The sequence below is a fragment of the Suncus etruscus genome, chromosome 2 (genome assembly GCF_024139225.1).
Source record: "Suncus etruscus isolate mSunEtr1 chromosome 2, mSunEtr1.pri.cur, whole genome shotgun sequence".
NCBI lineage: Eukaryota > Metazoa > Chordata > Mammalia > Eulipotyphla > Soricidae > Suncus > Suncus etruscus.
In genome coordinates, this window is record NC_064849.1 from 4,914,144 (window position 1) to 4,983,676 (window position 69,533).

The 69,533-nt window shown below is 47.1% G+C and overlaps 3 protein-coding genes and 2 non-coding genes across 6 annotated transcripts in view; 2 read left to right on the forward strand and 3 right to left on the reverse strand.

Moving 5' to 3' along the window:
• Positions 1–208: 208 nt before the first annotated feature.
• Positions 209–6,537, forward strand: PGAM5 (PGAM family member 5, mitochondrial serine/threonine protein phosphatase). 2 transcript variants are annotated; one of them, XM_049769255.1, is made up of 6 exons: positions 209–399; positions 2,597–2,775; positions 4,464–4,589; positions 4,661–4,749; positions 4,868–5,001; positions 5,559–6,537. In XM_049769255.1, exons 1-6 carry the CDS (start codon positions 209–211, stop codon positions 5,707–5,709), a joined length of 870 nt encoding a protein of 289 aa, XP_049625212.1. In that variant the 3' UTR covers positions 5,710–6,537. The 2 variants fall into 2 exon arrangements, with proteins under 2 accessions (XP_049625212.1, XP_049625213.1); XM_049769256.1 differs by having other exon boundaries at positions 4,871–5,001.
• Positions 6,538–6,750: 213 nt separating this feature from the next.
• Positions 6,751–6,878, forward strand: LOC126002762 (small nucleolar RNA SNORA49). Its single transcript, XR_007493402.1, has one exon. It is a non-coding gene; the product is annotated as a small nucleolar RNA SNORA49 (small nucleolar RNA).
• Positions 6,879–14,146: 7,268 nt separating this feature from the next.
• ANKLE2 (ankyrin repeat and LEM domain containing 2) lies at positions 14,147–37,984 on the reverse strand. The gene is made up of 13 exons (XM_049769206.1): positions 37,786–37,984; positions 36,296–36,751; positions 33,875–33,988; positions 28,663–28,856; positions 28,389–28,577; positions 27,278–27,400; positions 24,786–24,852; positions 21,896–22,068; positions 20,450–20,556; positions 17,983–18,173; positions 16,991–17,630; positions 14,811–14,942; positions 14,147–14,470 (listed from the first exon to the last, which is right to left on the reverse strand). The coding sequence occupies exons 1-13, from the start codon at positions 37,982–37,984 to the stop codon at positions 14,248–14,250; spliced, it is 2,808 nt and encodes a 935-aa protein (XP_049625163.1). The 3' UTR covers positions 14,147–14,247.
• Positions 23,157–23,347, reverse strand: LOC126002894 (U2 spliceosomal RNA). Its single transcript, XR_007493494.1, has one exon. It is a non-coding gene; the product is annotated as a U2 spliceosomal RNA (small nuclear RNA).
• A 3,282-nt stretch (positions 37,985–41,266) lies between the features above and the next one.
• The window catches only part of GOLGA3 (golgin A3), a 41,911-nt gene continuing 13,644 nt past the window's right edge, over positions 41,267–69,533 (reverse strand). Inside the window, exons 6-23 of the mRNA XM_049769273.1 lie at positions 67,721–68,027; positions 64,837–65,039; positions 63,327–63,464; positions 61,830–61,991; positions 61,185–61,553; positions 59,648–59,725; positions 58,090–58,353; positions 55,911–56,005; positions 54,249–54,465; positions 53,889–54,032; positions 53,088–53,285; positions 50,168–50,284; positions 47,312–47,451; positions 46,695–46,827; positions 45,687–45,809; positions 45,089–45,253; positions 43,989–44,152; positions 41,267–42,159 (exon numbers count right to left, since the gene is read on the reverse strand). Of these exons, the coding sequence (XP_049625230.1) occupies positions 41,934–42,159; positions 43,989–44,152; positions 45,089–45,253; positions 45,687–45,809; positions 46,695–46,827; positions 47,312–47,451; positions 50,168–50,284; positions 53,088–53,285; positions 53,889–54,032; positions 54,249–54,465; positions 55,911–56,005; positions 58,090–58,353; positions 59,648–59,725; positions 61,185–61,553; positions 61,830–61,991; positions 63,327–63,464; positions 64,837–65,039; positions 67,721–68,027 (3,243 nt within the window). The 3' untranslated portion in view covers positions 41,267–41,933. The remainder of the gene's footprint in view (positions 42,160–43,988; positions 44,153–45,088; positions 45,254–45,686; positions 45,810–46,694; positions 46,828–47,311; positions 47,452–50,167; positions 50,285–53,087; positions 53,286–53,888; positions 54,033–54,248; positions 54,466–55,910; positions 56,006–58,089; positions 58,354–59,647; positions 59,726–61,184; positions 61,554–61,829; positions 61,992–63,326; positions 63,465–64,836; positions 65,040–67,720; positions 68,028–69,533) is intronic.

Here is a 69,533-nt window from a genome sequence, read left to right on the forward strand (position 1 = left end):
ATGCCGGGATTCGAACCACCGTCCTCCTGCACGCTAGGCAAGCGCCCTACGGCCGCGGCTGCGGGGAGAGTCCCAGCGGGGAAAATCCCAGGTCCCCGGCCGAGGGGGCGGGACTTCCGGCGCCCGGCCGGCCGGCTGGGCTTGTCCCTCGCGAGCCGCCGTCTTGCGAGTGCGCCGGCGCGGGCCCGGCGCGGCGCGGACTGGCGCCATGGCGTTCCGGCAGGCGCTGCAGCTGGCGGCCTGCGGCCTGGCGGGGGGCTCGGCGGCGGTGCTCTTCTCGGCCGTGGCGGTGGGCAAGCCCCGCGGGGGCGGCGACGCGGAGCCGCGCGGCATCGAGCTGTCGGCGGGGCCGGGGCCGGGGCGCCCGAGGCCCGGCGTCTGGGACCCCAACTGGGACAGGTGCGCGGCCCGCCGGGACTGTCCTGCTCGCCCCAGACGCCAGATCGGCTGCAGGAGCCGCGGCAGCCTCGTTGCCCGCCTTTCCCTTCCCTTCCCTTCCCTTTTCCCTTCCCTTCCCTTCCCTTCCCCCTTCCCTTCCCTTCTCCCTTCCCTTCCCTTTTCCCTTCCCTTCCCTTTTCCCTTCCCTTCCCTTTTCCCTTCCCTTCCCTTTTCCCTTCCCTTCCCTTTTCCCTTCCCTTCCCTTTTCCCTTCCCTTCCCTTTTCCCTTCCCTTCCCTTCCCTTTTCCCTTCCCTTCCCTTTTCCCTTCCCTTCCCTTTTCCCTTCCCTTCCCTTTTTTCCTTCCCTTCCCTTTTCCCTTCCCTTCCCTTTTCCCTTCCCTCTTCCCTTCCCTTTTCCCTTCCCTCTTCCCTTCCCTTTTCTCTTCCCTCTTCCCTTCCCTTTTCCCTTCCCTCTTCCCTTCCCTTTTCCCTTCCCTCTTCCCTTCCCTTTTCCCTTCCCTCTTTCCTTCCCTCTTCCCTTCCCTTTTCCGTTCCCTTCCCTTCCCCCCCCTTCCCCTTCCTTCCCCCCCTTCCCCTCTCTTCCCCTCCCCTCCCCTCCCCTTCCTCTCCCCTTCCTCTCCCCTTCTCTCCCCTTCTCTCCCCTTCCTTTTCCTTCTCTGGAAACCAGGTTCCTTCCCGCCTGGCCTACTCTTGCTTCTCAACAAGGAGTCCCCCAGACTTTCTGGGAAGAGACCAGCACTCTGCATTGATCTGCACAATGTGCCTGCTTGGTTAGGTCGGTAGATGGCTGAAAGCATCTGTCAAAGTAAGAGAGAAGCTTTGAGTGAGGGAACCCTGGGATCCATCCATGTTGCCTGGCAGACACAAAAGCAAAGCTGCCTAGCATTGGAGATCTGGGGTTTTCTTTTTCCTTTTTTTTTTTTTTTTTTTCTTTCGGTTTTTGGGTTACACCCGGCAGCGCTCAGGGGTTACTCCTGGCTCTATGCTCAGAAATCGGTCCTGGCAGGCTAGGGGATCATATGGGATGCCGGGAATCGAACCACCGTCCTTCTGCATGCAAGGCAAATGCCTTACTTCCATGCTATCTCTCCGGCCCCTTTATTTATTTATTTATTTATTTATTTATTTATTTATTTATTTATTTATTTATTTATTTATTTGGTTTTTGGGCCACACCCGTTTGATGCTCAGGGGTTACTCCTGGCTATGTGCTCAGAAATCGCCCCTGGCTTGGGGGGACCATATGGGACGCCGGGGGATCGAACCGAGGTCCTTCCTTGGCTAGCGCTTGCAAGGCAGACACCTTACCTCCAGCGCCACCTACCCGGCCCACCTTTATTTATTTTTTGTTGGTGTGTGTGTGTGTGTTTAACTTTGTGATTTTTGTATCCTGCTTTGGTATTACTTCTGGCTCTGTGCAGGGCTGATCATGTGGTGCTGCGAATTTTGCAAAAGGTTGGCCCTTTGCAAGGTGAACAGTCTTCTGGTCTTCTCCACTGCCCTCTCTAACCTGGTGTATTTTGTTTTTGTCTTGGATCACATCTGCTGTTGCTAACTCCTGGCAGTCTCAGTGGATCGCGTGGGGGTTCTAGAGACTGAGTGCTGGCATAATCTCTGCTGTACGCAAAGCAAGCACCTTACCTACTCCAGCCCCAGTGTTCTTCATCTTAATCAGAATGAGTTTATTGGTTTGGGGGCCACACCCAGAGGTGCTCAGGGCTGACTCTTGGCTTTGAGATCGGGATCATTCCTAGCAATGCTTGGGTGACCGAAGGGGGTGCAGGGGTTGAACCTAGGTCAGCTATGTGCAAGGCTAACACCCTCCCTTCTGTACTGTCTCTCTGGCTTTTACTGTAGTGACTTAGATTTGAGTGTTCACAGATCAGTGGCTGTGCTTGGCAAGGCTCCTTCCTTGTTTCCCGGCTTTCCCCTTCTTTGCCCCTGATCACTGTGCTTTGCGCTGGAATTGGAGTTGCACAAGCACTTCGTGTGTTTTGTTGACCACCAGTTGCTCTAAAAAAGGCCTGGCTCTCGGCTTTCTGGGTAGAAGGTGTATGTGGTGAAGATGGGCAGATGTGGTAGAGAACAGCGCTGGGGGCTTCTCCCAGGCTGTTTGCGAAGACGAGAAGCCAACCATCTTGGCTCAAAGGCTCCAGGAGACTTGGAGTATGCATACCATCTCCTGTTTCAACACCAGGCGAGAACCACTGTCTCTGGTCAACCTGCGGAAGAGGAGTTTGGAGTCTGGAGAGGAGGAGTTGCCTTCCAGGCTGGACCACTACAAAGCCAAGGCTACCCGGCACATCTTCCTCATCAGGCACTCCCAGTACCACGTGGAGGCCTCCCAGGAAAAGGACCGCACCCTGACGCCCCTGGGTACGAGACTGGTTTCTGTGGGACTCAGGGATTGTTGGGCTTTGAGAGTAATAGCAGCCTGACAGACAAGCTTTTGTTTTGTTTTGTTTTGACCCACACCTGGCTGTTCTTGGCAAGTCCCAAGTCCCACCAGAATGTCAGTCCCTGCAGTGTTTGGGGGAACCTTGTGGAGCTGGAAACCAGATCTGTGCCTCCTGCATGTAAAGCACTACTTAACTCATTGAGTCTCTGACCCAACACAGATTAAAAAAATATTTTCCCCTCCCCTAACAAATAAAAATTTATAAAGAGTTTCGGGGCCAGAGATAGCATGGAGATGCATGCAGAGGGATGGTGGTTCGAATCCCAGCATCCCATGTGGTCTCCTGAGCCTGCCAGGAGCGATTTGTGAGCGTAGAGCCAGGAGGAACCCCTGAGCGCTGCCAGGTGCGACCCAAAAACAAAAAACAACCAGGGGCCCAGAGAGATAGCACAGCTGCGTTTGCCTTGCAAGCAGCCAATCCAGGACCAAAGGTGATTGGTTCGAATCCCGGTGTCCCATATGGTCCCCCATGCCTGCCAGGAGCTATTTCTGAGCAGACAGCCAGGAGTAACCCCTGAGCAACGCCGGGTGTGCCCCAGAAACAAAACAAAAACAAAAAAACAACCACCAAAAAAATATTAAAGAGTTTTAAGTCTGTCTGTAGGGAAAGATACTTCATTCTGCTTGATTTAACTTAATATTAAGGTTTATTCAGCATTTGCAGATCATTGTGTCTGGACTTAGCTTTGGAGTCTGTAGATGAGGGAGCAGATCTCTCATCCCTGCTGCAGTGTTCCTTGCATAGTGCTGCCAAGATGGCCGTGGTCTCTGCCTGTGCAAATGTGTCCAAAGGAGAAGTTTCTAGGGAAGAAAATGCAAGATGGTCTCAGGTAGTTTGTATGTGTTGCTGACATTGAATTCAGGGCAAGTTTGGCAACCTAAAATAGTTCCTTTGAATGAATAAGAGACATTTGTGTAGGGGCCAGAGTGATAGTACAGCGATTAGGGCATTTGCCAAGACGGTGGTTGACCCCTGTATCTCTTATGGTCGCCGAACCTTTCAGGAGTGATTCCTGAACGTAGAGCCAGGAATAATTCCTGAGTATCCCCACGTGTAGCCCCAACACCTTCCCTGCCCCCCCAAAGAGAACCAAAGTTAATGCATTTAATTAAGCATTTGCCTTTGCATCAGTTTGTGCTTATTGTCCCTGAGATCAGTCTATTGCAATCAGTGGGTCTCTGAGTTGACACACAATCTTTTTTTTTGTTTGTTTGTTTGGTTTTTGTTTTTGGTTCACACCCAGCTGTGCTCAGGGGTTACTCTTGGCTCTATGCTCAGAAATCGCACCTGGTAGGCTTGGGGGACCATATGGATTGCTGGGATTTGAACCACCCTCCTTCTGCATGCAAGGCAAATTTCCTACCTCCATGCTATCTCTGGCCAGACCCCAGAATCTTTTTGGAGTCAAGTAGGAAAGGTGTGAGAGGCCCTGAGGGAGGAAACAGCCCTTCCCATTGCTTACTGTTCTTCCCTGTGGTGCTAACAATCCCTGGAGAGTCTATTTGATTTTACCAGTTGAATGCCTCAGGAGGGCCTGCCTAGTGGTACTGCCATGTCTGTGATGTAAGAGACTACATGTGATTCTCTGTTAATCCCATCTTCAAGGGCGGGAACAAGCTGAACTCACTGGTCTCCGGCTTGCAAGTTTGGGGTTGAAATTTAATAAAATTGTCCATTCCTCTATGACCCGAGCGATAGAAACCACTGACATCATCAGCAAGCACCTTCCAGGTGAGTCCCTGGGGTGCAGAAGAAATGGGGAGAGGAGGAAGGTGGGGCCCGGCTGACATTGCTTCCTGCAGGCGTCAGCAGAGTCAGCACAGACTTGCTGAGGGAAGGCGCCCCCATTGAACCTGACCCACCTGTGTCTCACTGGAAGCCAGAGGCCGTGGTAAGAACTTGCCCGTGTTTGTGCTGGCTCCTCTTCCCACCTCTTCTATGTCTCTGTTCCTTTGGTGATAGTTGTCTCCTGGCCACCTCCGTGCTGCCATTCCTTTTTCTGCCTTCAGCAGTATTACGAAGATGGAGCCCGGATCGAGGCTGCCTTCCGTAACTACATCCACCGGGCAGATGCCAAGCAGCAAGAGGACAGTTTTGAGATCTTCATCTGCCATGCCAATGTCATCCGCTACATCGTGTGTCGGTGAGGGTCTTCATAAGCACTTGGCCCACTTCTTCCCCTGACAGCCTGGGACTACTCACCGTCCTGCCTCTCTCATCATCTTGATAATTTGAGGGGAAATGATGTTTTTGTTTTTGGTGTATGGGCCACATCTGGTGGTGCTCAGGCCTTACTCTTGGCTTAGTGCTCAGGGATCACACCTGGCTGGCTATTTGGTGGCTTAGAAAGAAGCGGCAGTAATGTTGGTCTCGTTAGCAAACATGAATTACTTTACTAGAAAGCAGCTCCTGTGTGCTGCAGCAGGAAAAGATACGGGCTGTATTTCTTTTTTTTTTTTTGCTTTTTTTGGGGCCACACCCGGCGTTGCTCTCTCTGGGCCCATATGGGCTGTATTTCTATGAAACTAGTGTGCTTCTGTCTCACGTGCAGATCTGGGTTGATCCTTTTCTAAAAGCTGGCTGGGCTCTGGTCTTCCCCGTATTGATGGAGGGGGTTACTATTCGGCAGTAGCACTCCCCTCTACATGTGAACTCATAAAGACAACTCCCCATTCTGGCATGTTCTCCTTTCTTCCCCAGGGCTCTGCAGTTCCCACCAGAAGGCTGGCTCCGTCTTTCCCTCAACAACGGCAGCATCACCCACTTGGTAGTTCGGCCTGATGGCCGAGTTGCGCTTAGGACCCTTGGGGACACAGGCTTCATGCCTCCTGACAAGATCTCACGATCCTGAGGCCTGCCCGAGGCCTGCACTCCGCTCTCGCCCTCCACTCAGCTCTCCTGTGGTGTCTTCCTTCGCAGGTCAACTCTGGTTACATTTCCTTTCTCCAGGACAAAAAAGAACTCCTTAAGTGTGATGTGATAGCACTGGAGGCCCAGGATGAAAAAGGGAATCAGTCAGACCATCTTCTCGTACCTTCTTGTGTCCCAGGGCTAGCCTGTGGGATTTACGGAGACCTGTGTTGGGGATTGGACAGATACCTTCACTGCATGGACCTTGCACTGAACGTCTTAGCTCATGGTCACAACCAGCCATTAACCCCCAGACTTGTTGGCTGAGCCCATCAGCATCAGAGCCGTGGAGCGGTGTATTTGAGCTTCCATTTGGAAAAGCTTCCGTATTTCCTTTACACCCTTTTGTTTAAACTTAAGTACTTGTCAGATGTGTTCTTTAATTGGCTTCTTGCTTTGAAAACCAGTCTCACACTCCAAAATTATGGAGCACGTCAGTTAGACCTGAACTAAACTTTCTGGGTCTTTCCAGCACACGAGCACCTGGACAGGTGAGAGGGGGAAAGATAATAACCCGAGGCGGCCTGTTTTAATAAAATATCCGGCAGTTCAGTTTTAATTTGCTCCTTCAAAACCATAAATTTATGGATTATGATATTTGATGTATCCATCCCACGTGTTAATTATGGAAAATCGTGAAGTAATTTCTGTGAAGTGGTTATAAACTTTTTCTGCAATCAGTGCAACTAGTTGGAATATTTGATCCATTTCTCTTGTCAACTTTGGGAATAACTATAAAATAAAAATTTATTTTACTGTTTTTTTAAAAGCTTTGACTTTTATTTTATTTGGGCTTTTCAGCCACACCTAGCTGGTAGGCATTATAGTGGTGGGAATGGAATCAGTGCTGATCATGTACAAGGGAAGCACGTTAATCCTGTATTCTCTAGCTTATTATTTTTTTTATTTTGGGACATACCTGGTGGTGCTCAGGTATGCTAAGATTTCTTCTGGCTCTGTGCTCAGAAATCGCTCCTGGCTGCTCCCACAACCTTACTCCAGGGGCTTTTGCCTGTACAGTGCCCTGGCATTGCCTGAGGGTACAAGAAAAGCACATTTTCCTCCCCAGGAAGACTGTTTCCGTTGGGGCCTACAAGGTGAGCTGACAGTTGCTATTGGGTGGGTGTTATATATGGAGGCTTTTTATATATCCCTGTAATATCCTTTTCTCTGCCTGTTGTCCCACCTCCGATCTTCCAGGTGGGGGCGCTGTTGAGAGCCTAATAAGTAGTTTTCTAGCAAATAAAAAATCGCTCCTGGCAAGTTTGGGGGACCATATGGAATGCCAGGAATCAAACCTGGATTCATCCTGGGTTGGCCTGCATGCAAGGCAAACATCCTACTGCTGAGCTATTGCTCTGGCCCCTCTATAGCTTATTTAAAAAATAAAAAGTATTTTCTTTGAGCTTCTCCCAGTGGTGCTCAGGGACGATTTGTAATACATTGTGCAGGATTTTGAAGACGGTGGAAGGCCTGTTCCCAAAAATACTGGGGGACCATGTGATGTTAGGGATCTACCTGGGTCCACTTGCATACAAATCGTGTTCCAGCCCATTGCATGCTCTTTTATTTTTTTTAACCAGGTATTTGCCACCAGGATCATTTTTTTGAGGGGGGGCACACCCAGCAGCGCTCAGGGATTCTTCCTGGCTCTGCATTCAGAAATTGCTCCTGGAAGGCCCAGGAGGCAATATGGAATGCTGGGAATCAAACCCGGGTCTGTTCAAGGTTGGCTGCATGCAAGGAGCCACCAGGATCTTTAGGAGCCTGGAAATTTGAGCACATCTTCTAGAAATACTTTTTCATCTTTAGGCCATGCCTTGTACTGCTGAGGGACTATTCCTGGCTCTGCTTAGGGAACCATGTGTTATGGGAGACTGAATCTGGGATAGGACTCTAGCCCTTGAGCTATCATCTGGGCCCAAAATAGTTTCAGGCAATATGCCAGTGGCTGGACTTTACGCCCACATGGAACTGATGCTGAACCCCGTTGGACCTATATCATAAGGCAGAGAAGTGGGTTGGGATTGGCCACGTCTTTTTAGGTTTTTGGGTCACACCCGGCAGCACTCGGGTACTCCTGGCTCTATGCTCAGAAATCTCTCCTGGCAGGCCTGGGGAACCATGACAGGATTTGAACCACTGTCCTGCAAGCAAGGCCTTACCTCCATGCCATCTCTCTGGCCCTTCCTTTTTTTTTTTTTTTTTTTTTTTGCGTTACACCAGGCAGTGCTCGGGTTCCTCCTGGTTCTACACTCAGAAATCACTTCTGGCACGCTTGGGGGACCATATGGGATGCCGGGATTTGAACCACCGTCCTGCATGAAAGGCAAATGCCCTATCTCCATGCTATCTCTCCGGAGAGATCTGCCTTTTCTACATGTTCTGGCCTCCAAAGTAGGGCAGAGGGGCTGCAGCAATAGTACAGGTGGTAGGATTGTACATGATTGAATTGGGTTTGTTCATGTCATCTTGAGTACTACCAGGATTCCTGAATGTAGAGCCAGGAGCAATCCCTTAGTATTGCTGGATGTAGCCCAAACAAACAAAACAGTAAAAGTAGGGCAGATTGACAGTAGGCGAGCAGCTAAGGAGTGTGGGAGGGAAGGTGTTTTTTGTTTTGTTTTTAGGTCACATCCAGTGATGGTACTCAGTGATTACACCTAGTAACACATGAAAGGCGAGAGCACTGCCTGCTATATCTCCAGCAAAAGGATATTTGGACAGAGTCAGTTATTGCGATACCCTGATATGTGTCAAAGCATGAGTTTTGGGGAGAGATAGTACAGTAGATAAGGCACTTGCCTTAAACGCAAATGACCTATGGGGCCGGAGAGATAGCATGGAGGTAAAGGCGTTTGCCTTTCATGCAGAAGGGCAGTGGTTCTAATTCCGGCATCCCATATGGTCCCCTGTGCCTGCCAGGGGTGATTTCTGAGCATGGAGCCAGGAGTAACCCCTGAGTGCTGCTGAGTGTGACCCAACCCCCCCCCCCCCCAAATGCAACTGACCCAGCTTCCATCTCTGGCATCCCATATGGTCTCCCAAGCACTGCCAGGAGTGATTCCCTAAACAGAGCCAGGAGTAAGCCCTAAGCACCAATGGGTGTGGCCCCAAATGAAACTGCTCTGGGAAGCTGTGTGCCACAAACAAGCCTGAACTAAAACCAGTGGAACAGGCAGTGGGTCCCTAACCTGTTTATCCAAAATACTTGGAGCCTGGAAGACAGTAAAACATGCTGGAGCAAAAGCTTTGCATGCTAGAACCCTGTCAGTAGCCCAAGTACTAGCTAGATGTGATCTAAAATCAAAACCTGGGGCTGGCGCGACAGCACAGCTGTAAGGCATTTGCCTTGCATGTGGCCAACAAAGAACAGACCCTTGGTTCAAATCCCATCATCCCATATGGTCTCGAGCCTGCCAGGAGCGACTTCTGAGCGCAGAGCCAGGAGTAATCTGTGAAAGTTGCCATTGTAACCCAATAAAAAATTAGGGGCTGGAGCAATAGTGCAGCGGTAGGGTGTTTGCCTTGCACTTGCCTGCATCCCACATGGTCCCCCTAGCCAGGAGTGATTTCTGAGTGCACAGCCAGAGCGTTACCGGATGTGGCCCAAAAGCTATTAAAAAAAAAAAAATCAGGGCCCGGAGAGATAGCACAGCGGCATTTGCCTTGCAAGCAGCCGATCCAGGACCAAAGGTGGTTGGTTCGAATCCCGGTGTCCCACATGGTCCCCCATGCCTGCCAGGAGCTATTTCTGAGCAGACAGCCAGGAGTAACCCCTGAGCATCACCGGGTGTGGCCCAAAAACCAAAAAAAAAAAAAAAAAAAAAAAGATAAAAAGTTGGGCCGGGCGGTGGCGCAAGAGGTAAGGTGCCTGCCTTGCCTGCGCTAGCCTTGGACGGACCGCGGTTCGATCCCCCGGTGTCCCATATGGTACCCCAAGCCAGGAGTGACTTCTGAGCGCATAGCCAGGAGTAACCCCTGAGCGTCACCGGGTGTGGCCTAAAAACCAAAAAAAAAAAAAAAAAAATCAAAACCTAAAATTTCTTGAGTGCTGGCTGGAGAGAGAATGCTAGAATTAAGGAACTTGTCATGTGTCCTGCTGATCCCATTAATGTCCCCACCACCACATACAGTAAGCTCCTGAGCATCAGGAATAGCCCCTGATCACCTGACAACTACCTTGTCCCCCTTCCTCCTCCTCCTCCTCCTCAAAAAAAAAAAAAACAAAAAAAAAAAAAACGGGGGCCAGAGAGATAGCATGGAGGTAAGGCATTTGCCTTTCATGCAGAAGGATGGTTCGAATCCTGGCATCCCATATGGTCCCGAGCCTGCCAGGAGCGATTTCTGAGCATAGAGCCAGGAGTAACCCCTGAGTGCTGCTGAGTGTGACCCCCCCCCAAAAAAAAAAAAACCCCAACAAAATAAACCCATAAAATTTCTCTGGAACAGTCAAAAAGGAACATAGTGGCCAGGGAAAGGAATCCTATGGTCTCTCAAGCCGCAACCAGCTGCAATCCCCAAACACTGAGCTGGATGTGGTCCAAACACCAAAAATCAAATGATTAAGTGCTCTTTATGAGAATGAAAGCTAGAGAATACTTCAGCCCTACTCTCGGCACTACATCCAGGAATAATTCATGGCGATCTGTCCTTTCTTGCAACATGCTCTGGGCGTGCACTTCAGAATGCCTTGATGTCTGCTTTCCCAGAAATGGAGAAGGGTCTTTCCAGTCCTAGCACTGTAGTTTGTGGCATAGGGAAGCGAGGGCTAAACAGGCTAACCTTCTGAGGTTTAGAGGGAGTGCCCACTGCCTGCCCTACAGTAACCAACTTGAGATTACATGCCAAGTGTCAGAATCACTAAGAAGATCCATTTCCAGGTCAGGGATGTAGCTGGAAGAGAGCACCTGCTTTGCATGGCTGAGGTTCTGAGAATAAAAAAAGGGGGGGGGGAAAAAACCCTCCATAGTCATAAAATCTGTGCAAGTTGAACGGACACCAAAAGAGATTTTCACGTTTGATACTAGGAGAGAAGCTGAACCAGCAAATAAGACTTATGTGATCATAGAATTTCATAGAAGCACTGTTTTCTATTTCAATAAAAGTACTTTACCTCAGTGGAGGGGGTTCTTTATGAGAGCTTAGAATTATACCACATGATTTTAAAAATAATTTATTTAAACTACATAGTTAAAAAAAACCATAAAAACCACCTAGAAATACAAGTTAATGCATTTGATGAAACCAGAACCACTTCATAAGAACAAGTGGATAAACAGTTGAAGTCCCAACATTTCAGAAAGCAGGAAGATCAGTCTGCTTATTTGAGGCATAAGTACCAATTTTAATTGTTTATTTTGAGGGGGTGCTCCCCCCGAGCCCAGCTATGCTCAAGGATTACTTCTGGCTCTGCACTTGAAAATTATTCTTAATGGTAGTCGTGTCCATATGGGATACCAGGGATCGAACCTGGGTTAGCTGCTTGCCAGGAAAGCGCCCTACCTGCTGGACAGATTCTCTGGCCTCATCAACTTTGAGTTCTATCTGAACACTGACAATTAACAGGACAATGTGTGTTGGGGCCGGAGAGATGGCACGGAGGTAGTGTGTTTGCCTTGCATGCAGAAGGACGGTGGTTTGAATCCCGGCATCCCATGTGGTCCCCTGAGCCTGTTTGGAGCGATTTCTGAGTGTAGAGCCAGGAGGAACCCCTAAGCACTGCCGGGTGTGACCCAAAAACCAAAACAACCACCACAAAAACAAAACAAAAAACAAACATAAAACCCCAAAACAGGACAATGTGTCAAGATTTTTTTTTTTTTTTTTTGGTTTTTGGGCCACACCCGGTAATGCTCAGGGGTTACTCCTGGCTATGCGCTCAGAAGTCGCTCCTGGCTTGGGGGACCATATGGGACGCCGGGGGATCGAACCGCGGTCCTTCTCCTAGGCTAGCGCAGGTAAGGCAGGCACCTTACCTCCAGCGCCACCGCCCGGCCCCGTGTCAAGATTTTTTAAGAATATATCACTGAGGGGGCCGGAGAGATAGCATGGAGGTAAGGCGTTTGCCTTTCATGCAGGAGGTCATCGGTTCGAATCCCGGCGCCCCATATGGTCCCCTGTGCCTGCCAGGAGCAATTTCTGAGCCTGGAGCCAGGAATAACCCCTGAACACTGCCAGGTGTAACCCAAAAACCAAAAAAAAAAAAAAGAAAAAAAAAAGAATATATCACTGCACATTTATCTGTATTGATTTCTTTTGAAAACAAAAAAGCCTTTAAAAATACCTTTGGTGGGCCCAGAGAGATAGCACAGCGGTGTTTGCCTTGCAAGCAGCCGATCCAGGACCAAAGGTGGTGTGTTCGAATCCCGGTGTCCAATATGGTCCCCCGAGCCTGCCAGGAGCTATTTCTGAGCAGACAGTCAGGAGTAACCCCTGAGCACCGCTGGGTGTGACCCAACCCCCCCCCCAAATACCTTTGGTGGGCCGGAGAGATAGCACAGTGGCGTTTGCCTTGCAAGCAGCCGATCCAGGACCAAAGGTGGTTGGTTCGAGCAGACAGCCAGGAGTAACCCCTGAGCACTGCCGGGTGTGGCCCAAAAACCAAAAAAAAAAAAAAAAAAAAAAAAAAATACCTTTGGTATTTAAAATTGTTTTTTCTTTTGGCTCAGGCTTACAACAGACTATGCTTGGGATCACTTCTAGTGAACTCAGGGGTTCAGTACAGGGTGCTGAGAATCGAACCTGGGACAGCAGTGTGCCAATGCAAGCACCATAATATTACAGCTCCAGCCCTTAGAATTTTCTTAAATATAGCTTGTCTATTACACAAATGAAAACACCCTGTGTAACTTTTTGAATTAAAATATAAATCTGGATCCTAATATTCCTGACCGCTTTTATATGTAAGTTAAGCTTTCGGGGCTGGAAAGATAGCGCAGTGGTAGGGCATTTGTCTTGCATGCAGAAGGACGGTGATATGCTCCTCCGAGCCTGCCAGGGGCGATTTCTGAGCATAGAGCCAGAAGTAGCCCCTGAGCGCTCCCGGGTGTGATCCAAAATCAAAAAATTAAAAAAAAAAAAAAAAAAAAAAAGTTAAGCTTTCAATAGGGTTCAGTTCAGAATTCTTTTGAAAAAGGAATCTTAGTATTATCATAGCATACTCTCAAAAGGCAAGTTTGGGAAAATAAATGGTTTTCAAAAGGCACTGAAGTTATTAGCAAAAGCATCGGCAGATGCTGGATATAGTCATAAAGCCACGTGTATAAGCCCTCATGTATAAATCTGGAGAAATTCAACTTCCACACAGTTGTCTGGCCACAGGTATCCCTACAGCACAGATGACTATGGGTAATACCCATGTTCTGTGTGGGTTAGAAGCAAGGGACAGGCTGAAATAAAATACCCTCAAGTAACTTTCAAGTCACCCTCTAGGGCTGGAGAAATAATACAGTAGGCAAGGTTTTGCCTTGCATGCAACATACTTGGTTTGATTCCCCAGAACCCCACATGGCAGCCCAAGCCCACCAGGAGTAATTCCTGAGTGAAGAGTATGGACTAAATCCTAAACAAGCTCAGGTGTGAGCCCCCCAAAAGTCAAACAAATAAACCAAAGTAAACTTCTAGTTTCTGTACTAAAAAGCATTATTATTTTTATGGGGGAAAAAACCCCCCTCAACATTTCAAAAGTAGAAAGTTTACAGACTGTTTTATACACTGCAGCATGTCAAACCCTAGCACTGATGAAAGAACGTTGGGACTGCTGATAAGTCCTGTGTGGCCATTTGCATGACGCTCAATGGTTGTAAGACCTGTCAAATATCTTCTGGTCCCTGATTCATCTTTTTTTTTTTTGGGGGGGGAGACACCCATTTGACGCTCAGGGGTTACTCCTGGCTATGCGCTCAGAAAACACACCTGGCTTGGGGGGGGGACCATATGGGACGCTGGGGGATCAAACCACGGTCCGTCCTACGCTAGCGCTTGCAAGGCAGACACCTTACCTCTAGTGCCACCTTCCTGGCCCGATTCACCTCTTAAAGGCCCAAATTATGAGCACTGGTGAAAGACATGCAAGACTTACTCCTAGTCAATTCCTTTATTCACCCAGTTAATTGCTCTACTTAACTGGGTAGACAGTAGAGGATTTTCCATCAGAGAGCAAAGATGGCACCAAGTTCCTCACTAAGAATAGACTGCAGTGAATGTAGTAACTGTCGGGCTGATAGCTCTTGTGCTCCTTGCTCCACACACACCTCAGAAATGGCTGAGTGAAGTCTGTACCATTACCACAGAAGCAGTTTTCAGGAAATCTGTATTCGTGTTAGCTTCCTTAAAATATAAATGTATACAGAATATATGTATTCTCTAAAATCTTTTCACCTTCAAAATGAGATTAACCAGAATGCTTTTTTTAATGATGTATTGGTAACAAACATATTACCCTTATTTTTTGAAAAAAGAATGTAAAACAAGAGTCCTACGAGCCAGCAGGCTGGGCCAGGAGTGCCATCTTGCGAAGATGGCACCCATTTGCAGGGCTATAGCGTCCAGGGCTGCCCACACCAGGGGAGTGCAAGGCAGTGCTGGGTTTTCCAGGGCTGGCAACTACAGGACTTCTTCTCCCGGGGCTGTAGCTGCAAGTGTGACCAAAATCTGCCTGCTGAGACTTCGACCTCCCTTTCAGTGCAGGGCTGGGCCAGCTGAAAAACCAGAAAAATCTGTTAACACAGGTGGAGTCACCCAGGAAAGGTAGAGAGAGCAGACATAACAAGACTTGAGCCTCTCAGTCCAAGCACTAGGAAGAGGCACTCTGTACTTCAAAATTAGGGGCCCCCAGAGGAACAGCTTTTAACTTTCACAAGAATCCCTCATGTGACTTTCTATATGAATACCAATTGCAAACCTCTGTGCAAGACTGCTGATCTTGGCCACATATTGGAGCAGCCTTGTTAGCTTGGTAAACATGTAAGTTGGCCAGGGGTCAACATGAACCAGCAACCAATCATTCCCCATAGTAGAGGTTCTCCCAGCCTGTAGTACCTCTGTCTGTCTGAAGGCGAGTAGCACAGAACAGCGCTCTTCCATTTGTGCACAGCAGGATATTGCTGAGGGTCCACTTCTATACACTCTAATGCTGCTAGGACATCCCGATCCAGTTTCGAGGGCTCCTCTCTAAAGGGCATCAGAAAAGAGAAAGCAGATGGCTACTATGATTAAGAACGTATGTCCAGGGCCTGGAGAGATAGCACAGTGGCGTTTGCCTTGCAAGCAGCCAATCCAAGACCAAAGGTGGTTGGTTCGAATCCCGGTGTCCCATATGGTCCCCCGTGCCTGCCAGGAGCTATTTCTGAGCAGAAAGCCAGGAGTAACCCCTGAGCACTGCCGGGTGTGGCCCAAAAACAAAAACAAAAACAAAAAAGAACGTATGTCCAGAGTCAGAGAGATAGTAAAACACTGGCTTGCAAGTGACTATTACAGGTTCAATTCCCAGCATCCCATATGGTCCCCGAGCTAACCAAGAGATTCCTTCCTGACTGTAGGGCCAGGAGTAAGCCCTGATCACAGGAAGGTGTGGCCCCCAAACAAAACAAAGAACACAATTCCACATCACTGTCGTCACTGTCGTCCTTATTCAAGAACTAGACCTGAACAGGACAGAATGGCAAACACACAACAGTATCCTCAACATCATCATATTTGCAGTACAGGCAGCAGATAAGCTACAATACACCGCCTCTCTTTTCTCAATGATGCAATTGTACTGCAGGGAAAATGAGGCTTATTTCCACACCAAAGGCAGTCTTTCACTTGAGAAAGACCACTGCAAGATCTTTCTTTGTGTGTCTAAAACTAAACTCCTAGGATAGTTGCAGTGAGCCTCAGGTGATTATGCCCCTGCAAAGTGTAGCCAGAAGGGTACGTGGAAGGAAATTATCCCTTTTATTCTTTTTTCGTTTTTTTTGGGTCACACCTGGCAAATGCTTTACTGCCGTGCTCTCTCCAGCCCCACATTCTTCATTATTAAGAAAAACAAAACAAAACAAAACAAAAAAACCAAAAAGGGCCCGGAGAGATAGCACAGCGGCGTTTGCCTTGCAAGCAGCCAATCCAGGACCAAAGGTAGTTGGTTCGAATCCCGGTGTCCCCATATGGTCCCCCGTGCCTGCCAGGAGCTATTTCTGAGCAGACAGCCAGGAGGAACCCCTCAGCAATGCCAGGTGTGGCCCAAAAACCAAAAAAAAGAAGAAAGAAAATATAAGGACAGAGATCCTTCACTTTCACAGATAAAAACTTAAGTGGCTGGAGTGGTGGCGCAAGCAGTAAGGCATCTATCTGCCTTGCCTGTGCTAGCCTAAGATGATCCTCCGGCGTCTCATATGGTCCCCCAAGCCAGGAGCGATTTCTGCGTGCATAGCCAGAAGTGATCCCTAAGCTGACCCGGTGTGTCCCAAAACCCAAAAACTTAATAGTTCTACAAGTTTTAGTGGAGCAGAGAATTAAAACTTTCCTATTGGAGGGCTGTAGAGATAGCATGGAGGTAGGGTGTTTGCCTTGCATGCAGAAGGACGGTGGTTCGAATCCCGCCATCCCATAGGGTCCCCCGAGCCTGCCAAGAGCGATTTCTGAGCCTAGAGCCAGGTGTAACCCCTGAGCTGCCGGGTGTGATCCAAAGACAAAAACCAAAAAACTTTCCTATTGGAGACCAGAGAGATAGCACAACACTAGGGTATTTGTTTTGCACACAGCCAATCCAGGACAGACAGTGGTTCGAATCCCGGCATCCCATACGGTACCCTGAGCCTGCCAGGAGTGATTTCTGAGTGCAGAGCCAGGAGCAACTCCTGAGTGCTGCCAGGTGTGATCCAAAAACTAAATCAAAACAAAGCAAAACAAAACAAAGACTTTCCTATTGGGGACTAGAGACAGTATAGCAGGCAAGGTACTTGCTTTGTATGAGGCTGACATGAATTTAATACCTGGTATCCCACATAATCCTCAAATCATCAGGAGTGATTCCTGATTGTAGAGCCAGGAGTTAACTAGTCAATGGTAGATGTGCCCCCCCCCCCCCAAAAAAAAAAAGACAAGACAAAAAAAGCAAAAACCTGTTTTCTGGGTGCTGAGTGATCCTCATACTCATACCCTGCTCTTAGTTATCCCCAATATGCATTATCCTTCTTCTACATGGTCACATGTAGAATACTCATGCTAACACATACCCAAAAAGGAAGAGCCTTTGGCCGGGCTCCTTGGTGGCAGAAGCCCCCAGGGGCTCTGAAGGTACACAAGTGCTTTGGTGCTGGGTCTTTTGCCCAGGATGGTCAGGATCCAGACATAGTTTGGCAATTCCAGCTGATACTTCACTCTCTGTTCTTATCTGTCTTTTTCTGAGTTTGCCTGTAGCGGCAGGTGGTACTAACAAGTCATTTTCTGCTGTGTCTATTTTTGACGTCAGGTTTCTTTCTCCAGCTTCCACATTTTGATTTGCTCTCTTAGAACAGCCTTTTCCTAGATTCTGCAAATTCAGTTTGTCAAAGTCAACAGCCAAACTGGAGACAGGTGACAAGTAGTCTTCATCTGTACCCGTGGCCTTTATTTTCCCTCTCAGGGTCTTGGTGCTGCTCGGAGGGCTACAAAATCCATTTTTGCTGCCTGGGGAACTGGTTGGAGCTGAGGCTTCTATAAGATTCATATTCTGTTCCAAAGGAAGGATACTGGAATCTCCAAAAGCACCCACTGAGGGTTGGGTGTTATTACGTGCTGTATTTTGCAGATTTTTAATTTCTTCCAAGCTCATCTCATCATCTTCATCTAGAAATGCCCCTACAGAAATGGAATTGCTGTTCTTCCTAGTATGACCTGAGGGAAAGAAAACCATTTTTCAAATTTTAGACAGAATCCCACAAAATAATCACGATTTAAGTGTAGCTGCAAATCTCCACGACCAACTACAAATTCTTATCCAAAACTATCATCTCAGGATCCACTGCACTGCAGAAAATCATCCCATACTGCTCCCCGGGAAAAAAGCAAGCAGGACAATACAAAACAGAAATAAAGTTGTAGGACCGGCTCGCCTCTCTCCAAAGCAGAAAAACAAGAGAACCAGGTCAAGGACACTGGGGAAGCATTTGTATATTGTGGCAGATGTGACCGACACTGAAGAAGCTGCAGGTATTCACATGTCCATGTAGAGACACCATGTTCTCACCAAAGGCAGAGGCTTTCTCTGGATGACAATCTTCATCTTCTCTCATTTCTTGTTGGGCCTTTCTGCTAACTTCCTGCTTGTGAAAATACTCTTCTAGTTTCTGTAAGCCCTCCACGGAGGAAAGGTCAATAAAGCAGTCCAGAAATTCCCAATATTCAGCCCAGGGATATCTCAGTTCATGAGCAAGTTCTCTGTAAGAACGAAACAAAACAAATCTGTTGTGGAACTAGAACAGAAGTGACTGCACAAAAACATTTACTTTATAAAAGAAATGCCAGGTTGAGGGGCTGAAGAGATAGCATGGAGGTAAGGCATTTGCCTTGCATGCAAAAGGACAGTGGTTAGAATCCCAGCATCCCTTATGGTCCCCCAAGCCCTGCTAGGAGCGATTTCTGAGCATAGAGCCAGGAATAAACCTTGAGAGCAGCTGGGTGTGAAACCCGCCCCCCCCCCCCCAAAAAAAAGAAATGCCAGGTTGATACCTGCCAGGCTGATTGTCCATTTTGCTAAGACAGGAATTAAATCTGGGGTCTCACACATACAAAGCTCTATTTGCTGAGATACAACCTAGTAGGACACAAATCTGCAATTCTGTTATGAGCCATATATAAAAATTTAGAAATTCTTGGATGACACTATGAAAAAAATTGAACTTCACATGGTAATGTCCAAATCAAACTCAGGGTTTCACAAATGCTAGGCATAGTACATCAATTGAGTTAAACTTCCTGTTCCTGGGCCAGAGTGATAGCACAGCGGTAGAGTATTTGCCTTGCACGCAGCTGACCCAGGACGGACCCAGGTTCGATCCCCAGCACCCCATACGGTCCTCCAAGCCAGAAGCAATTTCTGAGCGCATAGCCAGGAGTAAACCCTGAGCGTCACTGGGTGTGACCCCCCCCCCCCAAAAAAAAAAACAACCCCAAAAAACCTTCCTGTCCTTAATTTAGATTCAGGATTGTAGAAAAAATTTTCAAGAATATTTTTTTAGGGCCAGAGCGATTGCACAGCAGTAGGGTATTTGCCATGCATGTGGCTGACCTGGGACCAACCTTGGTTGGATTCCCCAGCATCGCATATAGTCCTCTGAGCCTGTCAGGAGCCATTTCTTTTCTTTTCTTTTTCTTTTGTGGTTTTTGGGTCACACCCAGCAGTGCTCAGGGGTTATTCCTGGCTCCAGACTCAGAAATTGCTCCTGGCAGGCAGGGGGAGACCATATGGGATGCCGGGATTCAAACCGATGACCTCCTGCATGAAAGGCAAACGCCTTACCTCCATGCTATCTCTCCAGCCCCATCAGGAGCCATTTCTGAGCACAGAGCCAGGAGTAACCTTGAGTGCTGCTGGGTGTGGCCCCAAAACAAAAAAATAAGAACATTTTAGTAACTTTAGTTACTAAAGAACTAAGTTACTAAGAACATTTAGTAACTTCTAGCCACATCCACCTCTTCTGGTCTGCGGCCCCATTCCCTATTGCCAAGGAAGCATCACAAAAGCATATAATATAAAATAATATGTAATATCCCTTAGATATGATGCAAAGCACCCCTAAGGTCTGGAACTTTTTGAATCTATGCTTTTACTACATAAACTGTTGCAAGTATGTTTATTTTTCTACTTTATTTATTAATTGATAGGCTGTTGGGCCACACCCAGGGTGCTCCGGGGGATTACTTCTGAAATCATTTCTCAGAAATCATCTATGCCAGGCTGGGGGACAATATGGGTGTGGGGAATCAAACCGGGTCGGGCTCATGCAAGGTAAATGCCCTTCTATCTCTCCAGCCCCAAATATAATGTTTAAAAATACTTAGACTTTGGGGCCGGAGATAAGGTAGACACCTTACATGCCTTGCATGCAGAAGGTTGGTGGTTCGAATTCCAGCATCCCATATAGTCCCCTGAGCCTGCCAGGAGTGATTTCTGAGCACCGAGCCAGGATTAACCTGAGCGCTGCCAGGTGTGACCCAAAAACCAAAAAAAAAATTACTTAGATCTTAATGAAAAGGTTGCCAAATTCTCTGGCAAAGTACTAAAAAGATAGTATAGTGGTACAGCACTTGTCTTTCATGTGTGAGTTTCTGGGTTTGATCCCTGTCACTGAAAAATTCCAACAAACAAACCCCAGAATCTCTCAGTACATTTCCTGAGAACAATCACGGGGTAGCGGTTATGATTTGGTTTTTCATCCTCATTCAAAATATGAGTGTACGGGCCCGGAGAGATAGCACAGTGGCGTTTGCCTTGCAAGCAGCCAATCCAGGACCAAAGAAGGTGGTTGGTTCGAATCCCGGTGTCCCATATGGTCCCCTGTGCCTGCCAGGAGCTATTTCTGAGCAGACAGTCAGGAGTAACCCCTGAGCAATGCAGGGTGTGGCCCAAAAACCAAAAAAAAAAAAAAAAAAAAAAAAAAAAGAGTATACAACACACAGAATATAAATGCTGGGCTCTTTATCTCTTCAAGTACCTTCCTACTCTCTCAATGCCTCTCTCTGGATCAGATTTTCTGACATTGTTAAAGAAGCCTGCTTTCTCTCGAGGTGGAGTTTTCCAGAGTTTGCGAAAATCTTCTGCCTGTGATGAAAAAATATGTTGAGCAAAGTCATACATATCAGCCTCGGGCAAATGTAAAGACCCACCCACCGAAGAGCCACTTGGGCTCCAGTGTCCCTCCCCTTTTCCTCCAGGCCCTCACACCTTGTTCACTCTAGCATCCAGATGAGCAAGAGCTCAGGCTGTGTGCTGAGTGGGCATGGAGGAACCAAGGAAAACTCTTTGGTGTGCAGGCTCTCCTCACATCCTTTTTGCAGCCTAGGATGGATTGTGAGGTTCTCACACAGACCCTTAAACTTATTTATTAATTTACTCAAATTATTACATTTTTTTGGAATGGGAGTGGGTTAGGGCTACACCTGACATGTCCCCAGGCTACTCCTGACCTTGTGCTCAGGATCACAGAGTTGCTCAGGGAACCATATGCAAAGCTGGGAATCAAACCAGGATCAGATGTGCCTATGGCAAATACCTTAACCACTGTATTTTTACCCCTCCCCCCCTTTTTAAACTAGATACTTATGGTCTTTTTATTTTTATTTTTATTTTTTTGTTTTTTGGGCCACACCCAGCATTGCTCAGGGGTTACTCCTGGCTGTCTGCTCAGAAATAGCTCCTGGCAGGCACGGGGGACCATATGGGACACCAGGATTCGAACCAACCACCTTTGGTCCTGGATCGGCTGCTTGCAAGGCAAACGCCGCTGTGCTATCTCTCTGGGCCCACTTATGGTCTATTTATAAGGTCAAACCTGATGGTGCTCAATGACTATTTCTAGCTTTGATCCAGTAGTACTTAGGTGACTATGTGGTGCCAGGGACCAAATCCAGGGCCTCCAAATGCAAAGCATATGTTCAGTCCACTGAGCTATCTCTCCAACTCTGTGAAGATTTTTTTGGCAGGAGAATGGTTTTGATCTATCTGGAAAATGCTCAGGGGTTACTATTGGTGCTGCATTCAGGAGTTATTCTTGGCAGTGCTTGGTGGACTATATTGGATGCCAGAGAGCAAATTTAGGTCTGTTAGTATAAGGCAAGTACCCTACCTGCTGTACTATCTCACTAACCCTATGGTATTGGTAAATAGGTACAGATTCTGAGGTTTATTTTTTTGGCTTTATATTTTGCAATGCCACAGACTGAACTCAGGACTCATACATGGAAGAGCCTTCTCCTGAGACACATCCCTGTTTTAAGAGCTTTTTATTTTTGTGGGTTTTGTTTTGTTTTTCTGAATCATATCCAGCAGTGCTTAGGACACAGTGGGTGACTGGGAAGAGAACAAGGGTCTCCAGCATGCAAAGCATTAATTCCTATACTATTTCCCTAGACTCCTGGTCCTAAAAAATTTCACAACTCACCTTGGATGGACTCAGGGGTCCCACAAAAGCTCGCAGGGTCAAAATAGGGTGTCTAGGGCCACAAAAACTGTAGCGGCTGGGTGAGTGTTCGGCTGCCTGGTCTGCAGTCCACAATTCCCCGATCACTGGAGAAGACGAGTCTTCTGCTCTCAGTAGTGGTACATAGTAGTGGCCTGGGAGGAGAAGATTCATTAAAGCTGAACCCCAAACCATGCCAGTCTGATATCACACCTCAGGCAGTGTATATGAAACAATGACAACAATCTTAACAATGAAAAGGTTGTAAAATCTGTTAAGTAAAATTGCCTGGGAAGAGGCCAGTCTGGGTCACACACTTTAAATAAGCAGAACCCATTTTCTTCTGTGAAAAAAGAAAAAAAGAGGGAACAGAATATTTTCCTACCTCCAGGTATTTAAAAGGATGAAAGAGGCTAGAGCTGTGTGTACCTGAATACAAATGTTAAAAACTACATCTACTGGGCCCGGAGAGATAGCACAGCGGTGTTTGCCTTGCAAGCAGCCGATCCAGAACCAAAGGTGGTTGGTTTGAATCCCGGTGTCCCATATGGTCCCCCGTGTCTGCCAGGAGCTATTTCTGAGCAGACAGCCAGGAGTAACCCCTGAGCACCGCCGGGTGTGGCCCAAAAACCAAAAAAAAAAAAAAAAAAAAAAAACTACATCTACTGGGCTGCAGCAATAGCACAGTGGTAAGGCGTTTGCCTTGCATGCTGCCAACCTGGGACGGAGCCAGGTTCGATCCCTGGCATCCCACAGGGTCCCCCAAGCCTGCCAGGATTCCTGAGCGCAGAGCCAGGAGTAATCAAGCACTGGCGGGTGTGGCCCAAAAACCAAAAATAAAAAAAATTTTTTTAATTACATTTATTTCTTTTTATATTTTGGGACATATTTGGCAATACTCAGGGGTTATTGCTGGCTCTGCATTTAGCAATGACTTCTGGTAGTGCTCAAGGGACCATAAGGGATGCCAGAAATCAAACCCAGTTTTTATCCACTGTACTATAGTTCTAACCCACATTTCTTTCTTTCTTTTTTTTTTTTTTTGGTTTTTGGGCCACACCCTGTGACGCTCAGGGGTTACTCCTGGTTATGCGCTCAGAAGTCGCTCCTGGCTTGGGGGACCATATGGGACGCCAGGGGATCGAACCGCGGTCTGTCCTAGGCTAGCGCAGGCAAGGCAGGCACCTTACCTCCAGCGCCACCGCCCGGCCCCCCACATTTATTTCTTTTTTCTTTTTTTTTTTTTTGGTGCACCGTTCCCGGAAGTACTGCAATACCGGGTCGATGCGCGGAGCGGACGGAGCAAGCTCCTCTTCCTACTCCCAGCTCCAAAAATCCACTTAATATATTGTCCTCGGATAGAGGACGTATCAGATATTAAACTGATAAGAACAGATACTACACTTGATCTTAGCCAAAAGGCCGAGAAGCGATACATTTATTTCTTTTTTTTTTTTTTTTTGGTTTTTGGTTTTTGGTTTTTGGGCCACACCCGGCAATGCTCAGGGGTTACTCCTGGCTGTCTGCTCAGAAATAGCTCCTGGCAGGCACGGGGGACCATATGGGACACCGGGATTCGAACCAACCACCTTTGGTCCTGGATCAGCTGCTTGCAAGGCAAACACCGCTGTGCTATCTCTCCGGGCCCTTCTTTATGTGAATTTTACAGGGTTAAATACACATCTCGAGGCGGTCCAATGGCAGTGGTTTATCAGAACTTTTTAATGTTAGTATCACCAAAATTGGTATAGAACCCCCCCCACTGCTCAATTTGACTGGCTTAAAATAAATACACATCTCGGGGCCAGAGTGGTGACGTGGAACGGTAAGGTGTGCCTGCCTTGCCCGCACTAGCCTAGGATGGAGCACAGTTCGATCCCCCAGCGTCCCATATGGTCCCCCAAGTCAGGAGCGATTTCTGAACGCATAGCTAGGAAGGAGTAACCCCTGAGCGTCACCAGGTGTGGCTCCAAAAAAACCAAACCAAAAAAACCCCACATATCTCTAAGCAAGGCTTGGAAACACACAACACTTGATTTGATATAGAAAAGAATAAACATGGAAAAGGACCAGAGATATGTGCCAATAAAGATGTTAGGCCGCTGAATGCCATTAAAATTGATTTGCAAGTGAAGGAACCGAAAAGGCGAGCATCTGCCAAACTCTGCTTCAATGAAGATCAAGGGAACAGAAAGAAATGAAAACAGAAGAGGTTAAACCAGCCACAGAGCTTCAGCTATGTGCTGCAAATCAACTCCAGCCAAGATGACAGGGAAAGCACTTCTGTCTCCCTACTAAACTCACTGCAACAGCAGAGCTCGGGGAAAAGTCCCTCATCATTCCACTGCCAGATCAACCAGCTACAACACCAAGGAGCTTCAGGCAAAGCTCTTTCACTCTGCTGTCGCAAGAGGTTACAAAGGTACCTACTTACTGAACAAGCTATCTATGGAGATTAAGTCATGTAATTTGATAATAATGTGTCTCATGACACTCGAGACACTAAGGGAGAGACTATACGAACAGAAGTAAAACAAAAGAATATTCAAACTGGTAAGGTGCTCTGAGAAGGAATCTGAGGGAAGAACATAGGCACCACATCCTCAGAAAAATAAGAGGAAACCTTGCATCCAGAGGGACAGTGGTTCAAATCCCGGCATCCCAAATGGTTCCCTGAGCCTGCCAGGAGTGATTTCTGAGCATACAGCCAGGAGTAACTCCTGATCACTGCCGTGTATAACGCCCCTCCCCCCCCCAAAAAAACTTAGACCTTAATAAAAAGGCTGCCAAATTCTCTGGCACCCAAGGAAAAGCCTTCCTGGCCTTTTTCCATGCTCAGGTGCATTCTCCAGATCCTAGTTTCCCAGCTTACCCTTTAAATATTCTTTAATCCGCTCCTTCAGCTCCACAGATTTATTTTTGCTTCTTTCACAAATAATCTATTAAAAGAAAACTAAATGAGAACTCAAAATTTATCACATATTAAAATTCATTTCTAAAAGCAACATTTAAAGTCAACAAATAAGCATGTGATGCTGGGTATCTCATAATTCCCACAAAAAGACACATGCTGGGGCCAGAGCCATAGCACAGCAGTTGGGCATTTGCCTTGCACGCAGCTGACCCAGGACGTACCTCAGTTAGAACCCCAGTATTCCATCTGGTCCTCCAAAGCCGGGGCGATTTCTGAGCACATAGCTGGGTATGGCCCAAAAACCAAAACAAACAAAAACAGACCTGCTAATGGGCTGAAGAGATGATACAGTGGGTAAGGCCTTCTAAGCAACCAACCAAGATTTGATTTCTGTCACTACCTACGGTTCTTTCTAAGCCCTTACAAGGCTGGTTCCTGAGCACAACTCCGCAAGCCCTGCACTATGTTTGACCATGAACCAACAAAATACAGCAAATGATACAATTATTTTTGTATGACACAATTTTTTTGGGGGGGCAGGGAAGGGGAAATATCTGGTAGTGCTCAGGAATCACACCTAGAAGGTTTGGGGAATTTGGGGCCGGTGAGGTGGCGCTAGAGGTAAGGTGTCTGTTCCATATGGTCCGCCCAAGCCAGGGGCAATTTCTGAGGTTTCTGAGCCCTTAGCCAGGAGTAACCTCTGAGCATCAAAAAGGGTGCCCCCCCCCCCCCGCCAAAAAAAAGAAGGTTTGGGGAATTATACGGGGTTCAGGGGACTGAACTTGGATCAGCTACATGCAAGCCAAGTACCCTCTAGACACTATACCAGGGGTGGCGAACAGGATTTTTACCCTCACTCAAAATGGCAAAATGCAATATGTGTTTAATATATTATTGTTAAAATTATATGCTTTTGTGTGAGTGTTTGTCTGTTTTGGCAGGTCACTGTGTGGTGTGGCTCTCTGACTCTCACAGTTTAAAATTTTGGCTCTTTGTGTCGAACCTGTTCGCCACCCCTGCACTATACTAACACTCTGGCCCCCAATCTTCCTTCTAGAACTTTTCTCTTTCTCTTATGTTTTGGTTTTAGTGTCATTCCTGGCAGGTTCGGGGGACCATATGGGATGCAGGGAACTGAACTGGGTCTGTCCTGTCTTGGCCTCATGCAAGGCAAATGCCCTACCCATTGTGCTATTGCTCCGCCTCTCAAAATTACTTTTAGGGGCCAGAGTGGTGATGCAAGTGGTAGGGCGTCTGCCTTGTATGCCTCTGACCTAGGACGGACTGCGGTTCAATCCCCCAGTTCCATATGGTCCCCCAAGCTAGGAGCGATTTCTGAGCGCATAGCCAGGAGTAACCCCTGAGAGTCACCGGGAGTGGCCCAAAAACAAAAATGCAATATATATATATATATATATATATATATATATATATATATATATTTAAAAACACACATGATCTAGTCATTTACTCTATCCTTGTGATCTGCAAATTGCTATTTCATATTAATAAAACTTAGTTGGATATATGTAAAATAATGGTAATTTCTGAGTTTTAGAATGATTTAAAAAAAAAAAAAAAAGAAAAATGTAGGGACCAAAGAGATAGCACAGCGGTTAGAGTGTTTGCCGATTCAGGTCTGGCGTTGGTTCCAATCAGCGTTGGTTCCAATCCAAGTATCCCATATGGTCCCCCGTGCCTGCCAGGAGCAATTTCTGAGCGTAGAGCCATGAGTAACCCCTGAGCGCTGCCAAGTGTAACCCCCTCCTCCCAAAAATAGAATGACTTGATGAGTTGGTGTTTTGGGTGTTTTTCTTTCCTTTTGCAAGGGCAAGAGAGGGGGGACTGGACCACATCTAGTGATGACCAGGGATTATTCCTGTTCTGCAATCCTGTTAAGTGTTCAGGGAACCACTTGGGATGCTGGGGATTGAATCTAGGCTGTCTGTCTGCAGGGAAAGTGCCTTACCCATTGAAGTATTTCTCAAACTCTGGAAAGTTTTATTTTTGTTTATATTTCCTGAATTTTCTATAGATATCGTCAGTATTCATACATAATAGCAACAACAAAGAAGGCATTCATTCCCAGATTAGGATCCTTACATATTCTACTTCTGAAGAGCTATTACTTTCACGTACAGCTCCACATGGTAGAAATTAAGACTCATCTTGCACTTCCTTTTTTTTTTGTGGCCACAGCTGGTGGTGCTCAGAGTTTACTCCTTGATTTACACTCAGAAATTACTCCTGTGTAGCCAATTAAGCTGACTGTACTCTCTGCCCACGAGGGACAAAGATAGATCCTTTCTGCTTCCACATATGCATCTTCACAGAATGTCCTTTCCTCATTAGCTGAATTCTAAGGCCTGTGTCCATGAATCAAATACTTTCACACAATCTGTCAATGTGACTTAACACCACGGAGAAATAACATTTTAATAAGGACTTACATTTTCAGGTGTTTTATCATATTTATTTCTTGCATTTTTGACGATCAAAGGGTGTGACGAAAGCACATTGACGACTTCCACATTTCCAAACTTACAAGCAAAATGCAACGGTGTATCATAGGCCTGAGAAAGTGGTAGAAGGAGTACAATTCAGTCTTACTATTTATTCTTTTTATTGACATAGGTCACCCATTTCCTGTCTGACCTTTCCCTTTATTAAAGATAACTGGGGATAGAGGGTGCTGGAGAAAAGCACAGCAGTCAGAGTGCTTGTCAGGAATGCAACCAACCCAAGTTCCATCCCTGGCATCCCATGTGCTCTCTTGAGCACCACTAGGAGTAATTCCTGGGTACAGAGCCAGGAGTAAACCCTAAAGACAAAGCATACTGATTTTAGTTTACTAAAAAAACCTCCCTAGCAGCTAGTAATGCAATAAGTAAAATTTCCCCCTCCTGACTCAATGCTAATGTCAGGAAATTACCTTCCCCAGGGAGATAACGTAGTTCTTGGAGAACATGCCCTGTTTGGTGGGGTGGAACTCTTTTGTGACTGGAAAAGTTGTTTCCAAACATATAAAAGCCCTCCAAACTACTCTTATCCACTACATACATATGAACCTGGGATAGTGACTCAATAAATGCTCAATTCCTGGAATATGAATGTATTTTTTTTTTTTTTTTGGTTTTTGCGCCACACCCGGCAGTGCTCAGGGGTTACTCCTGGCTTCATGCTCAGAAATCGCTCCTGGCAGGCTCAGGGGACCATATGGGACGCCGGGATTCGAACCGATGACCTTCTGCATGAAAGGCAAACGCCTTACCCTCCATGCTATCTCTCCGGCCCCGGAATATGAATATATTTTTTTTTTTTTTTGGTTTTTTGGGCCACACCCGTTTGACGCTCAGGGGTTACTCCTGGCTATGTGCTCAGAAATCGCCCCTGGCTTGGGGGGACCATATGGGACGCCGGGGGATCGAACCGCGGTCCGTTCCTTGGTAGCGCTTACAAGGCAGACACCTTATCTCCAGCGCCACCTTCCCGGCCCCAATATTTTTTAACTGTACATCTGAACTTAACTTGCACTAACTAGAGAGAGAAAGGCAGACTTACTGCTTTATCGGGAGTGTTCAGGTACAAGTCAACAATGTAACAGATACGTTTTTGCAGCATGCTTGGGTTATCATCTGGGTACATCAGCCTCATAAATCCAGGGTCTTCTAGAGTCTCCAGAACCAGCTGGCAGATAGAAGCCTGATTCTCCTTGGCAGCAACATGCATGACATTATACCTACACCCTTCCTAGAAAAGAAAACAAACCAGGTTATAAACTTCTATTTGTAAAAAAAAGTCTCTTGATGCTTACAATGATGAAAAGCAGGCTTACCTGTACAATAGTTGGGTTATCCCCTGAACCAATTAGGTACCGAGGATTACTCCAGATGAGATCACAAAAAGCGTCATCGTCTCCAATCTCCACAATTTTACGAAGTTTGGAAGTGAGATCTTGTGTGCGTGGATTTTTGTAGCTGTTTGCTCGTTCTTTGTTTACTGTTTCTGACTCAGATAAGTACAAGCCATCTAGCATTAAAAGACAGAATTTAAGATATCTTGCCAGTACGAAAACAACCAGCTTCTCTACTAAATTCCAAAAGAAAATGATGGCCGATGAATATTCCCAGGTAGCCTGCTCCAGGCTGATAACTTGTGGGGCTTTCTCAGAATGGGTGGGGACAGATTTCCCTTTCTGCACAAACCACTGAAGCCCACTGCCACACCTGACACCCTCTGAAAGAAATAGCCCAGCTCCACAACTTAACCTTATTAAACTGCCAGGCCACCAAATTCGTTTCAGATCTATAGATCCTGGACTGCCAGCAGCTGCGCGACACCACAAAATTTTATAATAGTGTCGCTTAGTAGGAAGATTTCAACGGAAATTTGATGGGAAAGTTACACAGAAATCTAGGAAGGTCAGTGAACCTAAACAGGAACACAAGGGGCTCAATTAGCACCAACCACAGCCCAGTAAATAGATATAACAATTATTTCAAAATGACTCTTGATCTAAATTTGTTTGTTGGTTTGGTTTTTGAGGTCACACCTGACAGCGCTCAGGGGTTACTCCTGGTTCTGCACTCAGAAGTTACTCTGGCAGGCTCAGGGGACCATATGGGATGCCGAAATTCGAACCACCGTTTGTCCTGTGTTGGCTCATTTGAAAGGCAAACGCCCTACTGCTGTGCTATCGCTCCGGCCCTTGATCTAAGTTTTAATAATTCCATTTGACTTTGTATTGTAGCAAATGACATTAAGCGACTTAGTTGTGACTGCAAGGTGCAAGGTGGTGGGTGGGAAATTAGGACACTGGTAAAGGGAAGATCACACTGGTGGTAGGATTGGTGTTTGAACATTTAATGCCTAAAACGACTCTTATAAACAACTTTGTAAATCATGGTGTTATAATAAATAAAAAATAACTTAAGAATATTTAACTGAGGCCAGGGGTGGCGCTAGAGGTAAGGTGCCTGCCTTGCCTGTGCTAGCCTTGGATGGACCGCGGTTCGATCCCCCGGCGTCCCATATGGTCCCCCAAGCCAGGAGCAACTTCTGAGTGCATAGCCAGGAGTAACCCCTGAGCGTTACCGGGTGTGGCCCAAAAAACCAAAAAAAAAAAAAAAAAAAAAAAGAATATTTAACTTCGGGCCTTGCAAGCAGCCATTCCAGGACCAAAGGTGGTTGGTTCGAATCCCGGTGTCCCATATGGTCCCCCGTGCCTGCCAGGAGCTACTTCTGAGCAGACAGCCAGGAGTCACCCTTGAGCACCATCGGGTGTGGCCCAAAAACCAAAAAAAAAAAAAAAAAAAAAAAAAAAAAAGAATATTTAACTTCACAAACATTCACTACACCCACATTTAAGGCCATAAAAATCTGGCCCTTGGGGCTAGACTGGTAACTCATGCTTTGCTTAATAGAGAATTAGTTTTATCACAAACGGGTAAATGGTTGTCCCTCATGCACCATCAAGAGAACCCTAAACTCTTGGATCACACCAAGCAGTGATCAGGGCTTACTTCTTATGGGGCTCATGGGACTATATGGAGTGCCAGGGATCAAACAGGGGTCAGAAGAACACAAGGAGAATATTCTACCCACTACATTATGATCCCTATACACCCCAAATCTTGGGGTATACAATAGTTCAAATATTAAGGCTCCTAACCTTGCACATAGTCAATCCCAATTTGATCTATCCAAAGCATGTTGGATGTGAACTAAAATCCCAAAACAAAACCACTCAAAATTATTTCCTACCATGGCTTACAACTTAGGTGGAAATTGGGCCAGCACGGTGGCGCTAGAGATAAGGTGTCTGCCTTGCCCATGATAGCCTAGGAGGGACCGCGGTTCGATCCCTGGCATCCCATATGATCCCCCAAGCCAGGAGTAACCCTTGAGCATCACCGGGTGTGGCCCCCCCCCAAAAAAAAGTCAGCTAGAGAAAAAGGGAGGTAACTTGATCAAGGGAGCACAACACACCAATAAACACGAAGAGTTTTCTTTGGGTTAGGAGTCCCAAAGGCAGATTGAGCCCAAAGTGATTTCTTTTGGTTTAATTACAACCTTAGAATATCAGACTAGGGGCCGGAGAGAAAACATGGAGGTAAGGCATGCAGAAGGACTGTGGTTCGAATCTCAACATCCCATATGGTTCCCCGAGCCTGCCAGGAGCGATTTCTGAACATAGAGCCAGGAGTAACTCGACAGTTGCCTGGTGTGACCCAAAGAGTATCAGACTAAACTACTTCACAGATTTCCCCTCTTCTGTGAAGGGAAAATGGGACTGAAATAATTCTGGTTTCCATCTAGAAGCACTTACAAACAAATCAGGGATAGAGGAAAGGAAACAGGTGAATCTCTTCTGGAATATTAACCAGCTTGGCAAGCAGGACAATGGTAAAACTCACAAATTTGGTTTTGGGGACACATCCAGCATTGGTGTAACCATATCATATTGGATATCAAATTGGAGTCTTCTGCACACAAAATGTGCACATTAGCCCTATGAACTATACCTAGAGCATTGATTAGGTGGCCTTGCACAGTCCAATAATATGGCCCAAACTATAGGGCAGGAATGTAAGCCCCTACCTTCCAGACCCTAATTCTGAGTTAAGCGGTATGTAGTCAGATTTGGGGGGGGGTGGGGTTCCGGTGATGCTCAGAGATCTAACGGCGGTCCATCCTGGGTCAGCTGCATGCAAGGCAAACACCCTACCACTGCACCACAGATTCTGCCCCAGATTTTTTTTAAAATTAAAACCATTATGATTTATAAAGTTTATATAGTTGGGTTTCAGACATACAATTAATCAGGGCCAGTTCCACCACCAGATTCGACCTCTCTCTACTATGTTCCCCAAATGCATTCCATACAACCTGCCTTGCCACCTAGTCTGTCAGTATAAGAGGCCCATTTTAAGGTTAGATTGTTAAAGTTTGGGTCTCTTGATTCCACTGTATTGCCTTTGGCTTGGATATTTAGTTCTTTCCTTTGTTTTTTGGGTCACACCCGGCAGTGCTCAGGGGTTACTCCTGGCTCTAAAGCTCAGAAATCGCCCCTGGCAGGCGCGGGGGACCATATGGGATGGCGGGATTCGAACCACCGTCCTTCTGCATGAAAGGCAAACGCCTTACCTCCATGCTATCCGGCCCCAGTTCTTTCCTTTTTTAACACCACCAATGCACCTGAATCCACTTGGCCCCTGGCCCCATTCTTTTATATTTGTTTCTCCTCTTCCACTCAGTTTCTTTCCTTCTCCTTGCTATACTCTGGGGCCAAGAGTGTAGTCAAATTTCTAACTAAGGGGCCGGGCGGTGGCGCTAAAGGTAAGGTGCCTGCCTTGCCTGCGCTAGCCTAGGACGGACCGCGGTTCGATCCCCCGGCGTCCCATATGGTCCCCCAAGCCAGGAGCGACTTCTGAGCACATAGCCAGGAGTAACCCCTGAGCATCAAATGGGTGTGGCCCAAAAACCAAAAAAAAAAAAAAAAAAAAAAATTCTAACTAAAAGGTTTTCATTTTTGGCAAAGAAGATTATCTGGATCAAAGCAGGGGCCACAGCCTAGAAACAAGTGCAAAAGTTTCAAATGGGAAATAGGACTAAAGGAGAAAGTAGAGATAAAGACACAGGGGAATAGAGAACATAGTAGACATTTCTCTTTCTTTAGCAGCATCAGCTTTGTGGCCACTTAATCCCCCATTGCCTCTACTCTCATGGTGCCTCATCCTTCCAGGACCAAATGACTGACACATTGTCCTCTGGCCACCCCATGCGCTGGGCTTCAACTCTCTTTTTTTTTTTTTTTTTTTTGTGGTTTTTGGGTCACACCCGGCAGTGCTCAGGGGTTATTCCTGGCTCCAGGCTCAGAAATTGCTCCTGGCAGGCACGGGGACCATATGGGACGCTGGGATTCGAACTGATTACCTTCTGCATGAGAGGCAAATGCCTTACCTCCATGCTATCTCTCCGGCCCTCAACTCTTTTTTTTTTTTGGTTTTTGGGCCACACCCGGTAACGCTCAGGGGTTACTCCTGGCTATGCGCTCAGAAGTTGCTCCTGGCTTGGGGGACCATATGGGACGCCGGGGATCGAACTATGGTCCGTCCAAGGCTAGCGCAGGCAAGGCAGGCACCTTACCTCTTGCGCCACCGCCCGGCCCCATCAACTCTCTCTTTTTTTTTTTTTTGGTTTTTGGGCCACACCCGGTGACGCTCAGGGGTTACTCCTGGCTATGCGCTCAGAAGTCGCTCCTGGCTTGGGGGACCATATGGGACGCCGGGGGATCGAACCTCGGTCCGTCCAAGGCTAGCGCAGGTAAGACAGGCACCTTACCTCCAGCGCCAGCGCCCGACCCCATCAACTCTCTTTTTTAAAAAAATTTTTTTCTTAAGTTTTGAGCCACACCTTGTAACATTCATGATTTATTCTTGCCTTTGAACTCAGAAAACACTCCTAACTGTGCTTGGAGTACCTTACCCACACTTTATTATCACTCCAGCCCATCAACCCTATTTCTTTTTTTTTTTTTTTTTTTTTTTTTTTTTTGGTTTTTGGGCCACACCCGTTTGACGCTCAGGGGTTACTCCTGGCTATGTGCTCAGAAATCGCCCCTGGCTTGGGGGGACCATATGGGACGCCGGGGGATCGAACCGCGGTCCTTCCTTGGCTAGCGCTTGCAAGGCAGACACCTTACCTCCAGCGCCACCTACCCAGCCCCTCAACCCTATTTCTTAATAAACTAGAAGCAACTTTGATAGCAACACAAAGAGGTGAACCGCTATATAATGTACTTATAAGCCACTATTGTCACAAAACAGTGGTCTATTTTCACAAAAGAAAGAACAGTAGTTGGGACTGGAGTGATAGACAGTGGGTAGGGTGTTTGCCTTGCATGTGGCTGACCAGGTTCAATCCAACGTCCCATCTGATCCCCAAGCTTGCCAGGAGTAACCCTTGAGCATCTCAGGTGTGCCCCCCCCCCCCAAAAAAAAAGAAAAAAGTGATTTTGTTTGTAATAGAGACATAATTAAAAATACCTCTAGCAAATTTCTCAGCATCTTCTCTGCTTGAAAAAGCTTTAAATCGGGATCCTTTCATCATCTTAACAGCTTGTAAAGCTTCCTTTTTGTCTTCATAAACATGAATTCTTTCTGCATGAAAAAGTAACACAGAAAATTAAAATGAAAAAATTTTTAAATGAGTTACAAGTCACTATCACATTATCAAAGGTTTTTTTTTTTATACTATCTCTATTTAAGCACCATAATTACAAATATGTTTGTAGCTGGGTTTCAGTTATAAAAAAGTACACCCCCAGGGCCTGAGAGATAGCACAGCTAGGGCATAGTAGAAGCCAACCCAGAATGGGTGGTGATTCGAATCCCTGCATCCCACAAGGCCAGAAGTAACTCAAGTGCTGGGTGTGACCCAAAAAGAAAACAAAAAAAGAACAATTCTCTCAATGCCATCCTTCCCCTACCCCCAGGGATAGCACAGCTGTAGGGCAGAAAGGACCTGGGTTCTATCCCAGAGTCCCAGAAGGTCTCCCAAGCCAGGAGCCACTTGTGAGCATATAGCCAGGAGCATTAATAGTGGTGCCCAAAACCAAAAAGAAACAAAACACCCTCTTTCACCAGTGCAACCTATCTCCCTCTTCCCTCACCACATTATAAAAAATTCTAAGTTTGATAAGTGCAATAATTATCAAATCATTTGCTTTTTCTTTTTTTTTTTTTGGTTTTTGGGTCACACCCGGCAGTGCTCAGAGGTTACTCCTGGCTGTCTGCTCAGAAATAGCTCCTGGCAGGCACGGGGGACCATATGGGACACCTGGATTCGAACCAACCACTTTAGGTCCTGGATCGGCTGCTTGCAAGGCAAACACCGCTGTGCTATCTCTCCGGGCCCCATTTGCTTTTTCTTACATCATCATTTTAGTTTTTTTTTTTTGGTTTTTGGATCACACCTCACAGTACTCAGGGGTTACACCTGGCAGGCTCCGGGGACCATATGGGATGCTGGGATTCGAACCACCATCCTTCTGCATGCCACACAAGCCTTATCTCCATGCTGTATCTCCAGCCCCATTATTTTAGTTTTTTGTTTTTGTTTTTGGGCACACCCCGTAACGCGCAGGGTTACTCCTGGCTATGCGCTTAGAAGTCGCTCCTGGCTTGGGGGACCATATGGGACGCCAGGGGATCGAACCGCGGTCCCTCATAGGCTAGCACTGGCAAGGCAGACACCTTACCTCAGCGCCACCATGCGGGCCCCTATTTTCAATTTTTTTTTTTTTTAGTTTTTGGGCCACACCCGTTTGATGCTCAGGGGTTACTCCTGGCTAAGCACTCAGAAATTGCCCCAGGCTTGGGGGGACCATATGGGACGCTGGGGGATCGAAACGAGGTTGGTCCTAGGCTAGCGCTGGCAAGGCAGACACCTTACCTCTAGTGCCACCTTCCCGGCCCCCTAGTTTAGATTTTTAAACCTGAAGAAAAAGGGCATTAGTGAATCAAAAGAGCACATTAAGTGGGGCCGGGCGGTGGCGCCAAAGGTAAGGTGCCTGCCTTGCCAGCGCTGCCTTGGACGGACCGCGGTTCGATCCCCCGGTGTCCCATATGGTCCCCCAAGCCAGGAGCAACTTCTGAGCACATAGCCAGGAGTAACCCCTGAGCGTTACCGGGTGTGGCCCAAAAACCAAAAAAAAAAAAAAAAAAAAGAGCACATTAAGTTTGGTTTTACCTGTGCTGACAAAAGAATACTTTTAAAATTTTCTTTTGGAGCCACATCCAGTAGTTCTCAGATCTTCCCCTTGGCTCTGTACACATAAAATCTTATATGGCGCCAGAGACTGTGCAAGGCCACCTAAGCAAAGGGTCTAGGTCAGGGGTCTCAAACTCGAGGCCTGCCGGCTGTTTGCGGCCCTCCGTACAACATTTTGTGGCCCGCAGCAGGCCTTCAAATAATATTGCAGTATTCGCGATTATTCGCTTACTGAATAATCGCAATAAAAATCGCATTAGTAAGAAAAAAATCGCATTAAACATTCGCATAACCCGAGCAGTTCCGTTAGGGGTATGCAAATGTTTAATGCGATTTTTTTCTTACTAATGCGATTTTTTATTGTGAATATTCAATAAGCCCTTATGCGGCCCTGCCTCACCCTGACTTTGCCTCCGGCGGCCCCCAGGTAAATTGAGTTTGAGACCCCTGGTCTAGGTATTGTTCAAAGGGCTAGTGTGTATATTTTGTGTGCAAAAGGCTCCAATTTGATGCCCAGCATGATGTGGTTACACCATTGCTGGATGTGTCCCCAAAACCAAAAGTAATGCTGATAATATTTAATTAGGGGTGATGAGATTAGACCACATTTCTTCTTCGTAGCTCAATTAACAAATCATCTTGCCCCTGCTACCCTTATCCCAACACTCTGGTAAGAAACATGCTTTGACATTTACCATTTCTCACAGGAGCATCCTCATACGGTGGGCACACGCCATAGTACAGAGGTGGTTCTTTAGAGAGCGTCATGGTTTTGTGGCTGTCATTCCCAGCAGTGCTACTGAAGGATACTGAGCAAGTCTTGGCTGTCACAGCACCTTCCTCTGGAGGATTCAAACCTACACTATAACCAAAATCCCTGTCTTCAGAACAGTTGGTCTGCTCAGCAGAGCTTACTATAGCAGACTTCAAAATCCTCTGTGTGTCCTGGCTGAGAGCTCCATGTTCAGAAGAAAGCGAAGACAGTGTTCTTCTGTGCTCTAATAAAGCCTGAGCCAATTTTTTCTCAAAAATAAATCTTGTAGTTGATGTAATAGGTCCGCATTTCAATCCGGCTTTGACAACTTCTTCTCTAAGGTCATCTGGATTTAGGAGTTTTAACTGAGCCAAAATAGCATCCATTGTCATTTCACCTAGGCCGAAGACAACAAAACATCAATTTGGTGATAAAAATACATATTTCCTTAGGGCTGGCGCGGTGGGGCAGTGGTAGGGCGTCGGCCTTGCAAGAGCTAACCTAGGACGGACCCCCGTTTCGGTCCCCCGGTCCCCCGGTATCCCATAGGATCCCCCAAGCCAGGAGCGATTTCTGAGTGCATGGCCAGGGGTAGCCCGAGTGTCACTGGGTGTGGCCCAAAACAAAACAAATTTCTTTATTTTATTTTCTGTTTTGGGGCCACACCTGGAGGTGCACAGGTGTGCACCTGACTCTGCACTCAGGAATTACTCCTGGTGGTGCTTAGGGAACATGAGATGCCAAGGATCAAACCCAGCATGTGCTCTGGCCCAAGACAGAGAGTGTCTGGGAACCCATCAACTGGCTTCCCTCTAGCACCCACATTAGCTTCCCACGTTAGCACCATTCAGGAATGATCTAAACCAGGGCACTCACAAAAGCATGCCAAAGAGAGCACCAAGTCTCAGGTTTACTTAATCCTAAGTACATAAGTACTTAAGTCACTTCTGTACTCATTCGTGCGTATCTGTGTCATTCCGTGAGTCGACCGTGCAGGTTCCAAATGTGATCGTCAGCACAAAGAACGACTCGACTGGCCCTTTAGAGCCGCACCCAGGGAGGATCTGTCCTCACGCACCTCCAAAGCCCTGTTTTGTTTTCGGGTTTGGGGGACGAGGAAGCCAGCGGTGCTGGGGGGGGGTCCCAGGGAGGCAGAAGAGGGGACTGGACCTAGGTTCAGGTAGTCTCTCCAGCCTAGGGGAGTCTCCCCGCCGGGCAGTTAGTTCCCCCGAGCTCGGTCCCCGGGGCACCCCTGTAGCACCACCGTGGGGGCCCCAGCCGCACGATGAGCGTCATCTAGTAGCTGCTTCCAGCGCCCCGAGTCACGGCACCGGCCGGGGGTGCGGCCAGCAGCAAGCAAGCCCTGCGCCGTTGACTGCTCGGGGTCCCTCCAGGCAGGCATGGAAGCCCGGGGCCCTCCGCGGGGCTCACCTGCGAGCGTGCCCGGGCCCGGGGCGGCGGCGGCGGGGGCGGCGCAGGCCGAGGCCGAGGCCGGGCCCGGGTCCGAACCCCAGGGCCGCTTGTCCAGGCGGCGGCGCACGAGCCAGCGCACGGCGAGCAGCAGCAGCGACGCGCCCAGCAGCTCCCAGGCCAGCGCCGCCCACTCGGCCTCCAGGCGCGGCCACGGCATCGGCGCCCTCGCAGCCCCGTCCGTCGGGCCCGGAGCAGCCGCCGCCACCGACCCCTCGGGCCCACGCCCGGCAGGCCCCGGCCAGGCCCCGACCAGGCCGCGCTCAGGCCGCGCTCAGGCCAAGCACAGGCCGCACCCAGGCCCCGCACGGGCCCCGCTCAGGCCCGACTCAGGCCGCCTAAGGCCCCCGCAGGACCCTTTAGGTCCCCTCAGGTCCCCGGGCTGTCCGTCTCGCGCCTGGATGGGGAGGGCGGCGGGCGAAGCGCGGCAGGCAGCGGCGCGGACAGCCCGGGTCCTCAGCGCACTTCCGGGGGAGGAGGGGCTCTGCGCTCTTCCGGGATTCCGCTTGGCTCTGTTGTCACTTCCCAGGCCGGGCCGGGTTCTGGTCTGTGTCTTTATTTTATTGATTGACTTATTTTATTTTTGGGTCACACCCGGCAGTGCTCAGGAGTTATTCCTGGCTCCAGGCTCAGAAATTGCTCCTGGCAGGCTCGCTGGACCATATGGGATGCCGGGATTCGAACCGATGACCTTCTGCATGAAGGTCTTGCCTCCATACTATCTCTCCGGCCCCTAGGTTTTCTTATATTTATTTTGGGGGGGGAGGTCTGGGTTTTATTTATTTATTTATTAATTTATTTATTTATTTATTTTTAGGTCACACCAGGCTTCCTAGGCAGGGCCAGGATCTGGGTTTTATTATATTTATTTATTTATTAGTTTTTTGGGTCTGGATTTTATTTGTTTTGGGGGGTGTCACACTGGGCTTTGCTCAGGGGTCCTCCTGGCTCTTCTCTGCTCAGAAATCGCTCCTGCCAGGCTCGGGGGACCCTATGGGATGCCGGGATTCGAACCACCGCCCCTCCTGGATTGGCTACATTCAAGGCAAACGCCCAACCTCCGTGCTATCACCAGGGTCTGGGTTTTAAAGCCGTCCCGAGCTCCTCCCTCCCTGTCCCGCTGCCGAGAGCAATATTCGCAGTCAAGCCACATGCAATATTTGCATGCCTTCGCTCTCCGCCTGCTGGGGGTCACACGGCTGCTTGCTAACCGACTCAAAGTATTATGCCACGTTAAGGGAAAGACCTTTCTGACATGTTTATTATTTGGGTGGTTTGGGGGTCACACTCAGTGGACCTCTGGGCTCCTGGCCGTGCTTGGGATACTCTATGTCAGTGGTCTTCAAACTTTTTAAAGTGGGAGCTGGAGGGCCGGACTATACGAGCTATTAATTCCTACTCACACTGCACATATCTTATATAAATAAAATGAAAACCATTTATAAATAAACAGATCACGCACCAGTATTTTAATGGGAACTATGGGCCTGCTTTTGGCTAATGAGATGGTCAATGTCCGGTTCCATATTTGTCACTGCCAGCTGTAACAAGTGATGCAAGTGGGCATCAGTTAATCTTGATCTGGTTGGAGATTTCAGATGTTTCATTCTTGAAAAAGTCTGTTCACAGGCATAAGTGCTACCAAAGATGGTTACCATTTTGAGTGCATGGTTCCTGATATTTGGATATACACTGAATATATATGCTGGCAGGTATCTTGGCAACAAAACAGCTGGAGGTAAGGTGTCTGCCTTGCAAGCGCTAGCCAAGGAAGGACCGCGGTTCGATCCCCCGGCGTCCCATATGGTCCCCCCAAGCCAGGGGCGATTTCTGAGCACATAGCCAGGAGTAACCCCTGAGCGTCAAGCGGGTGTGGCCCAAAAACCAAAAAAAAAAAAAAAAAAAAAAAAAAACAAATAAAGGGGCTGGAGTGGTGGCACAAGGATAGAGCATTTGCCTTGCATGCACTGACCTAGGACGGACTGCAGTTCGATTCCCCAGCGACCCATATGGTCCCCCAAGCCAGGAGCAATTTCTGAGCGCATAGCCAGGAATAACTGCTTAGCATCACTGGGTGTGACCCCCCCACAAAAAAAAAAAAACCAAAAAGAACAAAAAATAAAGACATCACAAAGTGCCCATGCCAATGCTCTCTGCAAGGATATAACATGTAACATTCATGTACCACAAAAGCAAAGCAATGACAAATCCTTTTTTGTTTTTGGGTCACATCTCTTTAGTAACCAGGCCAGGTGCTCACAGAAGAGTTGGAGACTCACAATGATGCCAGCAAAGGGAACTTGTGTGCACATGTACTCACATACATGTATGCACTTGCCCACACATGACACATGCAATCACACACGTTTTATACATACACACATTTACACCATACACATGATTTAGCACACACACAGGCACACATTACATTCATATATGCATAAATGCACACAGACTATGAAAGGGGTGAGAAACTGAGACTTGCTTTCCCTTGATGTATATACTCAGAATTACTTTATCTTTTCCTATGAGAAAAAAAAGTGAACAGCAGTCACTGATGATCTTACAAGTGAGAGTTAAGGAAGCAGGTGCAGAATGAGGCTAAATGATATTTCTTGGTTTTAAAATTAAACCAAAGACTAATGAAAACAAAATAAATAAAAAAGCTGTCATTTTTCTTTCCAATGTTACAATTCTTAAAAAATGATTTCCAGAGATGAAATATAAGATATATTTATAACTAGGCTTTCAAGTAGCAGTCCAAGATGAACCCTGTACAAATGATATATGTATTTTCAGTTGTTCCATTATTTGTTAGGAAAGTTTTTAAATACTAGACATTTTTGTGGTCAATATATTTTAACCTTCTGAAATAACTTATCAGAACACAACATACAAATACCATACTGTCTTCTCCACAAGAGATAAGTACTGTATGGACATACGTATCTGGCCCGATCAGTGATGCTTCCAACTTCATCTTCAGACCAATACTGCTGCACCGCACAGAAAGCCACACAGACCATTCTCTCGCACACTTAGAATAAATAGTACTTTAGACTCTCTTACTCAGCAAACCAGGGCAAGAATTCACACCTCGAGCCTCACCGCCAGTTTCTGTAGCGTTTAAGTATTCTAGATCGAAAAAGTACACTGGTCAATGTGTACACAAGGTGTATCATGACACATGAGGCACTCAGAAGACACCTGGCCAGATGTGAGGCTAATGCCTTCTAAGCTTTCTGCAGGCCATGTTACTACCCTGGGTTAAGAGTACTCCCTGAGGAGCACAAGTCCTATTAGGGACCTCGACTGCATGCCTCGGCTCCTCTCCAGCCTGTGCCATGCTTCCCGTGCTGGGTCAGCAGTGGCTATGTGGTTGTTTTGGTGGCCGGTGACCTCCCTGTGATTGAGCCAATGGTCATGAGGTCATGCAGAGCCCAGGGTAGGACTAGTGGGCACTGTGCACCTAGCAAGAAAAAAAATCCCTCAAAAATAAAGTGAAATTAAACATACTTCCTGTCCAAGTACATAAAATAATACTTCTTAAAATACAATTTCCTAACTAAAGTCCCTAAATCCTACATGAACATTATTTCCTGAAAGCAGGTTTTCAAAAGGCAATCAGTAGGTCAAATTCAGGTCATTCTTAAATAACACCAGGATTTGCTTTTCAGCGATTAAGACAGCAATTCCCTATATTTCTATATACACTCTATGGTGGGATAGCTGTTGAAAAATCCAAGAATAATAACAAAAGGTACAACCAAAGATTCTTTCCTGGGGGGAGGAAAGCTCTTATAGGATAAAACAGGAATATGGACAACCTGAGTCCCCAGGGGCTCTCCAGGAGAGCAGAGCCCACTGCTACTCTCAAGTCCTTGGCAAACAACCTCAACTTTTTTTTTTTTTTATCAAGTCTAAAATAGATTTTAAAGATTTGGTCATTTCATGGGAAAAAAATTAGGTGTGATTTGCAAGTGACTATTTCTCTACCCCGGCTCTACTATTCTTTCACTCCTTATAAAGGCAAATGCAGAGCGCCATTTCATCTCTCAGACAGACAGAGAGCACAGTCCAATAAATACGATGTACACAGGAACAGTCCTCTAGGTTTCGATGATGCCAGGGTGTGGGTGCTCAGCAGCCACAGTGGTCAGTCCTTCTCCAGAGGCTCTGTTCTGGCTGTGCATCTCCATATCTCCCCTGGGGTTAGAGTGGTCTTCTGGGGAAGAGGGAGTGGTAGCAGAGCTTCCCTGAGTCCACGAGGACAGAGACTCATGCACGGTGACAGTGTGGGCCTCCATCTGGCGCTGCAGGCTGTCCATTTCCTGCCTGGGGAAGTTGGAGGAGTGTCATATTAGAGGTGAAAGGACGAATATCACTTGCTAACGGGAAATCAGTTGTGAGAGAATCTGATCTGGCACACTAGCATCTAAGTGAAGCTTACTAGTTAGACTCACAAAACCTATCAGGGTCACAAGAACTTAAGGGACATGGATGGTACTGTGGCTCCACACTCATGGACTTGTATTCTGGGAAAATGAGGAAAGAGAGCTCAGCCTATCTCTCACACAGGATTCTACTTGTAAACTGAAAGAGAAAAAAAGTGTCTTGGCCAGAAAGTACACTTGTCTTGCATGCAGCTGACTCCTACTTTAATTTTTATTTATTTTGGGTTTTTGGGTTACACCCAGCTGCACTCAGAAGTTACTCCTAGCTCTGCGCTCAGAAATTGCTTGTGGGGGGCTGGAGAGATAGCACAGTGGCGTTTGCCTTGCAAGCGGCCGATCCAGGGCCTAAGGTGAATGGTTCGAATCCTGGTGTCCCATATGGTCCCCCGTGTCTGCCAGGAGCCATTTCTGAGCAGATAGCCAGGAGTAACCCTTGAGCACTGCCGGGTGTGAACCCCCCCAAAAAAAGAAATTGCTTGTGGCAGGCTGGGGGGAGGGGGGACATGACCTGGCATTTGAGATGCCAGGAATTAAATGGGGGTCTGTCCAGTGTTGGCTGCATGCAAGGCAAATACCCTACCACAGTGCTATTGCTCTAACCCAGGGGTCTCAAACTCGCCGCCCATGGGCCGTTTGTGGCCCTCGGTATGACATTTTGTGGCCTGCGGCTGGCCTTCAAATATCGCAGTATTCGCGATTATTCGCTTACCAAATAATCGCAATAAAAATCGCATTAGTAAGAAAAAAATCGCATTAAACATTCGCATACCCCAAGCAGTTCCGTTCGGGATATGCAAATGTTTAATGCAATATTTTATGGTTTTTTTTTTTTTTGGTTTTTGGGCCACACCCGGCATTGCTCAGGGGTTACTCTTGGCTATCTGCTCAGAAATAGCTCCTGGCAGACACAGGGGACCATATGGGACACTGGGATTCGAACCAACCACCTTTGGTCCTGGATCAGCTACTTGCAAGGCAAACGCCTCTTGCTGCTGTGCTAGCTCTCCGGGCCCAATTTTTTGCGATTTTTATTGCGAATATTTAGTAAGCGAAATCCCTTATGCGGCCCTGCCTCACCCCGACTTTGCCTCCTGCGGCCCCCAGGTAAATTGAGTTTGAAACCCCTGCTCTAGCCCCATGACTCCTCTTTTTTAAATCCCAGCCACTACTATGGTCCCTTAAGCACTGCCAGGGGTCACTCCTGAATAATACCAGGAAATAGCCCGTGAGCACTGAGATATATGAGCCCGATTCATCTATCTTACAACCCTGTCCTTCCTCCAGGCATGGCCTCGAGGCTCTTTCTAGCCTGGGCTTGTAAGGGCTCAGGTTTAGGTAAAGAATGTATTGGGAGCCAGTACTCGACAATCCTACCCTACTGACTGAATTTAACAGGCCTATGGCATCCATTCAATGTAGCTCAGCTTTTGCAAGGAGTGACAGCCAAAGAAAATAGTCTTCCAAGTTAAATTATTGGGTCTTTTTGGTTTGGGGCCACACCCAGTGGTGCTCAGGGGTTACATTGGCTCTGCACTCAGAAATTGTTCCTGGCAAGCTTGGGGGACTATATGGGATGCCAGAGATCAAACCCGGGTCAGCTGCATGTAAGGCAAATGCCTCCCCACTATGCAATCGCTATGGCCCCATGTAAATTACTATTAACAGCGAGCGAGTGAGGTGGAACACAGGACAGAAGAATAAGAGCCATACTTCAGTTGCTGGAGACAGTTGTTGAGATTCTTGAGGGGTTCCTTGCTCACAGCAGGCAGAGGCCTCAGTAACTCCTCCAATAGTGAGGCTGGGACTGGACAATCGGGAATCTTCACCGGAGTTACAGGGTTGGAAGAGCTGGCCTCGCCTTTCAAGTCCTTCCTCTGGGTGTCAAAGCACACAGTTAGCTCTCCTGCAAGGGGACTCAACTCACCCACTTGCCTTTGGCAGCCCCATTACTGTTGCTTTTAGTGGCAAATTCCCACTCTTGCCCTCAGGTTGGACCAGCAAAGCTGGCAACCATACAGGTCCACTAATTTGGGTTGAAGATAAAACAAAGCACACACAGCACTTGTCTGGGCTCCTTGGAAGACAGAGTCAAGTAACTGATGTCAGTGCAATGCATGAGAGCTTCCCACCAGAGAGCAGAGTGTGGACTTGGAAGTTTCCTCAACTATTAAGACATCCCAGTACAAAAAATTCCTTCAGTGGACAGTCTGTTAACTCTAAATCTGAGTAGTATTCCTTTTGTTTGTTGTTTTGGGGCCACACCCAAGGGTGCTCTTGAATCTCTTAGGTGGCTCAGGGAACTATATGGGACACCTAGAATCAAACCCAGGTCAGCCCCGTGCAGGGCAAATGCCCTCCCTGCTACACTACTGCTCTGGCTCCTGAGCAGTATTTAAGTATAAAAAAATACTTCTCTAGACTAAGGAGGTAAACAAATGTCAGCACCAGACACTCAAAAGAGGACGTGCAGCTGCTTTGTTCCCTGGACTCGCCTGCTCCACACACAGACCAAGACCTTTCTTGATTTATGGAACATTTTAAACAAAATAGTATTTGAGTTAAAAAGGAAAAAAGGCATCAAAACAAAATGGTTTGCCCAAGTAGAGCAGCCCAGTATCCCATGCTGTTAGCTATATGTAACCTGTATAAAGAGTGAGAAGACTGGCCAGCTCCCACCAGACATGCCCCCAGGCTGCCCATATGTCAGAGAGTGAGGTACAGACCAGTCACTATCTGGTGTCCTGTGGGGAGGAGGGAAGTGTCATCCAGTTACCGCCCATGTGTCAGGGAGGGAGGTGCAGCCCAGTTACCGTCTTGGCCATGCTGTGGTGCAAATCCACATGCAGCTGCTGGTTCTGCTGTAGCAGTGTCTTCATGCTGTTCTTGAGCTCTGACACTTTTGCTTGAAGCATAAATTTATCTTTCTGCGTCAGGGACAGATCGTCTCGTACCACCTCCAGTTCTGATTTGATATTCTGAGGAAAGTGAAGTCAAAGATATTTTTTGGGTGGTTACACCAAGCTGTGTCACAGGCCACACTTTAAAAAAAAATGGTCAGAGCTCAGTCCTGCTGTAGGATCAACCTGAGGTGGGCCAATGGCAAGCCAGTTGGACTGTCAAGCCCTGGACTGTCAATACCTATTCTTTGCAGAGAAATTTGTTAGATAGACCTGAGAGGTTGACGAGTTTGTCTTGACTTAAAGAGAGCCTGTTCCCAGCACATGAGCACAGCTCAGCAGGGGTTTGGTCTCCTTCAGTGACTCGACTTGGGCTTCCTTCTAAAATGAGTGAGTCTGCAGAGCCATATGGTGGCAGCCTGTACCCACCCAGACTGCCTGTTACACTGAGCACGCTCCTGGCTCAGTATTCCCTGGGACTCTCAGCCACCGGATCCTCATTCCTTGGTACCTGCAGTAACTGCTGGAGTCCGTCCAGTTCCATCTGGTTCTGTTGCTCAGTTGAGTCTAGTTGCTGCTTCAAGGTCTGAATTTCTCTCTCTTTCTGATCCACCTCCCACTTGAGATTTTCCATCTTGAGGAGGAAAAAGATGCATGACCAAAAAGAATTTTACTTTTTTTTTTTTTTTTTTTGGCTTTTGGGCCACACCCGGCGGTGCTCAGGGGTTACTCCTGCTGTCTGCTCAGAAATAGCTCCTGGCAGGCACGGGGGACCATATGCGACACCGGGATACGAACCAACCACCTTTGGTCCTGGATCAGCTGCTTGCAAGGCAAATGCCGCTGTGCTATCTCTCCGGGCCCTTAAAGTACTTTCTTATACTTCTATGAAACAGTTCTAATTGAGGGGCTGGAGAGATAGCAAGGAGGTAAGGCGTTTTTGCCTTGCATGCAGAAGGACGGTGGTTCAAAAAGGGGATCCTATAGGGTCCCCTGAGCCTGCCAGGAGCAATTTCTTTTTTTTCTTTTTTTCTAGGCTAGTCAAGTGAAGCAGTGGGAGTGGAGGAGGAACAAAAAAATCCGTAACTGGCTGTGATCAATGAATTGTAAACACCACTGCACTTGGACCAGCAGAGCCAGGAGTGGCCCCTGAGCGCTGCCGGGTGTGACCCAAAAAAAAAAAAAAAAAAAAAAGAAAAGAAACAGTTCTAATTGAAACTCTATTGTTGAATAACATATTTTTTGTTTTGTTTTTGGGCTACACTGGGCAATGCTCTGAGGTTACTCCTGGCTCTGCATTCACGAATCACTCCTGGCAGTGTGTAGGGGACCATATAAGAATCCAGGGATTGAACCTGGGTCAGCTGTGTGCAAGGCAAGTACCTTAACTGCTGTATTATCACTCCAGCCCCTGAATATCACTTAGAAAATACCTTTCCAAGCTGACAGGAACTGGACAATCTGAATTTACCCCCCCAGCAGAGTCTGACTCTGGGAGACCCACAGGGGAGGAAGTCACCTCTTGGTTCCCCAGGGGTGTCTTGCTCAGCTGTTCATCGAGCTGTTTCTGCAGGAGTTGGAGCTGGGTCCGGGCCTCTGCCAGCTCTGCCTGGAACTGTGCTACTTCCTGGGAATGACTCTTCTCCTGAAACCTTGAATGCAGGGCACAGGAAAGGAGTAAATGACAGCACTTCACTTCCCAACACCTTACAGAATGGTATCAGCTGTGTCCCCTCCTGGATGAGAACTACTGGAATGACAAAAGCTCAATTCTGGTCAGGGACTGACCTAAATGGTGCTCAGACAACCCCCTGGGCGGGAAAAAACATTGCTGAGTCTCACTGCAGATGCATTTGGAGAGAAGGCAGAGGCATGTGTGTGAGACCTGAGGCTACATCAGTCCACAGCAATCCTGAGAGGTTAGAAGCCAGTGCCCCAAACTGGGACTCTCTGTTCCAACAAGGACAGTAGAGGGGCAGAGCAGGGATACATTTTACAACTGAAGCTCAGTTCAGCCACAGGCTTTTGGTTTGGAAACTGGCCATTTTTCTTTCTCCTCTAAAGTGCTAGCAATTTTTTAAAACCTAGGAATCAGGTCGAAGGAGTGACCCTGAGATGGCAGGGCTTCATACGTACCGGAGATTCTCGGCCTCCTCCTGCAGCTTCTGCACCAGGTGCTCCTTGGCCTGTAGCTCCTTCTTCACCTCACTCAGTTCTAAGGTAGCAGCCTTAAAGTGGCGGCGGTTATGTCCCGCATCCACCTTTGCAGCAGCGACCTACAAACAGGAAGTAGTAGCGTCACCTGGGAGAAAGCTGGCACACATGACTGAAGTAGGCACAGCAACCATCCTCTTGACCTAGATGCTCTTTGTAGGGTTTCCTGCAGAGATGTTCACAGTCCCAGTCAAGGACCCAAATACAGAACATATGATTGGCAGGCAAACACATGAAATGCCGCAACCAGAATATATTGAATGCATACTGTATGTAAGATTTTCTTGGTCAAGGGGCCCAGAGAGATAGCACAGCGGTGTTTGCCTTGCAAGCAGCCGATCCAGGACCAAAGATGGTTGGTTCGAATCCCGGTGTCCCATATGGTCCCCCGTGCCTGCCAGGAGCTATTTCTGAGCAGACAGCCAGGAGTAACCCCTGAGCACCGCCGGGTGTGGCCCAAAAACCAAAAAAAAAAAAAAAAAAAAAAAGATTTTCTTGGTCTCAAAAATTCTGACCATCTTCCTCAAGCTTAACTTTGTATTAAGTTTATCAGGGCCAAAGTGGTGGCGTAAGTGGTAAGGTATCTGCCTTGCCCATGTTAGCCTAGGACGAATCGTGGTTTGATCCCCTGTCATCTCAGATGATCCCCAAGCCAGGAGCAATTTCTGAGCACATAGCTAGGAGTAAACCTAGTGAGCATCATTGGGTGTTGCCCCAAAACAAAATAAGAAACAAAAAAAGTTTATGTATATTTAGAGGAATCTGCTTTTCATATTGCTTACCTATAAAAAAGTACTCCTAGGGGGCCAGAGAGATAGCATGGAGGTAAGGCGTTTGCCTTTCATGAAGAAAGACAGTGGTTCGAATCCCGGCATCCTACATGGTCCCTTGTGCCTGCCAGGGGCGATTTCTGATCATAGAGCCAGGAGTAACCCCTGAGCACTGCTGGGTGTGACCCAAAAACCAAAAACCAAAAAAAAAAAAAAAAAGTACTCCTTTCCAGGGCCAGAGATAGCACAGTGGTAAGGCATTTATTTGCCTTGCATGTGGCCAACTCGGGACAGAGCTATGTTCGACTCCCAGAATCCCATATGGTCCCCAAGCCAGCTGGGAGCGATTTCTGGGCACAGAGCCAGGTGTAACCTCTGAGCGTCACCAGGTGTGGCCCCAAATAAAACAAACAAATAAAGTACCCCCTTTATGATATAAGTAGCTTTTCTAAGAGTTTTTCTTTTTTGGAGGGAAGGGCCATACCTGGCAGTGTTTAGGGCTGTGCTCAGGGCAAGGTTTAAGGGACCATACAGGATGCTGGGACTGAACCAGTGTCAGGAGATCAAGGGAAATACTTTTTCTTAAACATTTCAAAGGGAACTGGAAAGATAATGCATGGGTTATAGTGCTTGCCTTACGTGAAAACTGACCCTGGTTCAAATCCTAGCAATTATATGGTCTCCCACGCCTTGCAGGAGTGATCACTATGCACAAAAGCAGGAGTAAATCCTGAACACTACTAAGTATGAACCAAAAATCAAAACAAAAAAGAACCAACAAAACCACCACCAAACTATTCGTATCAAAATACCTTAAAGGGGGATGGAGAGATAGTACAGTGGATAGGGTGCTTGCCTTGCATGCAACTGACCTGGGTTCAATCTCCAGAACCACATATGGTCCCCAAGTGCTGCCAGAAGAGATGCCTGAGCACAGAGCCTCGAGTAAGGCAAGACATTGCTGCATGTGACCCAAATCACACCATCCTGTCCTCCAAAAACTAGATGAGCAGAAACAGCAGACAATAAAGCCTCTTTCCTGAAGAGCACCTTACAGTAAGGAATCAGGCATGAAAAATTCTTCCTGATAAAGAAGAAAAGTCTCTGCCACAGAGGCAGGCTGAGGGATGGGAGGAGGCAAGGCAGGAGGGAAACTGGGGATAGTGGTTGCGGGAAGTATACACTGATGAAGAGATGGGTGTTGGAACCATTAGCAATTTTCTGTGTATACTACAGTAGTTTGATAAACATAAAAACAGTAAAATAAACTCCCATAATGGGGCCGGGCGGTGGCGCTAAAGGTAAGGTGCCTGCCTTGCCTGCGCTAGCCTTGGACGGACCGCGGTTCGATCCCCCGGTGTCCCATATGGTCCCCCAAGCCAGGAGCAACTTCTGAGCACATAGCCAGGAGTAACCCCTGAGCATTACTGGGTGTGGCCCAAAAAACAAAACAAAAAAAAATAAATAAACTCCCATAAAAACAAAAACCAGAGGCCGGAGAGATAGCATGGAGGTAAGGCGTTTGCCTTGCGTGCAGAAGGATGGTGGTTCAAATCCCGGCATCCCATATGGTCCTCAAGCCTGCCAGGATCGATTTCTGAGCACAGAGCCAGGAGTGACCCCTGAGTGCTGTCAGGTGTGACCCAAAAAGCAAAACAAAACAAAACAAAAACCAGTTCTTCCTGTGTAGCACTTTCAAGTGCAAAGCAGATGAACACCACTGCTAATGGTACATCTCTTCATTCGCAGTTTGCCTCTTCAGCTTGACCCTACACACAGGACAACTAACTCTCCAAGCCCATGCATGTTCCTGGAACAGTGTTCCTTCTTCGGGTGGGTACAGTGCCTCCTTCCATGCCTGCTCACTGCCACCTGCACCCTAAAGCACCTTAGCTAAGGAACCAGTGTCGGACATTCCTAGGAGACACCCTTAGCTTTCAGACAACTGAGAAGCTGTTTAAAGGTTCAATGATGGAGCAATCAGAGCAGCTGGGAGCCGGCCACACACCTGTTCCTTGAGGCTGCTCACAGTCACTTTCTCTCTCTCCAAGGCAGCCTCTAAAGTCTGGATGATCTGCTTCATGTGTCGGTCCTCCTCCTCCTTACGCTGTAGAACTGCCTGCACCTGCAAAGGTAACAGACACATGCTGGCAAAGTCCTTTGGAGCTCAGTCCACTCAGTACCATGAGGTCAAACAACATCACATGGACACATCAGAAGAGTTGGAGAAAATCTGTTACAGAGGCAGAAACTGGAGTTCCAGGACTGCAACCTCATTATCACACCCCAGCGGGTAGCTGGGAGCACCAAGGCAGGAAAGGCATGAAAGGCAGGCCATCCACTCACAGCCTCTGAGGTGGAGCACAGCCTGCAGATAGAGTCTAAGAGTCTAAGCTCAAAGGGGGCTGAACATGGCAACTTGGGAGCTTCTCTAAACCAGCTTCTAATCAGACACTGTGGAGCGCAAGGCAGTAGACCCAGGTCAGGCATGAGTCCAGGCTTTTTGATATTTTTTTAAAACTGGGCCTCCCAATCGAAGCTCATGGGATCTGGGAGCCGTTCCCAGCAAGTATCTGCTAACCACCAGGAGTGCTAAATGTTTGGGCCCTTCAGGGCTGGGGAACACTAGGGCAATCCAAGCAATACTTGGAAGTCTCCAAGGTCATATCTAGTAGTGCTCAGGGAACTACATGACTGTCACCCCCTCCCAGGGCAAAATGCTGATATTACCCCAGCCCACTTCTGAGAGGGGGTCTATGGAAGATAATAAAAGAGTTGCCTGAGAGGTGTAAAGGGGCTGGAGAGAGAATCAAGAAGTGGCTGGAGGGTTGGCAGCATAGAGGGATAAGAAACAGGTTTAAGTTCAAGGCGGCTTATGGAGCTTGCTTGAAAGGTTTAAGCTTAGAAGCCATACATGGTGGCTAGGGCCTTGAATAAAACTGATGTCTCCTGAAATCGACTGCTATGGGTCATTTCCTCACCACTACCCTGAACCCTGAGACCAGCTGGCAGGAAAGGGGTTGCAGGCTCCTGGCCCAGTCTGGGAGAGAAAGGCCTCACCCTCCATCCATCCACTCCAACCAGCCCCATCCAGGACTCTATAATTAATATGTAATTCTACATATGACTACAATTAGTAGTGTCCCCTCATTCCATAGAACCAAACATTTTTTTCTGTTATGTTTTGGGCCACACCAGATAGTGCTTGGGAGCTCTGCCCAAAAGTGACTCAGGGAAGTGCTCAGGGACTGTATGTGGTGCAGGAAATGAACAAGGGTCACAGTCACCACAACTGAATTCAGCATTTAAAAAATTTTTGGCCACACCTGATGGTGATCAAGGATTACTGTCACTGCACGTAACATGGATGTCTCCACTATAAGGGAAAGCATACTCCAGATGTGTCTTTTGGCTTTCCTGGTGAAGTGCCTAATTTTCCCCAAGAAATAATTCAGAAGGCCTGTCGGTGGAAGTCAATCATAACCCCTGCATGGATTACTGGCTATATTTCTGACATGGCTGTGACATTATTTATCTCTTTACTTTATTTATTTGGCTTTGCCTCCCTTGCTAAACTATAGATATTAGGCCTCAGTTTTCCTGCAGTCTAAAAAAATTTCAGTACCAAAAGAAAGCTGCTAAATTCCCCGCTGGCTAGTATATTTGCAACTCAAAGGTTGAGCCAAGCCAGTTCCCAGCAACTTGCTTTTTCCTGCTCTCAGCTTCATGGTGCTAACAATAGCTTCTGCCTTTCTTGAATTCTACTTTCCAGAGGCTGTGAACTTCTTGCAAACCAGAATACCTCCGTCTCATGTTTTCTCTAACCTCTAGCAGGGCTCTTTCTCACCTACATCGGGTAGTTATTTGATATGTAGATTCTAGGTCAGGGGTCTCAAACTTGCAGCCCCGCAGGCCCTCCGTACAACATTTTGTGGCCCTGCCCTAGAGAATCTTTTTTGGTTTTGTTTTGTTTCAGTTGTTTGGGTCACATCCCCAATGTTCAAGGCTTACTACTGACTTTGCACTCAAGGATCACCCCAACTTTGCCTCCAGTGGCCCCCAAGTAAATTGAGTTTGAGACTCCTGTTCTAGGGTCTGGTACCATTGTGTTGTCCCTCCTAACGATCCTCTGCCCTTTGTTTCCCTAAAAATACCTTGCATACCAGAATTGTGCTTAAAATGTCATCAGCTGAAAAGTAAAGTTTGTCTCTTGTCTCATAGACGTGGGTCCCCATACAATGCATTTTGTGTGGTCTCAGTTATTTCATATTTCATATTTTGCCATCCGCGCAACTCACTCTCCCTAAAGTGAATCTCACTGATGGCTGTAGGACAGAAGCTGCCTACAGCAGATTACTCCTGTTCTGCACTTCAAGATCACTTCCGGCAGTGCTTAGGGAATCATATGTGGATCCAAGGATTAAATCTATGTCTGCCATGTGTAAGGCATTTCTCCAGCCCCCTGAGTCCTGTTCTAAATCCACAATTCTTAGCTTCTGAGTCCCAAATGATGGCCCCTCTTGTATCCTAACATTTGCCTACCAAGGAGTAATTAATGGTCCCAGAGTAGCTACTCTAGGACTCAAGATTAGAACCTCAGAGATGTGGAGGGTTTGAGATTTCATTAAGTTCTCTGAACATGGGCCCGGAGAGATAGCACAGCAGCGTTTGCCTTGTAAGCAGCTGATCCAGGACCAAAGGTGGTTGGTTCGAATCCCGGTGTCCCATATGGTCCCCCGTGCCTGCCAGGAGCTATTTCTGAGCAGACAGCCAAGAGTAACCCCTGAGCACCACTGGGTGTGGCCCAAAAACCAAAAAAAAAAAAAAAAGTTCTCTGAACATGTTTTCCTCATCTAAGAGACCTTCAGAGTGCTGTCTGCTGACACATAGCTCAGGTGACTGATGTGGGGTAAGTGTGACAACCTTACCTGAAGATTCAACTGGACCAAATCTGCCTCCCGCTGAGCTAGGGCAGATTCTAAGATGCTGTTGTGTTCCCATAGAGCTGAGCTGGATTGGCTGAGGCCTGCAACCTTCCCTTTCTCATGTTCTAACTCCAGAGTCAGTTTCTTGTTTGACTCCTCCAGGCGTTTTATTTTCCTTCTAAAACCTCTGGACTCCTGAAGCTGAGACAAACAAAGACATTGTGAAGAACCATTCATTCTGCTTAGCACACCCACAAACACAGTACATGCAACCTAACTGCAGAGGGAGTGGCACAGTCATAGGAACTGAACTGAACAGGACATGAGATCAAGGCCAATGATCTTGAGAGCCACCCAGAGACCCTGTGGTAATCTTTGGTGACAGTTAGGCTGTTGAGAACCACCAGATACAACTGTTTGAGGGCCTGAGAGTTTCCGAGCTTGTTTGTTTGTTCAGAGTCAGGTACTGAACCTGGGTCTCACATGCATGAGGCAGTGTTCTACTGCTAAGCACCATGGTTTGCTTCCCATGCCTCCCCACCCCCAACCCTGCCAACTTCTTTCGAAGGTCCAGGCTTCTTAAACTTGATTCTTGTTCTTTGGAGCCAGAATGTTCTAACTTAGGGTGCTAAGAAACAGTATGTGGAAGATGCACCCCACCCTGGCTAAGGGCTCTTGTCCTAACCAAATGTCAGCTGTTTGAAGATCTGCAGACATGCGGAGACAAAATATGAGCAAGCACACAGAAGACCCTGGGACTAGGGGTCCTCTTTTTGTTCATTCTTGTGAGGAAATGTGGCCTACCTCATCTTCTAGCTCCAGCACCTTCTCCCTTTGCTCTTCAAGCTCCTGGGTGGTCATCACAATGACTTCTTGTAGCTCCTTCTCCAGCATCATCTTGCTATGTCCAAGGGTCTGCAGCTCTACCTCCAGGGCCTGAATCTTCTCCTATGGCCAACACAGGAAGTGGCTTGGTTATTCACTCAGTTCAGAAACAAGCCCTGTGATGGTTTCTGAATGGCTCATGGGGATGCCAAGGAAGAAACAAGCATGAGGGTAATCCCAAGCCCCCACCCACTTCCTGCACACGAGTGCCGTCTGTTTCTCCTGGTCCTTTTGAAGGCCTCAGAGGGGAACTGTCTGTGAACCTTGATGGTTACCTACATGCAGAGTGAGGTCACTACCACTGTTGCTAGCCTGGGCTCTCAGTTGGCTCAGCTCTGCCTCTGCTGATTCCTTGGCCATGAGGGCCTCCTGCAGGCGACGACTAAGGATGCCCACTGCATTCTCATAGGCCTTATGCTTGGCCTTCATCTCCTTCTGAGCACTGTTGAGGTCCAAACCCAGCACTTTCATCTTCTGCTTCTGTTCAGAGATGGCCCTGTGTGGAGTGGAGGAATACAGAGAGTCTGAACTCATGTAGTGAGCTGAGCAATGACAAATATAGGCAGATGCATCTGGAAACTTGTCCTTTGCTGCCTTCCTCCCAAAGGCTCTGGCAAGAATGAACACATGTGACTTGGGCTCCACCTTCTTCAGTGACAGTACTACCTAGACTTTTTATTTGGCCTACTGACCTCTTTTCAGGAAAGAGTATCACTGAGAACCCCTTGAAAATCTACATTTCCTTAGTGAATAAACAGAAAGGGTCCACTCTCTGCTAACTGTACCCAAGGACACGGCTGTCAGTTCAGACTGCTCCAGCACAGCCTAGTGGCACTTTCTATGATGGCTCAGAGAAACATAATGGGTGTCAGTACCCCCACAGAACTCAGAACGCAGCAAGCTTGTGCTGACTGGGACGAGTCTTAGTACGCTGAGAAGACAGAGGGAAGGCAATCAGTCCTCCAGACCAACCAAAAGAATCTCTTGTGCTCTTAAAGAGTAACAATAAAACTGTTTCACTAACAACCTCTTTCTATCAAAAGTGGAAAAGATGGCTCAAAGGTTGGAGCACATATTTGCATGCAGGAGCCCTGCATTTGATCTCAAGCACTGCATAGGCCCTCAAACATTGTACGAAATGCTCAAGAATACATGAAAGGGGGTAATATAATTTAGTGGGTATTGGGTTTGCCTTACACACAGATGACCCAGTTCAATCCCCAGTACTAACCATGGTCCCTTAAGCACTAAGAGGGAGTGATTCTTGAGCACTGAGCTAGGATTAAGACCTGAGCACAGCTGGGTTATAGCCCAACAACAAAAACAAAACAACCAGGGGCTGGAGTTATAGTGCAGCAGCTTGCCTTCATGTGGCCAACCTGGGTTCAATCCCCAGCACCACATATGGCCTCCTGAGTCCACCACAAGTCATCCCTGAGTGCAGAGCCAGGACTAAGACTTGAGCACCATTGAGTGTGGCCCAAAAATAAAGACCCCAATAGGATGTCTCTGCACATAGGCACTTAAGCCTGCAGGGAGCACACAATAATCAGGGAAGGGGAAGAGAAACAAAAGGTAGCTTCCAGGGACAGGGCGATAGCACAGCAGTAGGGCGTTTGCCTTGCATGCGGCCGACCTGGGAAGAACTCGGGTTCAATTCCCAGCATCCCATGTGGTCCACTAACCCTGCCAGGAGCAATTTTTGAGCACAGATCCAGGAGTAACTCCTGAGCATCGCCAGGCGTGGCTCAAAAACCAAAAAAAAAAAAAAAAAAAAAAAAGAAAGTAGCTTCCCTGTTAGCATATCCAAGTAACAAACTGGGATTCTTCTGTGAAGACAGCAGCCACCAAATCACAATGGAACCAACTAGAAAACTGACATCTCTGGTGCCTGTGAGGGCAAGTGCTACACCATGGTACCCACCCAAGCAGCCTGCTTACTTCTTGGCTTCTTGCTGTAGCTCCTCTACTTGTTTCTTGAGCGTCTCATTTGCCTCGGAAAGAGCAACCATCTGCTCTTTATCAATCTGCAAAGACTTCAGAGGGAAGGGAGGGAAAGACAATAAGAAATAAAACCATAGGTTGGAGCAATAGCACAGTGAAAGGACATTTGTCTTGCATGTGGCTGACCTAGGTTTGATCCCTGGCATCCCATATGGTCCCCTAAAATTCCCAGGGTGATTTCTGAGTGCAGAGTCAGGAGTAACCCCTCAGTACTGTTGAGTGCAGCTAACTGTACAAGTTTTTTTTTTTTGGGGGGGGGGGGCAGCACACGCAGCGGCGCTCAGGGGTTACTTCTGGATCTGTGCTCAGAAGTAATTCTCATAATTGCTCCTCGCAGGCCTCAGGGGACCATATGAGATGCTGGGAATCAAACCACTGTCTGTCCCTGGACCAACTGTGTGCAAGACAAACATCCTACTGCTATGCTAGCTCTCTGGCCCAACTGTACAGTTTTCTTTCTAAAACCCAAAACCAGGGGCTGGAGCGATAGCACAGCGATAGGGCGTTTGCCTTGTATGTGGCAGATACAAGACAGACCTTGGTTTGATCCCCAGTGTCCCATATTGTCCCCACGCCAGTAGCAATTTATTTATTTATTTATTTATTTTTGGATTTTAGGGTCACACCCAGCAGCACTCAGGAGTTACTCCTGGCTCCATGCTCATGAATCGCTCCTGGCAGGCTCGGGGGACCATATGGGATGCCCCATATGGGATGCCGGGATTCGAACCACGACCTTCTGCACGCAAGGCAAACACCTTACCTCCATGTTATCTCTCTGGCCCCGCCAGTAGCAATTTCTGAGCACAGAGACAGGAGTAACCCCTGAGCATCACCAAGTGTGGCCCAAAAAGCAAAAAAAAAAAAAAGAAAAGAAAACTCAAAACTACCCCCCCACCCAAAAAGAAAAGAAAGAAAGCAAAGAAACAAAATCCTCTGAAATCTGATTGTTAGGACCTGTCTCCATGGGAGCACACCCAAGAGTGGGCTTTAGACTATGGGAGAAGCTTACCCTTTCTATGACCACTAAACAAGAGCCCCAAGTGTCACATTGTACATCCAGTGCACACTAGTGGGCACAATCAAGGGGTGTGTTAAAGGGGGAAGTTTCTGGGTTATAGCCCCACCTGAAGTCTCCTGGGACCATCTTTTCCATAGACTCCCAGGCCCACCTCCCCAGAGAACATTCCTTCTTCCTAGAGCCTCCGTAGACTCACACAAGCCCATGCTGTGTGCTCTAGACTAGTCTGGCTTCCTGTAGGATTCCTGTAGATACTGTGCCCTGACTTCCGTGTCAGCCTTATGTCCCCCATTAGATAGGGCGCTAATTTGGGTTCCCCCACCAACCAACCTTTCTACCTGAATCCTATTTCTCTTGAGGAACTTCTGAAATATCTTCAACCTACCTACCACTTGCTCCATAGCTTCTGTTGCTTCTAGATTTGGTGTTTAGAAACTACTCTGCCACCCAGACGAATCTGCACTGAGGGACCTGCTCTCTGGGTTCCACTTCCACACTCATTCCTTTAGATGGGGGAATCTTTTTTTTTTTTTTTTTTTTGGGTTTTTGGGCCACACCCTGTGACGCTCAGGGGTTACTCCTGGCTATGCGCTCAGAAGTTGCTCCTGGCTTCTTGGGGGACCATATGGGACGCCGGGGGATCGAACCGCGGTCCGTCCTAGGCTAGCGCAGGCAAGGCAGGCACCTTACCTCCAGCGCCACCGCCCGGCCCCAGATGGGGGAATCTTTACACATGCAGAGCACACCCTAGTATCTGTCGGGATTCTTCACAGATTCCACTGCACTTCAAGTGCAGAATCCAGACCTGTGGTGAACTGTGCAGTGCTTTCTGTGTGCCTATCATGCACATAAGACTCTGGTGCCTATTCCATCCTTAGATCCAGGAGCTCAAAGGCCAGCAACCAGTGTCTCTCTCCAGCAGCTCCCTTCAGGTGCCTATTACCTTCCCAGCTGTATTTCCACCTGTCTGTCTCTTCACATGAGCTCCAGGAGGGCCTAGTTGCACAGTTCTGCTAAAAGCCTGCTCCATCCAGCCCACAGAATAAGTCCAGGGTGTTTTTGGCTAAATCCTTATAAACCTTCTATAAGCTGTACCTGTAAGTGCACCTGTAAGTCATCACGATCTTTTTGTACTGACTGGAGATGTCCTTCGAGGTCCACCATCTGTTGACGGACCTGGGAGACTTCCTTCTGCAGACGTGATTGTTCTATCTCCACGGATTTCTTTTCCCCCTGAAGTCTCATCAACTCCTGCCTCAGCTCTTTCAATTCCAAGTCCAGTTTCTTCTTTGTGGCTTTCAGTTCGCTGATGAGCTTTTCTTTGGAGGTGGTGTCCCGCCGGTAGGCCTCCACCATCACCTGTCCAGAGGACATAGAAGCTGTAGCTATGGGGCTAGGATTTGGGAGTCATCAAGGGTAAGTGTAAAGCATTAATTCCTAATCTAAGGCACAAGCTGTTTTTGTGTTTGTTTCTGGACCATATCCAGTAGTGTTCAGGGGCTATTCCTGGCTATGTTCAGGAGTTACTCTTGGCTGTGACCAGGAGACCATAAATGGCTCTGGAGATTCAAATAGGGGTTGGCAGAATACAAGGCAAGTGCCTTCCTCTTTTTTTTTTTTTTTCCCCGGCCACACCCGTTTGATGCTCAGGGGTTACTCCTGGCTAAGTGCACAGAAATTGCCCCTGGCTTGGGGGGAACCATATGGGACGCCGGGGGATCAAACAACGGTCCTTCCTTGGCTAGCGCTTGCAAGGCAGACACCTTAACTCTAGCGCCACCTCACAGGCCCAAGTGCCTTTCTCTTGTACTATCTCTCCAGCCCCAAATATTTGGGCGCCAAATAAAACATTTTCTCAAATCCAAGAAATTACTGGAACTTGATTCAGTGCCTAGAACCAGGGTTAGACTTGAAATGGTCCTGATTCCTCCCACCCCCTGGGGACTTCCTCAGGGATATGTGATGCTGGGCTTCTAGCAGACATTTCCTTAGATTCACCTCACACTGCTGACAAGGCACACCAGGGCTGTCATTCCTCAGCCCCTGAAGGAGTTTACTGATGCTGTAAACTTCTCATGTCCACTACAGCTCTCACTTCATGATATAAAATATGCCCCGCAGCCTTCTGCATGCTTCAGGACTTACTTGGTATTGATCATGGCACAGCTTTAGAGACACTTAAACAGAAACTCAGCACATATGGTGAAGAGGCTGCTCCCTCATGATTAGACATGGTGATCCCACCATTAAGATGCATGGCCCACTCACTCTAAAACACACTTTGACTTTAGAGATAACAGAATGGGGGAACATATCTTAGAATCAATCAAGTGCCTTTAAAACATGAAAGAGGGGGGTCAGAGCAATTCTACAGTGGGTAAGGCATTTTACCTTGCATTCTGTCAACCCCTATTAGCCAAGCATACAGCTGAACTATGATCCCTGAGCCACAAGGAATAATTTCTGAATGCAGAGCCAGGAGTAAGACCTGAGCATTGCTGGATATTCCCTCCTCCCCCCAAAAAAAGAACCTGAAGGAACCAAGAGGTTATCTTCCCCTTGATTAGTGTTCTCCTCTACTGAGAAGATAAGCCACCCACAGGATGTTCCATACACTTGCTTTACATAAAGAAAAGCAACAATATATTTTTACCTTCTGTTGAAGAAACTGTTCCTTTATTTTCTGCATCTGTTTTTTCAAAGTAGAATTTTCTTCTTGCAGGTGATCCACCTATGAGGGACAGGTTTGCACAGATGTTACATGGATGGCTTGTGTTCCCAGGGTTCCTGAGGCAGGAAAATAACCATCAAAGTTGAAAAAAAACGTTCCTGGGGCTGGAGCAATAGCACAGTGGTAGGGCATTTGCCTTGCACGTGGCCAACCCCAGACTGACTCTGGTTCAATTACTGGCATCCCATATGGTCCACTGAGCCTGCCAGGAGCAATTTCTGACCAGGCACCATCTCTATCTTATTTCTGCTTTCAGAAGACTCAACCCAGTCAACTACCAGGAAGTCTATTAGTGACACAGGCAAATTCAAATATGAGAAATAATGTCCTACATTACCCAGAGTCATTGTTTTTCAGTGTCAGGTAATGTCCCTCTTACTGGTAAATAAACAAACTAAACCTTATCAAAGACGCTGACCTAATTCCTGACCATCACAACGACATGCTTATCATAATCTAGGAAGTAGTTCAGAACAGGTTAATGTCTGCAGAGGAAACAGAGCCTGGGGCCGGAGAGATAGCAAGCAGCCTACCCAGGATCTAAGGTGGTTGGTTCGAATCCCAGCAACCCATATGGTCCCCTGTGCCTGCCAGGAGCTATTTCTGAGCAGATAGCCAGGAATAACCCCTGAGCACCGTGGGGTGTGGCCCAAAAACCAAACAAACAAACAAAAAACCAGACCCTTTTCCATTTAACTATCTGAAAGGAAAAAAAGGGAATTATCTTGTCCCTGATGCTAATGAAGTAGAATTGAAAGACATATTTGCTTCCTACTGCTAATGCTATTCTGACCACAATGTCGCTTTCATGTTTTCTGTATTTTTGAACATTTGCTTATACTGATCCATCTCAGGCTGCAGCAAAATGGCTCCAGGATGATATGCAAGTCACATCACATTCACCTGGCCCCCATGCCACATCCTTACCAGCCTCATACACAGATAGCCCATAACTGCCCTGCAAATGTGTCCAAAGGGTCCAGCTGTGGGAAGGAAAAGGCCAAAGTTCCAGCCAGCTTATCCAGTCTGAGCTCCACATCTTCAGCAGAGATCTCTTGGTCTAATACTTTTTTATTTTTGGTTTTTCGGGCCATACCTATTTGATGCTCAGGGGTTACTCCTGGCTATGTGCTCAGAAATTCTCCCAGGCTTGGGGGGACCATATGGGACTCCAGGGGGATCGAATCGTGGTCCTTCATTGGCTAGTGCTTGCAATGCAGACACCTTACCACTAGTGCCACCTCACCGGCCTCTGGTCTAGTACTTTTAAGCTTTCAACCCGTCTTCTTCATTTTCCAAGTCTACATACCCAGTTGCAAAAAGCACATCACAAGCTGTGATAAGTCCCTTCCTCAGCTAAGCCTGGTCCCTTCTTGGGAGCACTCGTTCCCATTTACAGAGTTCTTATAAAAAACTTACAAAACAAAGACCAGACCAATCAGCGAAGCAAGTACATTACCTGGCTGGATTTGATGGCTAATTCTTGTCTCAACTGCTCTAAAATTTCTGAAGTTTCCTTGGTATTGTCTTCCAAATGTTTCACTCCAGTATCAAACTCCTCCTTGCTATTCTTGGCTGCCTCCAAAGCCACTTCCAAGACAATTTTCTCATTTTGCAAGAAGTGGATGGTGTCATCCTTAGAGGTGGCCTCCCCTTGTAGCTCCTCCAACCTGACCTGCAGCTCATCATAGTGTGCCTGCAAATTGCCCAGGGATTGCTCCCGTGTCTGCAGGGTCTCCTGTGTCATGGTGAATTGCTGCAGTAAGTTCAGGTGGTCCTGCTGCAAAGCCTCAAGTTGCTGGTCTCGCTGATGCAAGGTCAATTTCACCTAGAAACAAGGGACTAGATTCAGGATGGCCAGTCTTGAATGAGACCACCATCCTGCTCCAAAAGCTTACTCTGCCACTATTCAGGTATGAAGTAACTGGGATAGATACTTTGGAGATGGCTGTTTGTACATCAAGTGTATGGATGTAGAACTGTGGCACCAGGGCTGGGGGTGGGGGAAGAGATAATAGAACATACTTGACTAAAAGCGCAGCATGCAAGGGCAGGTGAACCTCAGACACCAGATCAGATGAGGCTACAGAAAGTAGGTGCTTGCCTGCTCTAGTTGCTGCTCCAGGGCCGCTGCTGAGGCTGCCAGCTTTTGCAGTTGCTCCTTCTCAGTCTCAAATTCCTCCAGCCTCTTCTGCAGGTCCTTCTCCACCATTGTCTTTGCCTCTTGAATCTGCACAAAGGCAGCTTCCTGGTCCAACATGTCAGCCTGGGTCCAGAAAACAAAGATTTTTCTGTTTGTTTTGTTCTTGGGTCACATCCAGTGGCACTCAGGGGTTACTCCTGGCTCTGTGCTCAGAAATCACTTCCTGGCAGGCTTGGAGGACCCATATGGGATGCCGGGAACCAAATCCAGATCTGTCTTAGGTGGCTGCGTGCAAGGCACATGCCTTACCACTATGCTATCTCTCCGGCCCCAGAAAACAAATAGTTTTAATTATTTTCCCTGAGCTGTTTTAGACCACATCCAGTGGTGCTCAGAGACTACTGCCAGCTCTCTGCCTGGGAGTCAATCCTGGTGGTGCTCAAGTGTTAAAAAAAATGACCCAGCTCAGATGGCCAGAAGTGGGTTCAGGTGGACTCTTAGTGGTCCTCAGGCTTCCCCTCTACCTCTCCCTACACTAATGGAAATGGCCGTTTTAGTAGTGGTTATGTTGGGACAGTCACTGGAATTTTTTTCTCCTTGTTTTCCTATTGATAGTATTGTATGCATATATATATATATTTTTTTTTTTTTTGGTTTTTTGGGCCACACCCGTTTGACGCTCAGGGGTTACTCCTGGCTATGCGCTCAGAAGTCGCTCCTGGCTTGGGGGACCATATGGGACACCGGGGGATTGAACCACGGTCCGTCCTAGGCTAGCGCTGGCAAGGCAGACACCTTACCTCCAGCGCCACCGCCCGGCCCTGTATGCATATATTTTATATATCCATAACATCCATCTTGTATTGTGACCTTGATACTGCCCTACAAATCTCATTTCTAATATTTTACTGCCTCGGTCCCAACCCTTATTTCCCCCCATCTTCCCATGTAGGTGCAGCTCATGACATGAAGCTCACCACATAGAGTGATAGGTGCAGTTAGAGAAATAGCTACACTGAAAACTATCATAACAATGTGAATGAATGAGGGAAAAAGAAAGCCTGTCTCGAGTACAGGTGTGGGTGGGGTGGGGAGTAGATAGATCTGGGAAATTGGTGGTGGGAATCCTGCACTGGTGAAGGGGGGGTGTTCTTTACATGACTGTAATCATACAACTACAATTATATTTGTAATCACGGTGTTTAAATAAAGATAATTTATAAAAAAAAATGACCCAGATCTCTTGGGTACAGGATGCTTGCCTGGCATACACGTGACCCGGGTTTAATCTCTGGTTAACACATATGGTTCCCCAAGTACCACAGTAAATCTTGAGTGCAGATCCTACTGAGTATTGCTGGGTGTAGTCCAAATTCAAACCAAACAAAACGAAACAACCTAAAGCCCCAGATCCCAAAACTATGCCAACCAGGGCTATCTCAGAATTTGTGCCCTCACCTCAATGCCTTGAAGCTGGACAGCAATTCGCTCCTTCTCCTTGATAGATTTCTGCTGGGTCTCTGTCAGCTGGTGGGACAGAGTCACATTCTCAAGTTTCAGATGCTCCAAGAGGCCTGCTTGAGTCATCTGTCCGACCTGCAAAGGAGAGGGAAGACAGGAACACTGCTGAATGAAGAGCAAGAGTGAAGTAAGTCTGCCCCAGAACCTGAAAGGTCATTCCCCAACCCCTATCAGCTAGGCAGCAACTCTACCTGCCCACTCCTACCTTGGACTCAGCTCTTGTGGGTAGATGTGCCTGAGACACACACAGTGGCAGCCTAGAAATCAGTGGTCATTATTCACTAGTCCACAGAGTTTTAACAAGACCCACACAAAAGTTCTACTTGAGGTCTCTCTGTAAGCCCTGCTAATGAGGCTCTTATCTGAAGGACAGGGTCCTAACTAATGAACTGAACTGACCAATTTTAACTAGATACATTCTGCCTGTCAGTGCCTGTGTGTTTAGCACATTGCCAGGAAGAAGTATTGGCAATGCAGTCCAAAATCTAATCTGAGTTATCCATTGTACTACTGACCATCTTCCATAAGAAAAATCATAAGAAAATCTTATGACATTCCTAAGAGTAGAGAACGATACAGAAAAGTCCAGGACATATGAGACTACCTATAGCAAAGAGCGGAAACACTCTCAAATGTACTTGGACTATTGTCTCCATTTTTGAGGGGATGGAAATCACTTACTTCTTTTGAAAATCCACATTAATAAACAAAGACAAAGTACCCCAGGCCAGCCAGTACAGCAGGAAAGCACTCACTGTCCTGCATGCAGCTGGCCCAGGTTCAATCCTTATACCATATGATCTTCTGGCCATGTACTCTCTGGTGCAACCATAGAGGCCCCAAAAGCATCTGTCCATCTGAGAATTGCCAGCGGGGCCCCACAGTCTTGAGCACCGTTTGGGATGAACACATAGTGTGATGCCCAAAATTTAATTCTAATGTAGAGTTAAAGTACCGAAGATGGTATTAACCAGTAAGCAGTTAGTAGTCTTTTTGCTTCAATGTTTGTTTTTCAAACCCAGGCCCTGTTATAGGTAAGGCATGAGCTCTACCATTAGGTAACAACCTTAGTCTAGAATAGTTTTTTGGGCTTTTGGTAAGCAAAAGGCTATCAAAGGCAAGTGCCTTCACCTTTGTACTATATATCTCACTGGTCCTAACAGTATTTTCTTTCTTTTTTGGGGGGGTGGGGGAAGAGGGGACAGGCATTTTGGTGGTGCTCAAGACTTACAGCTCTGAACTCAGGCATCACTCTTAGCAGGACTCAGGGGACCATCTGGGGTGCTAGGATCAAATCTGGGTTGGTCCTGTGCAAGACAAGTGCCCTATATGCTGCATTATTGTTTCAGCACCCACGGGTATCTTTTTAAAAGACAGAATTTGGGTAAAGGAGTTGTGCTACTACAGACAAGTACTGGCATGGCTGTGTGTTGCTGGACGGCCATACCTGGATGTGTGCCATCTCCCCTTGCAGCCTCACTCGGGCCTCCTGAGCCAGGGTGAGCTGCTGTTGGTACCACTGCTGGACACTCTGCAGTGATGAAATCTCCGCCTGGGATGCCTTCAGCTTGCTGCTCAGGGTACTGCGCTCCAGTTGCACATGTTGTAGTTGGCTCTGCAAGGAGGCCATCTGCTGTCGCAGGTCATAGACTAAAAATGAAACCATCTGTCACAAACAGAAGAGCCACAGCTGCACAGCTAAGACATATGGCTCTCTTAAGGGGCAAGAAAAGCATCTGTTCTGTGACTGGCAGCAAAAATGTTCTACGAAGTTTGTGAGTAAGCAAAGCCTCCAGTAGGTTTATTCTTAGAGAACTCTGAATAGAGGCTTATTAACCAATGAACACAGAACCTTGTTTTATGTAATCTATTTGAAGGAACCTTGATCTTTACTGTCAAATCATTCACACTGATCTCAGTTAAAAGGAAACAGCTCACTCCTGAACAATCTCATCTAGTAGATGTGTTTATTTCATAAAACCTATTATAGCCTCTATCTTTTAGGAAAAGAGACAGAGTTTGGGGCCATTTTAAATAGTAAAATCACCCAAGAAAACACAAAAGTTTGAAAATAAATACATAGACTACAAAAATACTTCAAGACTAAGGCTCTTGCTTATATAGGAGCTTAAACAGGAAGGCAAAGGGCTGGTGTTTTGCCTCAGGTAGGAGCAAGCATGTTATGAACTGTTCTTTTACCTCTGTGCCTGACTGCAAGTGACACAAAGTGTGTGATGAAGTTGTAAATGTACGGCCAAAGTGAGCACAATATGGTGATTTGAATCACCAATTCACAATTATAAAACATGAAAATATTAAAGATCTATGGGAGTCTTTGAACAGCATTACGATTTCTAGGAGCCATTCCACAAATTAGGAAAGAGTATTGTGTTGTTAGCGCTAAAACCCTTGCTGGGGGGGGGGGGGGGCGCTGGAACAATAGCACAGTGGATAGGACTGCCTTGTACGCAGCCAACCCAGGTTTGATCCCCAGCGTCCCATATGGTCACTGAGCCTGCCAGGAGTAATTCCTGAGTGCAGAGCCAGGAGTAAACCAAGCATTGCTATGTGTGGCCCAAAAGCGGGGGGGGTGGGGGGGTGGGCGGGGGAGAGGGAGAGAATCCCTACAACACAAAACCTTGGTTTGCTAATACCATTAAATAATAATGAAGATTTGGTTCAGTGGAAGAAGGAGACAGAAATTAGAGACAACTCCAAATCACAGTGGGAACAAAACCCCTCACAAATATGAGTAAAATTACACATGATATTTAAATAGTAATTGCTCTACTAGTTACAACATGATTCTGTTCGAGTTTTGGACCACACCTGAAGTGCTCAGAGATCAACTCTGGAGAAGCTTGGGAACAGCATGATGTACAGGGGATCAAACTGGGGTCAGCTGTGTGCAAGGCAAGAATCTTACCCACTGTACTATCATTCTGGCCCAGAGTTTACATTTTATATAAAAAACAAGGATTTGGGGGCCGGGCGGTGGCGCTAGAGGTAAGGTGCCTGCCTTGCCTGCGCTAGCCTTGTACAGACCACGGTTCGATCCCCCGGCGACCCATATGGTCCCCCAAGCCAGGAGTGACTTCTGAGCGCATAGCCAGGAGTAACCCCTGAGCATCACCGGGTGTGGCCCAAAAACAAAAACAAAACAAAACAAAACAAAAACAAGGATTTGGGGCCAGAGAGATAGCATGGAGGTAAGGTGTTTGCCTTTCATGCAGAAGGACAGTGGTTCAAATCCTGCCATCCCATATGGTCCCCTGTGCCTGCCAGGGGCGATTTCTGAGCATAGAACCAGGAGTAACCCCTGAGCGCTGGCGGGTGTGACCCAAAACCCAAAACCAAAAAAAAAAAAAAAAAAGAAAGAAAGAAAAAAAGAAACAACGATGTGAAGATGTCTCAAAGGCTAGAATATATGCTTTGCATGTGGATGTCTTGGGCTCAATCTCTGGCACTAAATAATCCCCTGACAACCATAAGAATTGGCACCAAGTACCTCCACATGTGGTGCATAGAAAAGAAAACACAAATGAAAATATATTGGCACAGCACAATAGGGGACAAATTAGCTTATGAAGGTCCACGGTTCGTCTCTGAAATCCCAGGGTTCATAGTGGTGGGCTCTTACATAGGGAGAAGCAGCAACCTATGCATCCAGTAAGCCAACTGATCAGGCATATCTTTGGGTCAGTCCAGAAAGAAAGTCACTCTGTAGGTCAGACTTTGTAACCCACAAATTACCTTGGGACTCAGGATCTTTTGGGTCTTAGGGTGTTTCTTATTAATTTATGGATACAACAAAATAAAAAAAAACCAAAATGTTGAATTTAAGAAGGTTCACCAATGGATAATTTGAGGGTTGGGCCTGTTTTAAGTTGAACCTGTGACCCTTAGAAAGAGCAGTAGGAAAGAAAAGAGGAGCAGGTCTTGTCCTCCAACAACTGTGGGACCTATGAGTGGGAGAGTTCTGGGACTAGTCATTCAGAATCTGGTTAATTTCTAAGACCTAACCACCCATTCTTCTTTTTCCTTGGGGGGTTTGGGGGACTGGGGGACTGGGGAAGGGGTTGGGGCCACAATCATTGGCGCTTAAGGGTTATTCCTGGACCTGTGCTGTGCTGTGCTGTACTGTGGTGGGCAGTGTTGAAGAACCATATATATATATATACCAGGAATTGAAGCATTGGTAGGCAACAAGCAAAGCAAATAACATCCTTCTCTGGCTCCCAATCCCTTTCTTCTTGACCATGTGAGGACATCAAGATTCCCAGAGCTCTACTTGACTTCAGAGAAACAGCAGAGACAGCGGCCCAGCCCACCTGTATTGTCCTTTTTGCGGATGCTACTTTGCATTTCTTCCACTTTAGCCATGAGTCTTTGGTATTGCTCCTCTGCTACCTGAAGGTCACTGTTAGAAGATGCCAGGCTGGCGTTCTTGGCTTCCAGCAGGGTCTGCAGGTCTATCATTGCTCGCTCCAGGTCCCAGCAGGATTGCTTCAGGGTGTCCACCTCAGAACTGAGTGAGTCCTGCTTCTGCTGACTGCTATTGCTGTGCTCTACCTGTGCCTGTAGCTTCATGTTCAGGGCAGCCAGCTGTGCCTGCAGTTCTGTCTTTTCTTTCAGGGCCTGAAAAGGTACCCACATGGACAATGACTTTCAGATAACAAAGTCACATCTCTATGCACTACTGTGCTGGGAGACCACCTAGCATAGTTAGTGACAAATATAAAAGATTCATAGGCTGGGCCAGAGTGATAGCACAATGGGTAAGGCATTGCCTTGCACGCGGCTAACCTTGGCTTGACCCCGGCATCCATTTGGTTCCCTAATCTTACCACGAGTGATTTCTAAGTGCAGAGCCAGAAGTAATCCACAGAAAAATTTATAGCAAACTTCCCAATGTCTGGGCATACTTTCCAGTTATTCTGGCAAGAAAACTTCCCCAAAAGAAACCATAACACAGAAGGGGACTGCAGAACCTGCACACTTTCCCCACACCAGGGTCTGAGTCAGGTGACAAGGAGGTTAGAAAATAAACTAGCACAAAAAAAACATACACCAAGCAGGAGTGCAGAGACCAGGGTACATCAACACATACCCAACATATACCTAACACATACCGGGGAGAAATCCAACAGCATGAAGACAAGCAACCAATTCAACAAACTTCACACATACCCAAAGAAATGAAGTTAACTAAACAAACTTCACATGAAGTATCCCTAGAATCATCAAGGAGAAGTGCCAGAAAGTAGAGCACATATTGTTTGTAAAACCTAGGTTTAAGCTACTAAAGCTAAGGAGCTAACGACTATATATATATATATATATATACACATATATATGGTCTAGAAGTGGACATGCATCCTAGGGGGTTATTACATTGTATTTCTTGGAGGGGAGGGCACACCTAGCAGTGCCAAGTTTACTCTTGGTTCTAAGTGCAAATATCACTCCTGGTGGGACTCAAGGATCATATGTAGTTCTAGGAATTGATTCCCAATTGAATGAATACAAGGCAAGATCCTTACCTGCTGTACAATTTCTCTGACCCCCATTAGAAGCTTATTACATTGTAAAATAGCAAAGTGAAAATCACATACAACCAAAATTAACTGAAATTCAGCAATCACTTTGGTGATGCAGTTTTATGTACACAAAGCAGTCACTACCCCAAGACCATGTTGCCAAAAAGACTATGTCCAACATGAGACCACATTTGCAAAGCAAGCTATACTCAGGTGGAGCTTTCACTGCTCCACACATTCAAACACACTCCTAGAAAAGCTCTGTACCAGGGCCGGAGAGATAGCATGGAGGTAAGGCATTTGCTTTGCATGCAGGACAGTGGTTTGAATCCCAGCGTCCCATGTGGTCCCCAGAGCCTGCCAGGAGCAATTTCTGAGCGTAGAGCCAGGAGTAACCCCTGAGCGCCGAGTATGACCCAAAATCCAAAATAAAAAAAAAAAAAGAAAAGAAAAGCTCTGTACCATGCCTCTCTTATTCTCCTCACCGAATGCACAGAGGCAAAGTCAGGTGAAATGATAAGAGTGCTCTGTTGAGGAAAGCTTAAAATTAAGGAAGGGAAAGTTATCATCATTACTTTTAGAAAGGGAATATTGTTTTTCAGAC

Coding starts and splice junctions, on each gene's coding strand:
- PGAM5 (XM_049769255.1), top strand. CDS start 209: ATGGCGTTCCGGCAGGCGCTGCAGCTGGCGGCCTGCGGCCTGGCGGGG. Junction 4,590..4,660: donor CATCAGCAAGCACCTTCCAG/GTGAGTCCCTGG, acceptor TGCTTCCTGCAG/GCGTCAGCAGAGTCAGCACA. Junction 5,002..5,558: donor ATCCGCTACATCGTGTGTCG/GTGAGGGTCTTC, acceptor TTTCTTCCCCAG/GGCTCTGCAGTTCCCACCAG.
- ANKLE2 (XM_049769206.1), bottom strand. CDS start 37,984: ATGCCGTGGCCGCGCCTGGAGGCCGAGTGGGCGGCGCTGGCCTGGGAG. Junction 24,853..27,277: donor ATGATAAAACACCTGAAAAT/GTAAGTCCTTAT, acceptor TTCTTTTAATAG/ATTATTTGTGAAAGAAGCAA. Junction 18,174..20,449: donor GGCATTGAGAGAGTAGGAAG/GTACTTGAAGAG, acceptor TCGTTCTTACAG/AGAACTTGCTCATGAACTGA.